Consider the following 68,951-nt stretch of genomic DNA (forward strand, 5'->3'; position numbering starts at 1 on the left):
CGTTCTCTTTTTAGTGCCTCGTGGAGTCAGACATCCTGGTCACTCCCTGTACTGGACCGCTGACTCCCATGTGCCAGGGATGATGAAACTTCCTGTCTGGATACAAAGGCTTCAACTTCCTTCTCTTCGGACACACAAACACATTGCAAACTTACGAACCGAAACTGTCCTATCGGCAAGGTAGGTCCAAAACACCTCTTAGAGCCGAGGGAACAGGGGCCCCCATCTCTTCTCCCAGGAGATGTGGAGCCAGACAACATACTGATTAACCTCCCACCAGACTCCCGGCCAAGCCTTCCCCCCAAGGCGTGCTTCCCTAATGGGTCAGCTGGGCCCCAAAGCTGGCTTCCTTCCTCCGCTGGCCTCTGGGCTGATTGGTCACTGGCTTGCCTCATGGCAATTTATTTTATTTTATGGTCAGGAAGATGTTCAGGGGTCTCAGCAGGTCAGATGGGCTTAGGAACTTCGAGCCCCAGTGTCACCCTCTCGTCCCTTTAGCTAATGGCCCCTGAATTAACTCCAGACATCAGGACTATGAGATCTGATCCCATAGGCTTGGTTTTCTTTATGAAAATAATCATAATAATTACATGGAGGGGGAGGGAGAATCATTCGAACCCCTCCCAAGTCACAGCGTGATGTCTACTTGGCTTCACCATTTTGTGGAGATTTTTGACATTTTCTCTTTAGGGTCCTTCAAAGGCCATTCTCCTCCAGCCACCGTGGGCAACATGAACAGAGGCCCAGACCCCACGTCAGCGAGACACCTGTCCTTCTGTTCTCTGCACCTGGCACCCCTCTGGCAGGCAGGGGAGGGGGCTGGTGAGGGGCCAGGACACAGAGGAGGCTGGAAAGCGTGGCATGTGGGACACAGGGAGCAGTGTTCAGGAGAAGGAGATGGAGAGAGTGGGAGTGGGCGGGCATCAGAGCAGGGGGCACTCAGATGACGTGGGCGCAACTTCCCGGGGCTCAAGGAGTGGGCAGAAGTCATTTTATTGTAATAAGGAACAGCCTGATTCTGCTGCAGCCCAGCAGAGGAAGGGGCTACCCCAGGTGGCCAGCCCCACCCCTCAACCACGCTGAGCCTCAGGTTCTCAGGCCCGACCGGGCCATCCAGGAGAGCCGGTGGTCCTGGATCTGGAGGAGGCCCATACTCGGGGCAGGCTGGGCAACTCCGCCCTCCACACACATCTGAGGGCGGGACATAGCCCCGCTTCCCATGAAAGTAAATCTCAACAAGAGCTGCAAACAGGACCCACTGCCGCCATTGTTCTTTACTAAACCAAAGTGCTTCCAACACTGAGAATCACTGGATACCAGGATTTCTAGGGTCACTTTAACTCTTAAACAATGTCTGATTCTATAAACCTGGGACTTCAAGGTCAACTTGGAGGGCTAAGGGAAACACAGGAGTCAGAGCTACTAAGCCAAGAATGGCTGTTTGATGGTGGGGAGAGAGGTCGCAAAATCTAGGGCATATGAACAACAATAATATTGTGGGACACTTGCCTATAAGTCACTTTATACGGTGTCAACACACACATCAACCCTCCCAGAGACCCTGTGCAGTGAGTGGAGCAGGTATGACGTCATGCAGGTGTCCGGGTGTGGGAGGAGGTGTACCATGGCTTCCACTTCCTGTGGCCCTACCCTGCGCTCTAGAGCCCGCGAGCCACAACTACTGAGCCCGTGTGCCACAACTGCTGAAGCCTGCGCGCCTAGAGCCCGTGCTCTGCAACAAGAGAAGCCACCGCAACGAGAAGCCCGCACACCGCAATGAAGAGTAGCCCCCGCTCGCCGCAACTAGAGAAAGCCCGCGTGCAGCAACGAAGACCCAATGCAGTCAAAAATAAATAAATAAATAATAAATAATTAAAAAAAAAAAAAGGTGAGACCTTAATTTATCATTAAAGTCTCGTCCCCTGGTCCTCTCCTCCTCCTAGAACTTGTATTTCTGGCCAGCAGAGTTTTGACAAGAGACACTGATTTACTGAAGCAGATGTGTTGACCACTGCTCAGAAAACAAGACCCACGCTTCTTTTCGTGATGCTTTTAGCTCTCAGAACATGTTCTTAATTCCCCAAAGAAGCAAGAACAGTGTATTGATTCTCTTCTCCCCCAGCACAGAGCATGGTATTTGCTATGAAGTAGAAGTTAAGTAAATATCGATAAGATGAGTGGGTGGATAGGTGATAAATGGTCGTTCTGTCTTTTGTTTAAAGAAATGATCCTTCAAGGGCCACCATTAGCCAAGCACTAGATTTTCTCCCGGCCCCAGCTCTGTAGTAAAGATAGAATATTTGGTCCCACCCATCCCTTCCCCAGGGGCAGAATAGGGACCACCTACTTCCAGAGAGCTCTCCTCTCGGAAGGTCATTCTCCAGAAACACCTCTTTATCTGCAGAGGCTGGGTTAGTGTGAAATTTGGCTCCCATAGATCTCCCTCTCAGAGCATTTGCCTCCAAAGCTTGACCTCTGAGCCTGGAGAAAAGGGCTTTGTTGTCAGGTGGGAGCCTTCCCCAAGGATGATCTTGGCAAGGAGGGTCCTGAGCAGTGGTGAATGAGATAAAGTGATTCCCCTTGACAACAAAGTACAAAATCCAGAAACAGCCCCCATTGCCTATGGAAAGCTTGTATATGATAAAGGCAGCATCACAAATTGTGGGGAAAGAATGGGTGACTTAACAGTTAGTGTTAGGAGGGACTTCCCTGGCGGTCCAGTGGTTAAGACTCCACGCTCCCAATGCAGGGGGCATGGGTTCCATCCCTGGTCAGGGAACTAAGATCCCGTATTCTGCACAGTGCAGCCTAAAAAAAACAAAACAAAACAAACACACACACACACACACAAACAGTTAGTGTTAGGATAACTAGAGAGCCTTGTGGAATCAGAAACAGTTGGTGGCATTCCTCTTGTATTACCAGGACACATTCCAAAAAAACTGGAGATTTCAGTATAAAAATGAAACCATCCAAGCACTAAAGGGAAACATGGGTAAATCCTTCTATAATTTGGGACCAGAGAAATCTTTCCTAATTCTGACTCAACATCCAGAAGCAATAGGGGAAAGATTAGTAAGTTTCATGGAATTGACATTTTTGTATGGCCAAAAAAAAAAAATTTAATTTAAATAAATAAATGAATAAAAATCTAAAATACAAATGACAGACTGCTAAAAAAAAAGATTCACAACTACAACACAAAAGAGTTAACATTCTTAGAATAAGTATAAAGTGCTTCTAATACAAATTAAAAGGCCAACTATCTGTGAGAAAGATGCACTAAAAATATAAACAGTTTACAGAAAAAGAAAAGCAAATAAATATTTCAAAACTATATGAAAAGATGTTCAACCACACTTGTAGTTAAAGAAATGCAAATTGCTCCAAGGAACTATGTGTTGCTGATCAGATTGGCAAAAATCCAAAAGTTTAACAAATACTCTCTTCTCTAGTCTGTGAGAAAACAGGCATTCTCACACTTTGCTGGTGGGAGTGTAACCGTCCTGATGGAAGGGAATTTGGCAATACCTACATGTGTATTTGCCCTTTGATCCTGCAATCCCACTTCTAGGAATCTGTCTTAAAGATTCACTGCAAACAATACAAAAAGGCACAGGGACAAGGTTATTTATTACAGCTCTATTTGTAATAGCCTAAGCCTGGAAAAAAAGCCAAATGCCCATCAATAAGTCCCAGCAGAATAAACAATAGTATATCCACACAATGGAATAGTTTGGAGCCATAAAAGGAATGAGGAATGTTCCTCAAAAAATTAAAAATAGAATGACCATATGACCCAGCAATTTCACTTCTGGGTATATACTAAAAAGAATTGAAAGCAGGGTCTCGAAGGGACCCTGTGTTCACAGTAGCATTATTCACAATAGCTAAAACACGGAAGCAACCCAAGTGTCCACTGATGGATGAATGGATAAGCAAAATGTGGTCTATACATACAATGGAATACTATTCAGCCTTAAAAGCAAATGCAATATGCTACATGGGTGAACCTTGAGGACATTATGCTACATGAAATATAGGATCTCAAAGAGATATCTGCGGGACTTCCCTGGTAGTCCAGTGGTTAAGACTCCATGCTCCCAATGCAGGGGGCCCGGGTTCAATCCCTGGTCAAGGAACTAAGATCCCACATACCGCAACTAAGCCCACGCACCGTAAATAGAGAAGCCCGCACGCCGCAACGAAGACCTAGCTCAGTCTAAATAAATAAATACAATTAAGAATATTAAAAAAAAAGAGATATCTGCACTCCCATGTTCAGTGCAGCATTATTTACAATAGCCCTGAAATAGAAGCAACCTAAATGCCTATCGATAGATGAATGGATAAAGAAAATATGTCATAGATACACAATGGGATATTATTCAGCCTTAAAAAAAGCAGAAAACCCTCTCATCTGCACAACCTGGATGAACCTGGAAGATGCTGTACTAAGTGAAATAAGCCAGTCACAAAAAGACAATTTCTGCATGATTCCACTTATGTGGTGTACCTAGAGTAATCAAACTCATAGAAACAGAAAGTAGAATGGTGGGTGCCAGGGTCTGGGGGGAAGGGGAAACAGGGAGCTATTCAATGGGTGTAAAGTATCAGTCATTTAAGATGAAAAGTTCATGAGATCTGTTGTATAACCATGTGCATTTAGGTAACAGTATTTTCACGTATACTTTAAACAACGATAAATTCATGTCGTTTTTTAAACATTTTTTTATTTTAATAGATCTTTATTGGAGTATAATCGCTTCACAATACTGTGTTAGTGGGACTTCCCTGGTGGCGCAGTGGTTAAGAATCCGCCTGCCAATGCAGGGGACACGGGTTCGAGCCCTAGTCTGGGAAGATGCCACATGCCGCGGAGCAACTAAACCTGTGCGCCACAGCTACTGAGCCTGCGCTTTAGAGCCCGTGAACCACAACTACTGAAGCCCGAATGCCTAGAGCTTGTGCTCCGCAACAAGAGAAGCCACTGCAATGAGAAGCCGGCGCACCACAATGAAGAGTAGCCGCTGCTTGCCTCAACTAGAGAAAGCCCGTGTGCAGCAACGAAAACCCAATGCAGCCAAAAATAAATTAATTAATTAAAAAAAAATACCGTGTTAGTTTCTGTTGCACAACAAAGCGAGTCAGCCATATGCATACACATGTCCTCATATGCCCTCCCTCTTGAGCCTCCCTCCCATCCTCCCTATCCCACCCCTCTAGGTCATCACAAAGCACCGAGCCTATCTCCCTGTGCTATGCTGCTGCTTCCCACCATCCAACTATTTTACATTTGGTAATATATATATGTTGATGCTACTCTCACTTCGCCCCAGCTTTCCCCTCCCACCCCATGTCCTCAAGTCCATTCTCTATGTCTACCTCTTTATTCCTGCCCTGCAACTAGGTTCATCAGAACCATTTTTTTTGTTTTGTTTTTAGATTCCATATATATGTGTTAACATACAGTATTTGTTTTTCTCTTTCTGACTTACTTCACTCTGTATGACAGACTCTAGGTCCATCCACCTCACTACAAATAACTCAATTTCTTTTATTTTTATGGCTGAGTAATATTCCATTGTATATAGGTGCCACATCTTCTTTATCCATTCATCTGTCGATGGACACTTAGGTTGCTTCCATGTCCTGCCTATTGTAAATAGTGCTGCAATGAACATTGTGGTACATGTCTCTTTTTGAATTATGGTTTTCTCAGGGTATATGCCCAGTAGTGGGATTTCTGGGTCATATGGTAGTTCTATTTTTAGTTTTTTAAGGAACCTCCATACTGTTTTCCATAGTGATTGTATCAATTTACATTCCCACCAACAGTGCAGGAGGGTTCCCTTTTCACCACACCTTTTCCAGCATTTACTGTTTCTAGATTTTTTGATAATGGCCATTCTAACCGGTGTGAGGTGATACCTCATTGTAGTTTTGATTGGCATTTCTCTAATAATTAGTGATGTTGACCATCTTTTCATGTGCCTCTTGGCCATCTGTATGTCTTCCTTGGTGAAATGTCTATTTAGGTCTTCCACCCGTTTTTTAACTGGATTGTTTGTTTTTTTGATATTGAGCTCCATGAGCTGTTTGTATATTTTGGAGATTAATCCTTTGTCTGTTGTTTCATTTGCAAATATTTTCTCCCATTCTGAGGGTTGTCTTTTTGTCTTGTTTATGGTTTCCTTTGCTGTGCAAAAGCTTTTACGTTTAATTAAGTCCCATTTATTTATTTTTGTTTTTATTTCTTTTACTCTAGGAGTTGGGTCAAAAATATCTTGCTGTGGTTTATATAAAAGAGTGTTTTCCTATGTTTTCCTCTAAGAGTTTTATAGTGTCTGGTCTTACATTTAAGTCTAATCCATTTGGAGTTTATTTTTGTTTATGGTGTTAGGTAGTGCTCTAATTTTATTCTTTTACATGTGGCTGTCCAGTTTTCCCAGCACCACTTATTGAAGAGACTGTCTTTTCTCCATTGTATGTTCTTGCCTCCTTTTCGTAAATTAGGTACCCATATATGCATAGGTTTATCTCTGGGCATTCTATCCTGTACCATTAATCTATATTTCTGTTTTTGTGCCAATACCATACGGTCTTGATTACTGTAGCTTTGTGGTATAGTCTGAAGTCGGGGAGCCTGATTCCTCCAACTCCGTTTTTCTTTCTCAAGATTGCTTTGGCTATTCGGGGTCTTTTGTGTTTCCATATGAATTGTAAAATTTTTTGTTCTAATTCTGTGAAGAATGCCATTGGTAGTTTGACAGGGATTGCACTGAATCTGTAGCTTGCTTTGGGTAGTATAGTCATTTTCACGATATTGATTCTTCCAATCCAAGAACATGGTATATTTCTCCATCTGTTTATGTCATCTTTGATTTCTCTCATCAGTGTTACATAGCTTTCTGAGTACAAGTCTTTCGCCTCCTTAGGCAGGTTTATTCCTAGGTATTCTATTCTTTATGTTGCAGTGGTAGATGGGAGTGTTTCCTTAATTTCTCTTTCTGATTTTTCGTTGATGGTGTATGGGAATGCCAGAGATTTCTGTGCATTAATTTTGTATCCTGCAACCTTACCAAATTCATTGATTAGTTCTAGTAGTTTTCTTTTTTTAATTAATTAATTAATTTATATTTGGCTGCGTTGGGTCTTCATTGCTGCACGCGGGCTTTCTCTAGTTGCGGCGAGTGGGGGCTATTCTTCGTAGCAGTGTGCGGGCTTCTTATTGAAGTGGCTTCTCTTGTTGCTAGAGCACAGGCTCTAGGTGTGTGGGCTTCAGTAGTTGTGGCACGTGGGCTCAGTAGTTGTGGTGCACAGGCTTCGTTGTTCCACAGCATGTAGGATCTTCCCAGACCAGGGCTTGAACCCATGTCCCCTGCACTGGCAGGTGGATCCTTAACAACTGCGCCACCAGGGAAGCCCAGTTCTAGTAGTTTTCTGGTTGCATCTTTAGGATTTTCTATGTATAGTATCCTGTCATTGGCAAACAGTGACAGTTTTACTTCTTTTCCAATCTGTATTCCTTTTATTTCTTTTTCTTCTCTGATTGCTGTGGCTAGGACTTCCAAAACTATGTTGAATAAGAGTGGCGAGAGTGGACATCCTTGTCTTGTTTCTGATATAGTGGAAATGCTTTCAGTTTTTCACTATTGAGTATCATGCTTGCTGTGGGTTTGCCATATATGGCCTTTATTATGTTGAGGTAGGTTCCCTCTATGCCCATTTTCTGGAGAGTTTTTGTCATAAATCAGGTTGAATTTTGTCAAAATCTTTTTCTGCATCTATTGAAATGATCATATGGCTTTTATTCCTTAATTTGTTAATGTGGTGTGTTACATTGATTGATTTGCATATATTGTAGAATCCTTGCATCCCTGGGATAAATCCCACTTGATCATGGTGTTTGAGCCTTTTAATGTGCTGCTGGATTCCGTTTGCTAGTATTTTGTTGAGGATTTTTGCATCTATGTTCATCAGTGATATTGGTCTATAATTTTCTTTTTTTGTGATATCTTTTTCTGGTTTTGGTATCAGGGTGATGGTGGCTTCGTAGTATGAATTTGGGAGTGTTTCTCCCTCTGCAATTTTTTGGAAGAGTTTGAGAAGGATGGGTGTTAGCTCTTCTCTAAATGTTTGTTAGAATTCGCCTGTGAAGCCATCTGGTCTTGGGCTTTTGTTTGTTGGAAGATTTTTAATTCTGGTTTCAATTTCATTACTTGTGATAGGTTTGTTTATATTTTCTAATTCTTCCTGGTTCAGTCTTGGAAAATTGTACCTTTCCAAGAATTTGTTCACCTCTTTGTGGTTGTTCATTTTACTGGCATATAGTTGTTTGTAGTAGTCTCTTATAATCCTTTGTATTTCTGCGGTGTCAGTTGTGATTTCTCCTTTTTCATTTCTAATTTTATTGATTTGCGTCCTCTCCCTTTTTTTCTTGATGAGTCTGACTAAGGGTTTATCAATTTTGTTTATCTTCTCAAAGAACCAGCTTTTAGTTTTATTGCTCTTTGCTATTGTTTTCTTTGTTTCTATATCATTTATTTCTGCTCTGATCTTTATGATTTCTTTCCTTCTACTAACTTTGGGTTTTCTTTGTTCTTCTCTCTCTAGTTGTTTTACATGTAGGGTTAGATTGTTTATTTGAGATTTTTCTTTTTCTTGAGGTGAGGTTGAATTGCTATAAACTTCCCTCTTAGAACTGCTTTTGCTGTGTCCCATAGGTTTTGGGTCATCGTGTTTTTGTTGTCATTTGTTTCTATGTAGTTTTTAATTTCTTCTTTGATATCTTCAGTGATCTCTTGGTTATTAGTAGTGCACTGTTTAGCCTCCATGTATTTGTGTTTTTTACAGTTTTTTCCCTGTAACTGATTTCCAATCTCATAGCGTTGTGGTTGGAAAAGATGCTTGATTTGATTTCAATTTTCTTAAATTTTCTGAGGCTTGATTTGTGACCAAGATGTGAGCTATAGAATGTTCCATGTGCACTTGAGAGGAAAGTGTATTCTGCAACTTTTGGGTGGAATGTTCTATAAATATCAATTAAATCTATCTGGTCTATTGTGTCATTTAAAGCTTGTGCTTCCTTATTTATTTTCTGTTTGGATGATCTGTCCATTGGTGTAAGTGGGGTGTTAAAGTCCCCTACTATTATTGTGTTAGTTGATTTCCCCTTTCATGGTTGTTAGCATTTGCCTTATGTATTGAGGTGCTCCTATGTTGGGTGCATAAACATTTATAATTGTTATATCTTCTTGGATTGATCCTTTGATCATTATGTAGTGTCCCTCCTTATCTCTTGTAACAGTCTTTATTTTTTTATCTGATACGAGTATTGCTACTCCAGCTTTCTTTTGATTTCCATTTGCATGGAATATCTTTTTCCCACTTCAGACCTAGGGACGCATACAGACTGAAAGTGAAGGGATGGAAAAAGATATTCTATGTCATGTGTCTTTTACCACAATTTTTTTTAAAGTGATTCCTATGGTGAAGACGCTGATCCTTAGCCTTGGTTAACCTAACCTTCCCCACACCTGAACTCCAAAGGGGATCCCACCCTGTTCTGCCCCAGGCCACGCATGGTACCCTTGGTGCACAGTGAAAGCAGCCAGGGGCAAATCCAAGAAAGAAGGGAGTGACTGCCCTGGGGTTAAGATGCTGGTGCAGCCCTGCCCTTTCACCTCTGCAGTCCCAGGCCTTCCCCAGTTATTGCAGAATTAACTCCGTGTGGATCTATTACTTTCCTCCACAAGCAAAGGTCACTTCCATTCTTGGGCTCTTACAGGGCTCTCAGGCTCTCAGCCCGCTCTCCTGAATCCCACCATCCCTTATCTCATGTCTCTGCTGATGCCAAGTCATGTGCCTGGACCACCGTGAACACAGCTGTGAACTCAGCAAGCTCACCCCTTCAGAACCTGTTGGGAGCTTGGCTTAGAGAGGACAGTGAACTTGTGTTTGTTAATCGGATCCCAAAGGAACTGGGTTTACGTGGCTCTAAAGTAACTCTCAGTTCTTCCTCTCTGCTCTTCTAGCTGGAAGGAATGTTCCTCCAGGAAGTACACAGTGAAGAAATGCAAGCCTCCTTATCTCCAATTGACAATTGACCACAGAGAGGTTGGCAACTTGCCTAAGGTCATGTAGCTAGTTAGCTGGGACCAACTCCCGCAGGTCTGGCTCCAGGCCTGGTGTCCTTTCAGGCGCATGCACACAAATCACCATCACTAGCCTCCACCCAGTCGGTTCTCCATAATAAGCACCACAGGCCCCGGGCCTAGTGCTCATGAGCTTTGCAAAGGCTCAAGAAAATGTGTTGGTTCCTAAATTCAAAAAGAAAATAGCAAAATCAGTAAAAGTAAATGTTGGAAATCCCCTGGTGGTCCAGTGGTTAGGACTCCGTGCTTTCACTGCCGAGGGCCCAGGTTCCATCCCTAGTGGGGGAATGAAGATCCCACAAGCCACATGATGGCATGGCCAAAATAATAAAAAATTAAAAAAGTAAATGTTTATAAACTGTGACACTGTCACCTATTCAATTGCAATTGAGCGCAACTATTTTTTAAGTTACTTTTCCATTAAGTTGAATGAGGCGTGTAGGCACATTTTAATGTATTTGCTGTGGTATGCAAAATCAGAGTGCTGGGCCCCTCATAGGTCTTCAAACAGACACATGGTGGTAGAACTCTGTAGGGCACAGGCCTGGGTGCGGCAGCTCCAATGTCCTGCCTCTAAGATAACTGTATTATTTGGTAAAATGATACCAGCAAGCCAGACAAGAGAGCACTTGGCAGAAACTCCTCCTGTCTCCAGTGAGCCCTGGGGGCAAAATCCCACTTAGAAACACTCATCAACTCCATCTTCTAGGTTTACTTAAGCAGCTATTTAGAATCAGACACGCCAACTGACTCAGGTGAGACAAGCATCAGACAATGCTTGTGAAATGGAAGGGCTGTGGGGGGCGGGGGGGGCGGAGTGTGTGTGTGTGGCATGTCTAACATTACCTCTGGAAGAAGAAGAAGATCTGCAACACTGGATGCTATTGGAAGATAGCCTGAGGATGAAGCTCCACAGATGGGAGCAGATCCCAGAGAGAATCACAGAGAAATAAGGGCAGAGCCCTGATGGAACCATGCCTGAAACCCATCTTCTCTTGATCTCTCAGCTACAAGAGCCAACAAATCCCTTTTGTTGCTAAGCTAGTGTGTCTTGGGTTTTATTGCCTGAAATCAAAATCATCCTGACTGATGTAGACCTCCCAGCTTTTTCATCCATCTGATCTCAGAGAGACAGCAGTGAGCAGTCCTGAAAAGAGATCTCAATTCCCTGCCCAGGAATTGAACCTGGGTAGCCTGGATGAAAACCAGGACTCCTAGCCACTAGACCACCAGGGGCTAGAGACTAGAAGCAAAGTAGCTCTGGCTCTTTCCTCGGTTTGAAAGAATGTTGCAAGGAGGCAAAAAATGTAAAAAACAGGTACAAAGTTTATTATTAGACACAGCACAAGGTATGGGAGAGCACACAGAGAAGCAGTTTATTTATTTAAGTCAGAAGCTAGGCAGAAATACACACCAGAGAGTAGTGCAGGTGTCCTGAATGAGGAGCACAGTAAAGGAGTGATTGAAATCACTTACATAGGACAGTCCTTCTGGTCTTTGTTTACCTTTGGCCAATTATCTTGTTTCTTTTTTCACACCTGACCTGTCCTAGGACTCTCCCCAACATGCATGCGCAACTTTTCGCTAAGATGGATCCCACTGCAGAGGCCTGTGGGGGTATGTCCACACTTATTATGGGGTGGCGCCCCATCCCTTTTTGACCCCCACGGAGCCTTCCTGTGCGTGTGCAGACAGGGAAGTTTTCCTTGACCTCAAGAGTGGTCACTTTATCTCTTTATTCCAGCAGAGCTCAGCTTCTGCCACTAGCTTTGTCCTTAGAGTGTCTGGGGGAGAACAAACTTAAGTTTTACTCCACTTGACAAACACCAGCTGTCCAGCCCAGGGGCCCATCTATATCCTACCTCAGGTATAACCTCGGAAGCCTCCAGAGTGTTTTTCCCTGGAGTATTTTCATAGGGGCTGGCCAAGAGGCAACTGTACTCATGCCCTCTGATCTTACAGTAACAGTGACGAGAGCCTATCTGAAATCTGGGAACTTTTCAGAAACTTTCCTTTCCCTAGATGTGGCAGAGAGTATCAGGCTGTCCAGGAAGCTGGGCTTGGGGTGGGAGTGTTTGTGCTGTGGGACCCAGCATTTTTGTTCTTCCCTCTCATGCCCTCCATACCCTCCTAGGGATAACCTGGGTAAGCAGACAGAATTCCCAAACTCCATTCACCTGTTCCATAAGCACTTACTAAACCCCCGGGTGAGACACCCCATGATGGACCCCAGACAAACAGAGTGGAGTGATGAGCAGAGGACGAGCTGGAGCAGAGGGATGAGTGATCTGGGCCGTGGAAGGGGGATGAGGAGCGGTTAAGAGTGTGTCTGGGACTTCCCTGGCGGTCCCGTGGTTAAGACTCAGCGCTTTCACTGCCAGGGCCTGAGTTCAATCCCTGGTCGGGGAACTAAGATCCTGCAAGTTGTGTGCCCAAAAAAAATTTTTAAAAAGGGTGTGGGCTCTGGATCCGAACTGCAGGTGTCCTTGGGCGAGTTACTATGTAGTTCGGTGCCTCAGTTTTCTCATCTGGCAAATGGCATGCCTGGCATATCTAGTAAGGGCTCAAAAGTATTAGCTTTTATTATTATTTGTTTTTATTATTGAGCATTAATTTTTATTATTATTGGATTCCTTTTAAGACAAGGAATTGACTTTAACCCACCTGGCTGGGTGGAGCTTGGGCCTGAGGACCCCTTACCTTGGAACACAGGAGTTTTCAGCTAAAGGGCTTCAGGCAGGGACGTCCCTGGTGGTCCAGTGGTTAGGACTCCGCACTTACACTGCAGGGGGCACAGGTTTGATCCCTGCGGAACTAAGATCTTGCACGCCTCGAGGAGCAGCCAAAATAAAAAGAGGGAGGGTGGGTTCAGGCAAATTCCAGAGACCAATTCCAATTCCACCTCTGAGGTTCCCATTGTGGGCTCCTAAGGAGAAAATGCAGGAGGGGTCCTCCCTAACCCTTAGTTAAGTGCAAAGAACCATGCCTGAGGGAATGAAGGACACTCCTGGGGCAAGGATTCCTCCTTTTCACAACAATTCAACTACATCCAACCAGAGTTTGCACTGAGCACCTGCAGTGTGCCAGAGCACGGGCCTGTGTACCGGGAGCACCGAAGAAACAAAGTTCCCGTGTCCACTGAGCCCTCGGCCTCCCAGTGGCCATGGAGGGATGGTGATGCAATGGCACAAGTGCCTACTGTCACTCAGTAAAAGCTGAAGGGACCAATGTCAGAGGAAGAAAGAGATTAGCTCCGAATCCTGGAAGACTCCTCGGCAGAAGCAGGATTTAGACCGGTGTTTGGAGGAAGGGTAGGTCTTTCATAACTCGAAGGGCACAGCTTTGGGAGGAAAGACGTAAGCAAAGGCACAGAGGTGGGGCCCACACAGGACCTGCGGGGCACTGCAGGGACGGGTGTGGATGAGGCAGAGAGCTGATGGGACCAGCAGGAGGGACGCCAGCAGGGACTGAGACCTCTCGCAGCCTCAGCCTGCTCTGCCACCTGTCAGGCAACTGTGCCTGGCAGGCAGGGCAGCTGCTGGTAGCAAATGCTGTGAAAGGTTAGTCAAGCTCAGAAAGACAAGAGTGGGGGACTTCCCTGGCGGTCCAGTGGTTAAGACTCTACGCTTCCCCTGCGGGGGGCACTGGTTCGATCCCTGGTCAGGGAACTAGGATCCAGCATGCCACAAGGCACGGCCAAAAAAAAAAGAAACACAAGTGTAAACCAGATTGGGGGGTCGGGGGCAAGGATCCTTGATGGGTCCTCCACAGGTGCCTAATTGGTTTGATAACAGCTTCCCTTTCCCTCTGACTCCTGGATAGAAACACAGGGCATCTGGAATCTGCTCTGATCAGTCTGGGCAATGTTTCAACAGGCCCCATTCCACAGCTACTAATTGCTGCTTGCTTGCCCCGGGGCCCCACGGGGAGGTGACATCTGGGCTCATTGCAGCCCTTGCAGCCAGCAGGTATGGCAGGCAAGGTGGGCATTACAGACATTCACAGGGAACGTTGTCAAGACACGGCTGGAGCTCCTGAGGGCAGACACGGAATCCCACTTGTCACTGTATTGCCACGGCTCAGCCCAGTACTGAAAGCATAAGTGAATTGTTCAGTTGTTTCCTTCAGTCATTCTCTACAAGACAAGGGGTGTGTGTGTGTGTGTGTGTGTGTGTGATTTTCGTGTGTGTGATTTTCACGTATGTGTGTGTAATTTTCATGTACATACGTGTGCTGAATTTTTCATAAATGTAGTGGTTTAAAAAAATTATTTATTTATTTATGGCTGTGTTGGGTCTTCATTTCTGTGCGAGGGCTTTTCCTAGCCATGGCAAGCGGGGCCACTCTTCATCGCGGTGCGCGGGCCTCTCATTATCATGGCCTCTCTTGTTGCGGAGCACGGGCTTCAGACGCGCAGGCTTAGTAGCTGTGGCTCACGGGCCTAGTTGCTCCGCGGCATGTGGGATCTTCCCAGACCAGGGCTCGAACCCGTGTCCCCTGCATTAGCAGGCAGATTCTCAACCATTGCGCCACCAGGGAAGCCCCCCATAAATGTAGTTTTGATCATGGACAGCTCTTTATTTTCTCCTTTCTCCTTCTTCTCTGTCCCTTTCTCTGCAGCCTTTACCGCCTCTGCTTTGCCCGGAAAGCAGTGACCACTGCTTAGCATATAGTCCTCCATCTTTTTCACACTCACACATCCATGTGCAAACACTGCCACTGGGATTTAATCTCAGGAAGCAGAGGAGCATAGTTAGAGAATGCTGGCTTGGGGGTCAGAAGGCCTAGGTTCTGGTCCTTGACTCAGCCACAAACTTCCTGTGAAACCCTGAGTCAGGCCCCTCCTCTCTCCAGGTCTCAGTCTCTTCATCTAGGGCCTGGCCCAAAGCCGGCATTTTAAAATGTTGCTTGAGTGGCTGAATGAAAGTATTAGATTAGATAGTCTCAAAACCAACTTCCTGGCTTGAAAATTCTGTGACCCATGAAGGAATTAGTTGCCCTTTAGGTGATTTAAAAGGTAAATTGACTGGAAAATGTGTTGCAAGTGACAAAATATGTGTCTCCCTCTGAATGTGGGGGGCAGAGGCCGTTCTAACCATAGTACAGGGCAGGGGCTGGAGGGGAGATGTCTCCCAAGAGGAAAATCTGAATCCAGTACTCAGAAGTGGGGGGGAGGGGGGGAGGGGTGGATGTGAGGAAGTAGGTGTGGCTCTTGGAGAAATCACCAATTCCAGAAAACGCAAAATTTCTGGATTCCTGTCACTACCACCACATACACACCCACAGTACTGAAAGGACAGTTGGACAGATGAGCAAGCTGGAAAAAAATTAGAGCTGCTGAATTCCAGCTAGTGATTCCAAAGAATTACAAAAGGCAGGGATGTTTGAAAGGGGGACACCTCATTGCAGTTTTGATTTGCATTTCTCTAATGATTAGTGATGTTGAGCATCTTTTCATGTGTTTGTTGGCAATCTGTATGTTTTCTCTGGAGGAATGTCTACTTAGGTCTTCTGCCCATTTTTGGATTGAGCTGTTTGTTTTTGTGATATTGAGCTGCATGAGCTGCTTGTATATTTTGGAGATTAATCCTTTGTCAGCTGCTTCGTTTGCAAATATTTTCTCCCATTTTGAGGGTTGTCTTTGCATCTTGTGTATGGTTTCCTTTGCTGTGCAAAAGCTTTTAAGTTTCATTAAGTCCCATTTGTTTATTTTTGTTTTTATTTCCATTTCTCTAGGAGGTAGGTCAAAAAGGATCTTGCTGTGATTTATGTCATAGAGTGTTCTGCCTATGTTTTCCTCTAAGAGTTTTATAGTGTCTGGCGTTACATTTAGGTCTTTGATCCATTTGGAGTTTATTTTTGTGTATGGTGTTAGGAAGTGTTCTAATTTCATCCTTTTACTTATTTATTATAAATTTATTTTATTTATCTATTTTTGGCTGCGTTGGGCCGTCGTTGCTGTGTGCGGGCTTTCTCTAGTTGCGGCGAGCAAGGGCTACTCTTCGTTGCGATGCACGGGCTTCTCGTTGCAGTGGCTTCTCTTGTTGCAGAGCATGGGCTCTAGGTGCGTGGGCTTCAGTAGTTGTGGCACACAGGCTCAGTAGTTGTGGCTCACAGGCTTAGTTGCTCCACGGCATGTGGGATCTTCCTGGACCAGGGCTCGAACCTGTGTCCCCTGCAGGCGGACAGGCGGATTGGCAGGCGGATTCTTAACCACTGTGCCACCAGGGAAGCCCCTAATTTCATCCTTTTACATGTAGCTGTCCAGTTTTCCCAGCACCACTTATTGAAGAGGCTGTCTTTTCTCCATTGTATACTCTTGCCTCCTTTATCAAAGATAAGGTAACCATATGTGCGTGGGTTTATCTCTGGGCTTTCTATCCTGTTCCATTGATCTATATTTCTGTTTTTGTGCCAGTACCATACTGTCTTGATTACTGTAGCTTTGTAGTATAGTCTGAAGTCCAGGAACCTGATTCCTGCAGCTCCGTTTTTCTTTCTCAAGGTTGCTTTGGCTTTTCCGGGTCTTTTGCATTTCCATACAAAATTGCGTGGCACATTTTTTAGTAGAGAGAATCCATCCTTCTACTCTTGCTCCCTGGCCCCTTGTGACCTCCCACAAGTTCCTTCAGTCAAGGAAACACTCTGTGGCCACCAACGCAGGCAAAGGGAACCGGTCGGCAGAGCAGGGAGCCTGTGACCATGGTGTCACTATTTCCATGGCCCAGCTGGTCACAGACCACTCTGCCTTGTAGTGTTCTCAGTGTCCTCAGACCCCAGAGAAGCTCAAGTATTCTCTGTGTCTTCCTTGTGGGAAGTAGGAAGAGCTAGTCTTACCTAAGTAAAGATGGAAAAAGCAAACCTATGAGGCAAGGGGTGGGGAGGCCTATCCATCAATAACAGGAAAGGTGAGTAAGAGCTGGGCTCTTAAATGAATCCAACATACAGTTCTCGGTAGTCTGGGAGCCTGGCGCTTTGTGGGTACTGAGGTGGGGAAGGGGAGACACTGCCAAGATGAATAGGGCAGGAGCTCCCCTTCCGGTGCGGGAGGCGGGTACAAATACAAAACAAGTCACTGCAGTACTTGTGGCCACAGAGAAATGTTCAGAGCACTGGAGGGCACCAAGAATGGAAATTCTCACCTCTGCAGGGGTAGCTGAGGGAAGCCTCACAGAGGATATGTGAGCTGGGTGTCGAAGGCTGGGTTGTTTTCAGGCAGAAAAGTCAGGGCAGGGCAGTCCAAGCAGAGGGACCAGATGTACCAAGTCCAAGGGGACCGCCTCTGGGTTGCAGGGAATAGCTGAAGAGGAGGCCCAGGAGGAGAGTGGCTGGCAGATGAGCAGGGCCTCTCACTGCACCGTAGACCTGGACTTTTATCCCAAGGGTAGAGGAGAGCCTGGGAGGAGTTTTAAGCGGAGGAGTGAAGTGCTTACCTTTGCATTTCATAAAGCTGGGACAGGCAGAAAAGAGACTACACTCGTCCCTCCATATCTGTGGGTTCCATGTCCACAGATTCAACCAATTGGATTGAAAATATTAAAAAAAAAAAATCCAGAAAGTTCTGAAAAGCAAAATGAATTTGTCATGTGCCTGGCATATTTACATAGCATTTACATTGTATTAGGTATTATAAGTAACCTAGAGACAATTTAAAGAACACAGGAGGATGTGCATAGGTATATGCAAATACAACACCGTTTTATACAAGGGACTGGAGCATCCTCGGATTTTGGTACCCACAGGGGTCCTGGAACCATGGTAGTTAGAGAAGGGCCAGGCTGCAACTGGTAGTGCAGGCAGGAAATACAGGGCCAGGGACACTGGTAACAGCCAAAGGTTGACTAGGGCCTCTTCCACGATTACGGTGAGGTCTTTTGGGTCCTGACCCTCTCCTGGAACACTCAGGACTCTCCTCTGCTGGCCACTGGGCCCCATCTGTTTGCTCAGCCAGAAAAACTAGCTTGCCTGGAGCGCACGCACCTACGGACCTTCCTGGGAAAGTCAGAGAGTCACTCACTCCCGCTACATTCTACTGCCTCCCAGCTTGGTTAGTCCCCAGCTGCCCTTCACTTCAGCCTCCCCTCTGCCCCGGGCCGCTGGCCTCTCAGATTCCTAACAAGCTTCTGTGTCCTGTCCCCCACCCCCCAACCCCCGGCTCAGTGCAGCCTGAAGCTCAAGCTTCTGCCTCAATCCTCAGCTTCCCCAGCAGACGTGGGACTGTGCTCGTGCAGCCTCCCCTGGGTGTGGGTGAAATGTGCATCCACATGGCGAGAGCAGAGGCAGACACCAGTCTCTACTTCCTGGCTGCCCAGCTCGGCCAAAGCAAGCACGCCACTCTACTCATTCCCCTTCTCCGAGGCTGCCCTTTGCTGAGCCAGGCCTCTCCTGATCTGGCCAGGGTGGGCATGGCTGAGCCTGGACTGGGTGACGTGGGCATGCCGTGTGGCTGGGTACCAGCTCATGGGGTGCAACACCAATCGTGGTGACAAGGGCACCCAAAGTGTGTGTGGGGGGGGACACCCAGGGTAGCATGGGGGAGGACTAGCTCCAGAGACCGTAAATAAATATAAGAATCAAAGTTCGGAAAGGCCAGGTGACCTCACTGAAGCTTCCAGAATGTGGGCACACACCCAGGGGGTCCTTTGGAAGGATATAGCAAGAGACCATCAAAGGCCAGATCCTTACTTCCAGAGCCTACAGTCTGAAGGCAGAGACTAGGTATTATTCCACTGGGCCTGATGATTCCAGAGGAGGGCCCTAGGGCTGCAAACTGCTAGAATCGGAAGGGCCCCGGATTGTGCTAGGGTCTGGTGACACAGGTTAAAATGGAGCTCAAAGTCCAGTGGGAAGGCAGACAAGCAAACAACAGCCAGGGTCCATGGGATAAAGTCTCTGGCAGAGGTGCGGTGTGCTGGGCTCTCCCAGAGGGAACTCCCATGGATGCGGTAAGGCCTGAGTTGCCTTAAAAAGTGGGCCTTCCGGGCTTCCCTGGTGGCTCGGTGGTCAGGAGTCCGCCTGCCAGTGCAAGGGACACGGGTTCAAGCCCTGGTCTGGGAAGATCCCACATGCCGCGGAGCAACTGAGCCCGTGCGCCACAACTACTGAAGCCTGCGTGCCTAGAGCCCGTGCTCCGCAACAAGAGAAGCCACCGCAATGAGAAGCCTGCACGCTGCAACGAAGAGTAGCCCCTGCTCGCCGCAACTACAGAAAGCCTGTGCGCAGCAACGAAGACCCAATGCAGTCAAAAGATAAATAAATAAATAAATAAAATTTAAAAGTGGGCCTTCCATTCTCAGTTGTCCTCAAACATCCCAGGTCATGGCTCTTGACCTTAACCTCCTGGAAAAGGGGAAACCTGAGTACCCAGACTGCTGGGTTTTCAAGAAATGCCTTAAGGACAAGCTCTCTGAGTCACGGCTGCATCATCCAGAAATGCACCCAAATCTGATTCAGTATTATTTTTTCCAATTTCTGAACTCTGATTTCCTGCACAATTCACTTTACTTAACTCCAGGGAAAATCCCAGACACTTAAAACACCAGCTCTTCAGTGAAAACATCACTTAACCCATTCTCTCCCAATCCTCCTCTACGCTTCCAGCCTGGTGATTCTTCTTCATTGTCATCAGCTTTGAACGAACTACTTTGGGCTCTGCTTTTTCATATAACATCATTTCATATACACTTTCCAGCAACACATTTATCCATTTTAACGACCACACCGTATGCCCTCATGTGTCTTGTCCTTCATTTTCAGCTTGTGTTTCTGCCAGCGATGATGGCCTTAGGCAAGCCCTGGTCTTCTATGGGCCTCTCACCTCTTTATCTGTATAATACAGTGATTTGGAAACTCTAAAGTCCTTTCTGAGCCTTAACATTCCAAGGCCTATGATTTTCCAGCTGTGGAATCATAACCCCATAGCAACAATCCCTAGAAAGGAAAGAGAGACCCAGCATCTGTTGAGAACTCACTGTGAGGCAGGAAAGCACTGAGGAAGAAACAGGCACAGAAAAAAAGAAAAGGGAATTCCCTGGTGGTCCAGTGGTTAGGACTCTGCGCTTTCACTGTTGAGGGCATGGGTTCAGTCCCTGGGCGGGCAACTAAGATCCTGCAAGCCCAGCAGCGACGCCAAAAAAAGAAAAGAAAAGAAAAGAAAAAAATATTAAAAAATATAAAAACAAATAAACAAACAAAAAAGAAATGGGTGTGAAAAGTGACACCTTCCCTTTCCTGCAAAAACACTATCTGAGGCCTGCGTGGGTGAACTAGATCCCTCTGTTCCAGGTCCAGCCTGGACACCCAGCCACACTACCAAATGTGGTTTACCCTATAGTAAAGCCCTCCAACGTTCCCCTCCCCTGGATGACAGAGCACTTTTGGAGCCCAAGCCCAACCCCTCCAGCCCAGCAGAGTGCTGAGTCACGGTGGGGCAGCAGTTCTCCACCCCATTCCCCAACCTCTACCCCTTCCCGGATGAGCTGGTGTCCTCCCGAAACCACAGGCCTGGCTCTTCCCTAGCCTGAGGCTCCTCCCGCAGAGGCGGATGTCCCCAGGGAGGCCAGCCAAACTCCCCACCTCCTCAGAGTCACGAGGAGCCGGGGCTGGAGGGGAGGGAGGCAGAATCCTGGTCAACAGAGGTCCAAAGACCAAGCCAGGGCTTCGGAATCTAGAGGCTTGGAGATGGCAGTTCTGACACCCCAAGGGTTCCCAGAAGGTGTGGAACAGGCCCAAGCAAACACACACACACACACACACACACACACACACACACACCACACACACACACACACACACACACACACACACACACACACACACACACACACACACACACACACACACACACACACACACACACACACACACACCCCCCAGCACAAGATTGCCCTTTCATTTTTCCCAGCCGGCCTCCCCCAGTGACCTTCTACATCCCAAGCTGACCCTCAGTTTTGCCATGATGGTCACTGCAGCTGCATGTGTTTTAACCAAGCACGGAGCCAAGAAACCTCCTTTCTGCACCAGAACAACTTCCTTCCGGTGGGCCCAACTTCATGTTGGCTCTGTCCAATTGGATGTCCTGGAGGCCCTGAAACTCAGAAAATCCAGTGCAAAACCAAGCTGGCCTCCTTCAACAACCTTCCGCCCAAACTGCATTTCCTTCTGTGCCCCCATCCTCAGTGAATGGCAGCAGCAACTCAGCTGCCCGGGCCAGAAAGCTGGGGGCTCTCTTGCCCACCTGCCCCCACGCCTTACCACTCCCCTCCACAGCTATCCAATCAGCTACCTCATCCTGTCTGTTCTGTCTTCTCCATATCGCTCAAATCTGCTTTCTGTCTCGTCTACTCACTGAGAACTAGGGCTGTTACCTCCCAACAGGTACCCAGCCCTCTTGTCTGACTTTAAACTATCCTCCACATTCAATCATGCATCCATCCATTCATTCAACAAATACTGAGGACCAAGTTACAAGCATCTTGCAAAATGCTTGAAGTGCAGGATGGAGAAGACAGAACTAATGCCTGCCCACCAGGAGCTTACAGTATACGGCAGCAGGGAAGACGATCCAAAAGTGATCTATATGTCTACAATATACGGTTATACATACGAATATATATTGTATAGTATGGTTATTAATTTTCACTACTTAGCAAGCTACAAATACCAACTTAATTTAATTGTCATTTGTATTTTAACTTTGTTTACGACATCTTTTGTCTTACAGCTTTTCATTTTTGTTGTATGATTCCATCCACATGAAATTCTAGAACATGCAAAGTTAGTTAATCAATATCAGAAGAGTGCTTGTCTTGAGGGGTATGGGGGAAATCTACTGGAAAGGGGTACAAAGAAACTTTCTGGGATAATGGAAATGTTTTGCATCTTGTTTCAGCTGTATTTAAGTGTCAAAACACATTTAATGAAACACCTAAGATTCTGCATTTTATTTATGTTAATTATACCTTTACTTTAAAAAATTAAATCACTCATTTTTGCAAAGAAAAGAACAATTTTGTTGGCTTTTTACCTACTTGATACCAGTTAGCTTCATATTCCAATAACTATATCCACAATATTTTTCTAGATATGCCTCTCTCAAAGATTTAACTCCATGTATTTTGAATTCATCAAGCTTTGGTGGGACCACACACTTTGCTCTTCCCCCCCCACCCCACCCCCGAGCGCTTGGTCCAACTGAAAGGACTTCCTAGAAACTACCTTAATCCATTCAAAAATTTTAACAAACTGTGTGACAGCCATGCCCTTGATTTGGTCATTACCCTGAGGATTCATCTTAATCAGCCTTTGTTACTCAAAGTATTTCTTGGTTTTATTTTTTACTGGTTGAAAAAGACAAAGAGTTCTAACTTCAATACTACAAGTCCCAGAAATTTTGGATTCCCTATTTTCCTCTTCACTCCCACTGCCAAAGGGGCCAGTTCTGTTCTAAATTTATCTCTTTCCTGTAATCAAATGCACCTGATAACCAAGGCAGTCTAGTAACATTGTTTTGCAATATTGTTTCATTTTGGAGCTCTTTCAGGAATTGTAGTGTCATCGATTTTCTCTGCTTTGGCATATTCTTTGTTTTCTGAAGACTTGGACTTTACTTTTTCTTTGGTGTAGTTCAATAGTTGGTCCTTCTTGCTCTGCCATCGTGCAGATTTTCAAGTAGTCTCATCTGCCAACTGGCTTCTTTTTTCTGACAGCCTCAGAAGAACACTCCCTACCCCCAAATTCTAAAAGATAATTTTCTGTATATTCTTCTAATGACTTTATAGGGGTTTTTTTTGTTTTGTTTTTTTAAGGCTTGGATCTTTAGTCCATCTGGAACGTATTTTTGAAATGCTGAGTCATTTTTCACCACATGACTATCTATTGTTTCAACATCATTTGTTAAACCCATTCTTTCTCTGCTAATTGAAATGCCACTTTAGCATGTACCAAGTTCCCATTCATATGGGGGTAGGACTGTTTAGTTGCATTGATCTACTCACCTCTTCCTGTGCCAGTACCAACTGCTTTATAATATTCTATTTATACTACTGTTTTTTTTTATATCAGGGAGGACAAATCTAACCTCATAACATTTTTTTTTCCCCAAATGCTTATCAGCTTTTCTACACACTCTTCCAAATGAACTTTAGAATCATTTTGTCAAGGTTCCAAAAGACCACTGAGTTTTACAGAAATTGCACTGAATTTCTAAGCTAATTTGGGGAGAACTGACCTCTTTACAAAACTGAGGTTGGCTATGTAGAAACATGGTGTCTCTTCATCTATGCAAGTTTTCTTTTCTGTCCAGCAGTAAACATTTATAGTTTTCTTCACACATTTGGTAACTTTATTCCTAGGTACTTTAAGCTTTTGTTGCCATTGTAAATGAAGAAATTTTTTCTCTCATTTCATTGTCTAACTGGTTACTGACACATAGGAAAACTTTGCACCTGGTAACTTTGCCATACTCTTACCCTTATAGTTTTTCTGTTGATTCGGTGTAAGATTTCTAGAAACAAAACTAACGTGGTTATTTCTCTGGCGAGAAATCCCTTAGGGTCTCCATGTCCTCCAGGATAAGATTTAACCCCTTTTTACGACACACAACCCTTCCTGACCTTGCCCCTATACTACCCTTCCAGGCTTCTCCAATATGGACTCTACTTTGAGGCCAACACATTTTCTTAAGGTGCCTTGGACAGGCCATGCATTTCCACACCTTATACCTTTACATATGCTGCTCTCTCTGCTTGGAATTCCCTCATCTCCCTCCTCCCTTTCACCTTTCTTTTACTTTTCCTTCTTTTACTTTTCCTTGAACTAAGTGACACTTAGTTCAAATGTCACTTTCTTTTCTTTTTTAATATTTATTTTACTTATTTATTTTCCTAATTTTTTTTTTTTTTTTTGGCTGCATCGTGTCTTAGTTGCGGCACACGGGATCTTTGTTGAGGCATACGGGATCTTTTCATTATGGCCCTCAGTCTGCTCGGGTTTCTCTCTAGTTGCGGCTGTCGGGCTTCTCTCTAGTTTTGGCAAGCGGGTTTTCTCTTCTCTAGTTGTGGTGCACGGGCTCCAAAAAGAGTGTGCTCTGTAGTTTGTGGCATGTGAGCTCAATAGTTGTGGCACGCGGGCTTAGTTGCCCTGCATGTGGGATCTTAGTTCCCTGACCAGGGATGGAACCCACATCCCCTGCATTGGAAGGTGGATTCTTTACCACTGGACCACCAGGAAGTCCCCCTCAAGTGTCACTTTGTTAGGGAAGCTTTCCCTGACTTCCTATCCCAGAGTGGGTAAGGCACCCCTTGTCTGTATTCTCCCACCATCCTTCTGCTTACTTTATCATATGTAGCTCTAGCCCCATTAAAAATTTTTTTCCTTAAAGTAACACGTTCATTTTGAAATGAATAACAGATGCAAGACAGAAACTGCCATAATTCCATCAGCAACTTAGTATTTTAGTAAAGTTCCTTTTTTAAAGTTTTTTAAATTGAAATATAGTTGATTTACAATGTTGTTAATTTCTGCTGTACAGCAAAGTGATTCAGTTATAGAGACATACATTCTTTTTCATTCTTTCTTTTTTTAATTGAAATTTTAAAAAAATGTTTTTTAAAGGTTTGGAAGTCCAGCTTCCAGTTGCATGTTTGTGAACATCCTGAAAAGGTACTTGGGTAGGTCTCCCACCCATGTGTTGAAGAACCTGGCTAAGAATAGTGACCCTGAGGAGAGCAGACTAGGGCGCAGGCGCTCGGCCTGGCTCTGTCCAGTTCTGCCATCCACGAATTCACACCCATTCAGTGCTGGGGACACTACTGCAAGCCACACGCAGTGCCCCTGTGTGTGTCCCCCCTCCCCAGGATCCCAGGCATATGTCGCGCACATTCGTTCAGCGCCATTAGCTTCTCTCCAAGGACAACCTGGGGGTGGCTTCCTGTAGGGCCTGCTCAGCCCGAGGCTCCTGGGACTGGGGCCAATAAAAAAGGCCTTTTCAAAATGGCCTCGCAGCATCCTTTCCAGACCTAAGCGGCTTCTTCTCTATTTTCTAACCCCTGGTCTCTGAACTTTAAGCTACCGGCGATTTCCTCAGAATTCAATGGCTCATCCCCACGGTTCCCTCGGGAAGGCGGTCTCCGCAGTCTCTCGGGAAACACGGCCCGCCCAGCCTTTGTTGTATCAAATGCACGAGGAGCCATGTTTGCTTTCAACAAAAGACGGACCGGGTCGCCGGAGCCGGAAGAGGGGCCGACCCGCGACAGGCCGTGGGCCCCACCCCGCCTGCATTCGGTCCCTTTCTAAGCCTTGAGGAAGAGAAATTGAGCCCTTTCCCAGCCCAACCTCTGACTCACTCGGCCTCCTCGGGCCCACGTTCACCCTCCAGGTTCCCTATTTGCATCACGAAGTAATCACCTCGGGGTGTGGCAACTGCGGCTCTACTGCTCTGATTTTTAACGTGCCCTTGGCCAAGAGTCTCAGGGTGCCTTCTGGGACCTCGGAATCGCCCTGACGCCCTCGGGGCCAGGGGCAGTTTCCTGTCGGTTTCAACACCCAGGACGCCACCGGGGTCAGGGCTCCGAGCTGGGCTTCCTGCCCCCGCTCAGGCTTTCTCTCCAACCCCACGAAACGAGCACCACGCTCCACGGAACAAGCTGCAGCTTACAGGCCCCCCAGACCCCGCACCGCCACCCCCACCCCTCCTTCTCCACCCCCCCCAGCGGGGCGGGGCCGCGCGCCCACCGGAAGGGGCGGGGCTCAGCTCGGCGGGCGGGCGGCGTGATTGGCCGCGGCGGGCCTGACGCCCCTTCTCGCTATAAGAGCCGGGCAATAGTCACCTGCGCCACAGTCCTCGCGGAGAGTTGCCGCGGTTTCCTGCTTCAACAGTGCTTGGACGGAACCCGGCGCTCGTCCCCCCTCCGGCAGGCTGCTCAGAGCCAGCCCTCGCCACCACCTGACAACGCCCTCCGACCGCCCCAAAGTCCCCGCCGCCGTTACAGCGCCGCGCAGCCACCGCCTCACCTCAGCCGCTCGCCATGACGACCGCGTCCCCTTCGCAGGTGCGCCAGAACTACCACCAGGACTCGGAGGCCGCCATCAATCGTCAGATCAACCTGGAGCTCTACGCCTCCTACGTCTACCTGTCCATGGTGAGCGCGGGCGGGCCCACGGGGGACGGGCGCGGCCTCCCTGGCGGCAGGGCGGGGGTGTGGCTACGAGGAGAGCCCTCCCGCCTCCCGCCTCCCGCCTCCGTGCGCCCTTCTGGAAAATGGAGGCTGCTCGGGGTCTTCCAGAACTCCTGCGCAGAAATTCTGAGCAGTTGTCCCCTGGGAGTGCTCCCTCGTGGGCCAGGGCCGCCTCTGCGCATCCCAGTTTATTTAAAGAGACCTGAGTTTTCTCCCAGGGTTGCCACACTTGCCACCAGTAGGATCCTGTAGTTAGGAAGGTGGATTTTCGCATTTCCATCCCTTCTGCATCCGATCACGTGATGGGGGGCGGTGCTGAGGAGGTCCGGCTCCCATCCCCCTGAGTCTGGCGGAGCCTGCTGGGTAATGGTGTCCAACTATGGGGGCTGGTGCGAAGTGGTTTATCTCGTGGGCCGAACCGCCGCCTCCACCTCTCTGCTCTGCTTATCTCTAAGTCCCGCTTGAATTGAAGCATATCTCTAGAAATCTCCCTTCAGCCGGCACCGAGTTGTCTGCCATTCGTATTTTTTATCTTTTTTGTGTCTAAGGGTTGTGGCATAATTGAACCTTTAGTTCTTGGATACAGTCCACCAACAGTTACGGGGCCTGAAAATTTTCCATGCAGTAATTGGTGGAATCAGTTTTCCAAAATCCTGGTTTTAAGCGGTGTGGTAGGAGCTTTAGTTAGAATTGTCTTACTACGTTTTGCGCATCATCCAAGAATAGACGTGTTCCGGATGGGTTTGGAATATGCCTGGATTTCTATGATTATCATTCCATTTCAGGAACAACTGAATACAGCAAGGGTGTAAAAGGGACTCAAATTTTTGTTTTCTACTGAACATATTTACATATGTTGGCATTGTCCACAACTGTTATGTTGCCTAGTGGGTTAATTTTATAAATCTATCAGCCTGCTGTAAGCTGGCAGCTTATGTTTTAACATGGATTACTCAGGAAGGAGGGGGAGAAGGCACTAACAGTGCAGGGTAAATACTCCAACATCTTTTCAACCAAATTTGACAGGGGCTGTAAGAACTTTACTCTGCATTTACACAGATGCTTAAGATGTTCCATGGTGGAGGCAATTCCCATGATATTCTAACGGTTTCTTGTAGCAAACTTTCAGTTTCAAGGACCAAGTTTCATTTTTGTGTTTCAGAGTAAAAACTAATTACTGTCGTGTTCAATCCAGGAACACACCCTGCTCCAGTCTTCCTATGCTCAGACCCTTTCTTGCTGGGCTTTGAGAAGGAAGGCTAGGCTAGCCGACTGCCTTCCTTTGGGAATCCCTAACATGTTCGTGTACCGCTTTCAGTCGTACTATTTCGATCGCGATGATGTGGCATTGAAGAACTTTGCCAAATACTTTCTTCACCAATCTCATGAGGAGAGGGAACATGCTGAGAAACTGATGAAGCTGCAGAACCAGCGGGGTGGCCGAATCTTCCTGCAGGATATCAAGGTGAACGGAAGATCCTAGGGTCGTCGTGCCTCATTTGTCTAGCAGTCCTCTGACGTCAGAAATCACTGAGCCCAGCAGTTGCCCTTATCAGATGAAGATACACGGGGCTTTTGTCTTTTGCGCTTTCTCGGGCCTACCGCGTAAGCTAAAGTTGGCAGACAGTAATGGGCAAGGATATTAAGTTGGAAACGGTTGTTGGGGGAACTTGGCTGTTACTTTTGCCAAGCACGGTTGTTGCACATTAGATGCTTGCTGATTTGTGGTTTAAGTGGTAGAGGTTGCAGATGCACTGACTTAACCTCCTCTCATTCAGAAACCAGACCGTGATGACTGGGAGAATGGGCTGAATGCAATGGAATGTGCGCTACACTTGGAAAAAAGTGTGAATCAGTCACTACTGGAACTGCACAAATTGGCCACTGAGAAAAATGACCCCCATGTGAGTATTGGCAACCTGGGAGTAAATGGAGGAAATCATTTGCCTTACGGGTTGGGGAAGCTTCCCAATAACTTTTTTCCTTGTTCTCTTTTCTAGTTGTGTGACTTCATTGAGACTCATTACCTGAATGAGCAGGTGAAATCCATTAAAGAATTGGGTGACCACGTAACCAACTTGCGCACGATGGGGGCCCCCGAATCCGGCATGGCACATTATCTCTTCGACAAGCACACCCTAGGGAATAGTGATAATGAAAGCTAAGCCTTAGGCTGGCTTCCCGTAGCCACGGGAGTGACTTCCCTGGTCACCAAGGCAGTGCATGCATGTTTGGGTTACCTTTACCTTTTCTGTAAGTTGTACCAAAACATCTACAAGTCCTTTCCTTAGTATCATTCCTTCAAATAAAGTAATTTGGTACCCAGCTGTTGTCTTTGAGTCCTTGGGATGGGCTAGAAATGTATCTAGGCCATCTTTACTAAATTTGTAAGTGCCGCCATGGTTTAGTCACACTAATCAAAGTGAAATGCTTAGGAGGATTTGTATTTACTTATTAAATTCCTTAGTTTGGGAAAGATACCAAGGCTTGGGTGTTCTGAATTCAGACAGGACTTAAGGATTTCTGATTCTGAATTAGGTGTTTTATATGTTTCTAGCAGTTCTGGCTTTCTCAATTTATATGTACAAAAAGCATTTTAAGGCTTAAAGTAGACTTGAAGCTACTGGTTCTTGTTCTCCATTAAGGTAACCATTTAATTCAGGCTGTCGTAGAGACATATTCTTCAGTGTGGACAGCTGTATGGCTATGACTGGATCAGTGTCCTGCTGGTGTACACGCAGGTAGGACCAGGCCGGTGAAGCATCCCCCTTGGGAAACAGGCTAGGAATGTGCTTCATCCCTAGTGAGAATTTGAGAAAGTTTACATGAGTATGGAAAGATACTTTCATTTCAATAGAAAAATAGCTGCAGTAAGAGGGAAAAGGTTGAGACATCTTGAATATTAACCAGTGAGTAGTGTTAGAAGACTGCGGAGCAGTCTGGGTCCTTGCTAACGAACTACATTAACGTTGTTTCCTAAACCAGCCACAGTGATTTGTAAAAGTTTCAGTCTAGCCCTTAGAAGTATGACAGGTGGTAGGCCTTTTCAGTTTTCAATACAAAGCTAGGTATTCTGACCTCAGAATAACTGCTTGAGAATCATTAGAAATGAGAAGTTACACTTCCCCTTTCACATCGTGATTGGGGGGTGGGGTGGGGGGGTGGATCTAATGGGGTGAGTGAGTGTCTTAAGAAATCTGGAATAAAGGCAAACATCTGGTGGTACTGTGACAGCTTTAGGTTGACCTCAAAGATGCATGAAGAGCTCATTTAAGTTCAGACGTCTTGGTGAGGTCCCCAAAGCAGTAAGATACCCCAAGGGACCTCGATTGCCCCCACCTTATCATCTGCCAGTTCCCAGGAGTGCTTCAGGACCACCATTGGTTATGGGAGAGTGCTCATATGCGACCTCCCAGCTAAGCCTGGGCAGTAAGTTGAGTTCTTGGGCTACAGTCTAGAGCCCCGAGTTCTGCCTGTGTTTCTGTGTCTGCCACCCCTGCTTAAAGTGAGCTGGGCCCACTGGTAACGGCTGCCCATCTAAGCCTGGCCTAGTGGCCCTTTGGCGTTATTCTTGTCGGTGCAACTTCATTTTCCTGTACCTGGGGCCCAGAGAAGTCTTGGTGAGTCAAGCTCTTGGGTGAAATAAGCAAAAGTGGCCAACACTTCCCTAGAGCCCCTGCTGTGGCGGCCAGGTGCGTGCCCCAAGCCAGTGCTGGGCATGCCCTGGCAGCCATAGGACCATAGGAAAACTGTGGAAGTAGAGTGGGCTTCAGAGCAAGGGAAGCTGGTGGGGGACCACCCCTGGTGGGCTGGGGGGTTCAGTGACCCTGGTTTGGGTAGAGGACAGACCTGTTTTCCAAGGCCCAATAGGGATCGCCCCGATCTTTGAGTATAGTGTGTATGTTGCTTGTCGACTGTCCCAAATGCGGTTCTCTGAGATGTTCAGGGGCCTCTGACATGTCCGTTAGGTTAAACTCAACAGTTTTCCTCCTCATGTGACTCACTTCCGGGTGCTCCGTTGAGGCCCCAGCACTCTCTGGGAGCAATTCAAAACTCTTCTTGGACCTGGGAGTTGCAGGCTGAAGGCTTTGGTCTTTGACAGTGTCATCTATGCCTGAGACTTTGCAAAGACTTGAGGGTGCTGACTGTCCAGGTGGGAAGACCACAGGGGTGTGGCTGAGGGGTGTCTGGGGGGCACTGTGGTAGCTTGACCTTCCGTACAGCACAGCAGACTGGAAGGCACCCTCCCCTTTCCAGGCCTTGCTGTCTTCCTGATCACTGGTGTCCTGTCCGGCTCCCCCGGGGTTCCTGGGCTGGCCCTCACGGGAAAGGACTTCTTTCTTCGGCCACAGTAGTTTGGTCTTTGAGTTTGTCCTGGGGGGCTGGCGGTCATGGGATTGCAGCCCTAGGAAGCGGCCGGTGATGCCAGCGTGAGCCCTCTCCTCCTCCTCCTCCTCCTCCAGATCTGGCTGAAACTCCATATCCTCCTTATCCAGACTGCAAAGAAACAGGAGACTCGGGTTAGCGGGCGGCCAATGGCCTGAAGCCTGACTTGACTTCTCCCTTACCCTCTCTTCTCTCTCCCTCTGGCCCAAGGCCCAGGACACACAGTCTTCCTCACCTCGCCTTTGACTCACCTCTCTGCAGATCCATCCTGGACCTCAGTTAATGCCTCCTGGCCGAGCTCATCTCTGCGGCTCCCTCTTGCCCATGTTAACATCCAAACTCCCTAGCCTGGTATTTACGGGCTTCCTCTTCAGCACCCGCATTTTCCCTTTAAAACCCCTCATTCCAGGCAATCTGAACTACTCTTCCCCAGGTATGGTCACGTGAGGCCCAGGAGTGACTCTGAGTAAACCAGGGATTTGTGGTTCCCACTGGGGAGCAGTATCCCCCCCGGAGAGAAGTCTGGCTTCCTGGGAGCCTAAAGCCTTTACTCTGCAAGAGAAAGCCTACCCACCCCTGAATGAGGCCACCTTTGCCCATGTCCAAATTCTCCCCATGCTTCAAGGCCCAGCTCCAGGTCCAGCTGGAGGCCACCTCTCAGGCAGCCCAAGGTGATCTCTGTTCTATACTCTGTCCCTTGCCCAGGCATCCAGTACTTTGTACCTTGTATCCAGAGTCTGGGCCCTGGGTTTGAACTCCCTCACTAAATTGTGTGTTTCTTGGAGGCAAGATCTATGTGTTATTATTCTCTGTTATCCTGCTTCCCCAGCAGCTGGGCTACAAACCATAGAAAACTCAGAGGCGGCCTCCAGCAATGTTTCTGACCTAAGCAAGCCTCCATCCTTGATCATTTGATCACTCATCCAAACCTTCCTCACACCAACTAGAGACTCTAGCTAATTCTAATTACAGCTTAATAGGATATTCGGTTCTTAAAAAGAGAACAGTGCTTTTAATACTGTGGAAGAAAACCTTGATGGGATAGACCCTGAGATGCAGCAAACACTCTCGAAAGTCCTCTCCACTCTGTCATCCTAGGGAGAGGGAGCTGTCGGGAGCGCCCCTTCAGCCCGCTGTGGCCCAGCTACAGCTCAAAAGGGATTCTAGCCGAATCAGGGAGAGGACCCATGTGGGGGAAAATGCGGCTGCTGTGGGCTGACCTGAGGCCCGTACTCTGTAGCAAGAAGTCTACTCAGAAGGTACCTGTGATGACCCAGCCTCTTGCTTGCTCCCTTGCCCAGGGAACCCCACTCCCACTCCCCATCCCAACACCCTGGCTTATCAGAAAACATAGTTCAGAACCAGAGTCAGGAACCAGGCCCTAACATCCCAGCTGCATCACTAATCACTGACTGCCCTTGAGTAAGTCCCTTCTCTCTCTAAGCCTCAGTTTCCAACTCTGGACAAGGGGGTGGGGCTTAGATTGGAGACTACCTAAGAGCCCTTATAGCTTTAAGAGTCCTTACACAGCACAAGGTAAGGGTTAAGGGTGTGGAGTTGGAACCAGACATACCTGGCCCACCTGTGCTGCTTCCTAGCTATGTGACCTTGGGTTGGGCAACTGACTTAACCTCTCTGAACCTGGACTTAATCATCTGAAAATTGGAGATAACAAACCAAGGTTATTGGAGCAGGGCGGGGTGGGGGGGTGGAAATAGCTAATATATGTAAAGAGCTTAGTACAACAGCCCAGCACTTAATAGGCACCCAATATGCATTAACTAATGCTATTCTAAGTTCTTAGGCAGGCCCTTGCACTTGGGGTTTTCTACCCACCGAAGTGGTTCCCTGGCACTTCCCACCTGATGTTGAAGGTGGAGCCAAAAAAGGAGGGTCGACGAGACTGGGCAGAAGCGGCTGTGTAGGGGGGTTGTGGTTCTGGCTCGTTCCAGTACATATCTCGCTCCATCGGCGGCAGGTCCTGGTGCATCTCATCTACAGCCAACAGGGACACCTGGTCGTCGGGGACAGAGGGAGAAGTCCAACAGAAAGGTCAGCCCAAGCAGGACCATGAATTTGCCAGGTGACTCGGAGAGGTCACTTCTCTCTCTCTGGGCCTCAGTTTCCCTTCCTGTGAAATGGAGAGACTGATGCAGCCTGTAGCCTCAAACGTTAGGCTGAGAATCCTGTGAGTAAATGGTTGGGGGGCAGTTCACTGTGAGGCCTCCCTACGGAACTGTGGGGCCCCCTCCCCGGGTCCAGTTTGGGGAGGGGCCGTGGGACAGGCTCTCCTCCTCCCCTCATACCTGCAAACTCCTGTCGACAATCCAGTTGGTCTCAAAGTCATCATCGTCCTCTCCGAACGGGTTGATGAGCTGCTCTGCCACCTTGGGGGGAGGTGAGGCTCTGGAAACCCCCAGGCGGGACCCCTTGCAGCCTTGCTCCCACCCTTAAACCTTGGCTCCTGCCATGTCCACCTCTCCACCCCCCTCAGTGATGCCCTTCCTGCCTGACCACTGTCTCCAAAGCCACTACGTAGGGAGCCCCCTCTCCTAACTGGCCGTGACTCCCTGGGCCACAGCTGGCCTTGCCCCGGGAGGCTCACCTTCAGCCAGCCAGCATAGAAGAAGAACTGCAGGAATGTGAAGAGGGGTACAACGAGGTCCATCTCGTGGCCGGGGTAGGCCTTGGCTGGGTTCAGAAACTGCCGCCCAATCAGGCAAGCCAGGAAGAAGCTGTATACCGCCACGGTCACCACCTGGGAGGGAAAGGAGGTGTCGGCAGAAATGGGCTGGGTGGGGACCGTGGGATCAGGAAGCTCCCTAGGCTGGGAGGACAGGTCTTGCTCTGACTTGCACACTTGTGTGACTTTGGGTCTCTGTGGTCTCCTCTTTAAAATGGGGATGATCACACTGCCTCCCTCACCTGGACCAGGCAGGAACCTGGACTCTTTGAACTTGGCACTAGAGACAACCTGCAAAGTCCAGACCTGACTCCCAGGGTGAGCCTCTTCTTCAGCCTCTAAGTGAGCCCTTCCCATCATAGGCTGCTTCCCGGGTCCTCCTCAGTTTCCCAAAGGGGCAGCTTCACCAGCCTAGTCCTCACCTGAGTGTACACCAGTGGGATACTGATCCAGTCGTAGGCATACAGCTGTCCACACTGAGTACGCAAGGTGTTCATTTCCTAGGGTAGCGGGGGCAGGAGGGAAGGTTGGGCCTTTGACCATCACCTGCTCTCCCAGGCTCACCCCCCAGCTCTTCCCCAGATACCAGGGTCTCGTGCTCATGGTCCAGCCCTGGCTGTGTGGTCATGGACAGCTCACTTAACCTCTCTGTGCCTCAGCCACCTCAACTATCAAAAAGGTACCAGGATCTCAGAGGTTCACTTTAGAGAGGGGAGGGGAGGGGAAATTGGAAAGGGGACACCTTGGGCTATGGAATCCTGTTGGAAAAGATCCTACAGTCCCAAGGCAGGCTCTGGGAAGACCCTCAGAGGCTCAAACTTTCTCTTTGTAGAAAGCCTGTTCCACATGGGGCATGACCCTCCCGGCTCTGCAGCAGCCCCATGTGTGTAGCGGGCTCACGTTGAGCAGGCTCTGGAGCAGGACAGGGTCCCGGATTCGACCTCCAATCCAGGCCTTCGTTGACAGGTTGGCAAACCACACCCAGGGCATCCAGAATGAGTTGTGTGGCAAGCTCAGTTTTTGTAAGTGCTTGTGTTCTGAGGGGGTCATAAAGCCTGCAGGGTAGAGTGGAGAAGACAGCGGGTAGGGGAACCTGCAGAAGGGGTGGCTGGCCAGGCCCTGCTGGGTGGGACCCAGAGTTCAAACCAAGTCCCTGCTGAGCCCACAGGGACCTCAGAGCTCCTTTGCCATCCTCTTTCTTTCAACAAATTATCACTGCGTGTCTACTATGTGCTGCTCTGGGCTGAGCACGTGAGAGGGATCTGTCTTATTAACCAGGATCAGCTCAGGCAAGGCCAGAGAGTGAGACTGCTGACGTACAGACTGGAAACCGGAGAACAGGAAGGGGAAGGGCAGTTCCCAGTTCCCAAAGCCCCACTCTGGCCCTCAACCCTCACTCTTCCTTCATCCCTCAGGAGTCCTTAGCCCTATCTCAAAGCCCTAAAGTCTGTTCCTGGCCTCTCCCCACCTTCAGACCCCTGACTTCGCCCCGCCCAATTCAGGTCCCCCCCACCCCGCTCCTGGTCCCACCCAATCCTCAGCCCTGGGGCCTCTGACTCCACCCATCTGCAGCTGCGGCCCCGCCCTTGTCAGCCTGTGGCTCCGCCCACTGCCCCCGGCCCCGCCCACCTGCTTTCACCAGGTGCTGGGGACTGGGAAAGCGTTTGTAGACCGCAGCACTGACACTACGCAGGATGAGCACGTTGCCCAGGTTGGCGTAGCGCATGAGCGTGCGCCGCAGCAGCCGGCCCTGCTCGTCCTTGCCCTCGACGAAGCACGACACCAGGTTCATGAGGCGGTCGGGCCATGGCAGGTTCTCATATTGGTTCCACCAGCGGGTCACGACCAGTGTCACGTAGAAGCCTGGGCAGGAGGGGCGGGAGGGGGGCGGGGGCGCGAGGGGCGAAGGCCCACGCTGCGGCCAGAGCCCAGCGAGGGCGACGCCTCGGTTTCTCCATCTTTCTAATGGGGCTGGGCCCAGCACCAGCCCTCCTGGAGGGCGCTCGGGAAGGGGAGACCATCAGAGACTCGCGTGAAGGCGCGAGAGACTTGAGTTCTCTCTCTGGCCCCGCTTGCTTTCCCCGAAATCCGCCAGGTACCTCCCCTCCTGCGCTAGGCTCCAGAGACTACTGTAATGCCGGCGCTGCCCTCAGAAAGTGGGGTCTTAGCAGAAACTAACACAGCAATGTAAAGCAGTTATGCTTCAATAAAGATGTTTAAAATAATAATAATAAAATAAATTTGAAAAAAGAAAGTGGGGTCTTGAGTGCTAACAGCAGGACAGCCTTCCTAATGTCTAACTTCAGTCCCTCTGGCTGCAGGCTCCCTGTTTCCCTGAACCACCGAGAGGCACTGACATGCCACTGGCCTTGCCCAGCTAGCTCTTCACCATCTGCCTGCCTGGAGCCTGGAGCAGCCACTGGGACCCCAGCACGCGGAAGGGGGAGCTCACCCAGCACGAAGGAAATGGGGATGAGCTGGATGTAGCTGTCGCAATGCAGAGTCAGCTTCTCAAAAATCACCTGCTGATCGTCCGTGAGGGCCATCCTGGGGGAGGCGAGGGGCGGGGGGAAAGATGTGTAGACACTGGGAGGAGATCGCTGTGACCGGTCCCAGGTCCAGCCAGGCCCGGGGTAGGAGAGTGGCAACCTCACCTCCTCCCTATGCCTTTCACTGGCCTGCCTGGGGCCCCTCCTCTGGCCTGAGCCAGATCCCCCTCTTTCTCCCGCAGCCCCGAAACCCCAATGGGGCCTCTGCTCCATGCCTGGAGGAGAAACCCTCAGGAGGTTTTCTATGAGGTGGAGGAAGGCAGGTCCTGCTGAAGGGGTCAGTTTTAGGCACCACTGACCTTTTTAAAGGATCCAAAAGACAGTTGTTTGAAAGCAGGTTGAAATAAGGAGTGTTTGGTCTTTAAAAAAAAATATCTGGTAGGGAGGGATGAACCGGCAGAGCACAGAGCAATGAAATTGTTCTGTACAACACTGTAATGGTGGATACAAGTCATTATACATTTGTCCAAACCCATAGAATGTACAACACCAAGAGTGAATCCTAATGGGAACTATGGACTTTGGGTGACAATGATGTGTCCGTGTGTGTGGGTTCATCTGTGATCATAAATGTCCCACACTGGAGTGGGATGTTGATAGTGGGGGAGGCCTGATTGGGTGGGGCAGGAGGGGTGGGGTATATGGGAACTCTCTGTACCTTCTGCCCAGTTAAGCTACGAACCTAAAACTGCTCTAAAAAAATAGTCTTAATTTTTTTAAAGTATATTGATACCCTAGTAACAACCAAAGAAAATGAACGTGCTTTGTTATTAGTATTATCATTATGAACTCAAGAGTTTTATGTATTTGATATTTTTCAATGCATTGCCATCATTAATGCTTTTTCCATTAAAAATGCTATCATATATTCTGTGGTTTTAGCTGTCTTTTATTGTTTAAATAAACATTTTTATTGGGAAAAAAAAAGTATGATATGGGCCTGTGAGACTATGTGGGATTCAGGGAAACAGGCTGACTGAGTGGGACTAGATAAGGCCTGGGTTCCAAGGCCCCTTCCTCGGTTTGAAGAAAGGGTATTTGAGATGTTCCGACCTGCACAGAGTTGCCCCCCAAGGCTGCCTCCTTTTCTCTCCTCCCCAGCCCCCAGGCCTCAGGCCCCATGGTTTGACCACAAGCCCAGCTCAGCCTTATGGGTCTCTGTGCATTGGCCCTCTAGATGGCTGGGAGGCACCCAGGAGCTCCAAGCCCTGGCTTGTCCCCCTGTACCTGTAAATGAAGCGGATGATGTAGTAGCAGATTAGGAAAATGAGGAACTCGCCATAGAGCAGCTTGTAGATGCTGCCTCGCCAGCACAGCAGCAGGCGGGAGAAGGAGCCTAAACGGGCATTAGCCACTTGGCTTGAGTAGGTGACGGTCATGGCCAGGCGCTGAGCTGCAGCAGGAGGGCTTGGGTGCTGGTGAACAGACAGAGAGGGATACTGATGCGGGGGCCGGGAAGGAGCAGGGACCTCTTCAGAATCTGTCCAGGACTCAGGAGTGGCCTTATCCAGGACCCTTCCCTGCTCTGGGCCTCAGCTCTCCCATCCGGACACTGGGAGGGGGGCGGTGAGGTGACCTCCAAGAAGCCAGGAAAGTGAGCTCAGGGACTGTCCATAGCCTTGGCACAGAAGACACAGAGAGGTCTGTGCCCTTAAATTGTACCACAAAGGCAACAACAGAAACGTCCACATGCTGGGCTCCTTCCTGTGTTATGAGCCCATCACGTTCAGTAGCTCCCCAAGCTCCATCAACCACCCTGGAGTGAGAACTGGTAAGGGGCGTGGTCAGCCTTGGCCACCACCCTGTCCCCCGTGCCCAGAACAGAGCCTGGCTGGTGGAGATGTTTACTGAACGGTGGCCCCAGGGCCTTTCCACCTGCTGATCCTCCTTCCTGGGGGACGCTCGTCCTAATCTAACTGTATGGCTCACTCCCACTTCAGATCACCTCCTCAGAAAGGATATCCCCAATGACGCTACCTGGAAATAACATCCTAGTACCACCTCTCTTCCCCTCACCCTGCTCCATTTTTCTACATAGCACTTATCATGTTATAACTGCAATTATATTTTGCAGGCTACCTGCTTGTTTACTGCCTATTCCCTCCTGGGAATGGAGCTCCTATCGTGTACTCATAGGTGGTGCTCAATAAAAATTTACTGAAGCAATGATCGGCACCCCATCCTCCCCCTAGCTGCTCTGATGCAGCCACACTGGCTGTCTCTGTGCCTGGTGTTCCCTAAGTTCATTCCTACCTCAGGGCCTTTGCACAGACACACAGGTGCCCGCACACCTGCACGTGTGCTGCCTGTGTGTATCCATCGTGTGCACATGTGCAGGTTATCCACCCCAAAGGCCCTCAATGTCCCAGCCCAGCCTTCTGGGGTAACCCTTACTCACAGTTGGGGCTCCAGGCTAGTCAGGCGATCCCACAAAAGGTCTAGCCACAGGACTGTTGGGACTCTCTGGGGTCCTCTGGCCAGTGCCCCTGCCCACTTAGGGGTTGGCACTGCCCACGTGTGTACTAAGTGGTCACTTGACTCCCTAAGCCAGGGCCTCCACAAACGAATCCTTGTCTTGGCCCCCTTCTCGTAATCTGCCCATAAGCAGCAGGCAGCACAGCCCGGCCTCTAATTCCTTCCGGGGGTGTGGGGCGTTGAGCTGAGACCAGGGCTGAAATGGGGGGCAACCCCCCCTCCACCATGGGCCCTGACTACCCTGCCATTTCCTCTGGGCCCTAGACTCTGGAGATTGAGGGATCTGTTTCTGACCCCTGAGGTCTTGCAGGGAGAGTTGTGGGGAGGAGGGGCCAGGGCCTTGGACCTCATCTCCTGTGCCAGGAGCCATCTAGAGAGGGGAGCCTCCGCCCAGGCCCTGTGGGCTTTGGCAGCACTTTGGGAACCCAAAAGAACATTGGACCACAGTCAGAAGTCCTGGCTTCTAGTCCTGGCTCTGCCACCTGGTGAAGTGACCCTGCGTGGGCCTCTTCTCCTCTCTGTGCCTCAGTGTCCCTCTGTGAAAAGGATGGCGTTGCTTTAGAATTCCATCACCTCATTCTGATGACAGAATTCAGCATATACTCGTGAGGAGCTCTGATTGGCTGCTGGTGACATCATAGGTTATTCGGGCTGTGATTGGCTGGCAGGACCCAGTGAGGTTGGTTTATAGTTATGGAAGGAGAAGGGGGGCAAGGGGGCTGCTGCGCGGGGGTCGGGCCTGGCGTGGGATGACACAGCAGTGTTTCTGCTGCTGGCTCCCAGCTAGCCTGTGCAATAGGGAAGGAGGTGCCCAGGTCCCCAAGGGCAGCTGGTTGATATCTCAGCAGCGGGTTTCATACATTTTAATACATCAGTCCATATGTGAGAACCCTCCCCTAAGTCGCTAGAAGTGATGGGGGTCTAGGATGTATCTCCTCTTGTATTAAGTGAAAGCTTGAAGCAGCAGTGGCTCTTGGTCTTCAGTGGCTGTAAGAATAGCCTGGAATGTTTGTTAAACATGCAGCTTCTCAGGATCTTTCTCCAGAGTCTGATTCTGAGACAGGAGGGATGCTGCATTTCTAACAAGCACTGCGGAGATTATAATGCCAGTGGTCTCTGAACCACACTTCCGAAGCCCTGATTTACAATGTGACCTTGAGCCTTACAATAAATCTGCTCCTTCCCTCCTCCCTCCCTCTCTCCTTCACTCCTCCCTTTCCTATCCGTCCCCACACCCCCACCCCATACTCCTCAGTGTTAACAGTGCTGAGATTGCAGGCAATTTTTGTGCACAGTATTCTGCCTTTATAATTCTCCGTCTGGAAAAAAAATTATTTGACAACAACCTTGGGTACTTTTCTCATCACAGCAAACAATCACACCATTACTGTTATAAGGGAGTCTCTTCAGAGATCAGGGACCATCTTTTAGAAGTATTTGCTGCATCCCTGCTGCCTGTGCTGTGGGAGACATATTTCCCACAACTGTCCTTAACTGAACTGGGGAAAGGGGCAGGTTCACTTGAGCCTCAGTCTCCTAATCTGTGAAATGGGAGAATAATGCCTACCTCAGCAGCTGGGTGAGAATGAAGGACAGGAAACGTTTTAGTCAACTCTCCAAACCAGAGAGTTCTCGTGCCTGTTAACTCTTCCTGGGGAACATCTACAAACCCCTGGTGCCTCTGCCCCACCCTCCAGCGTCAATTGGTCTGGGTGGGGCCCAGTGGTTGGTGTTTTTTCAAGTTCCCCAGGTGAGTCTAGTTGACGGTGTAGGTTGAGGATCGCTGCTGTGAGGGAATTTCTCCCTTCCTTGTATTCCCTCTTCCCCCCGCCCGGCACATATCAACACACAAGAGAGAGCTTTCCATTTACCAGATGATTAATACGTATATTTTATTTTATTGTTTTTTAAAATTTACTTTATTTATTTTTACTTTTTTGGCTGCATTGGGTCTTCGTTGCAGCGCACAGGCTTTCTCTAGTTGCGGCAAGCGGGGGCTACTCTTTGTTGCGGTGCCCAGGCTTCTCATTGCGGTGGCTTCTCTTGTTGCGGAGCACGGGCTCTAGGCTCACGGGCTCAGTAGTTGTGGCTCACGGGCTTAGTTGCTCTGCGGCATATGGGATCTTCCCAGACCAGGGCTCGATCCCGTGTCCCCTGCATTGGCAGGTGGATTCTTCACCACTGCGCCACCAGGGAAGCCCAATAAGTATATTTTAAAATTAAAATTGAAACATGTGCCCAGCACCACACCTGGCATGAAGATGTTCAATTAGGTGGAATAAATGAACCACTTGTCTTTGTGGAATCAGGTTCCTGCCTCCCCTGTGGTGGCCACTGGAGGGCGCCCTTGTCCAGCTGGCTTTGGCCTGGAAAGCCTGGTCCACTGGTCAGGGCCTGGGTGGATGGTGGAACTGGCACTGGATGGCACCTTCATCTCCTTGAGCCTGACAAGCAGCTATAAGAGGGAGTTGGGAGACACTGGAGTCCTCCCTCCCTTTCCCTGAACCACAGGTTCCTTGGCAATTCCCCCAAATCCCAGCAGGACCAGCTGACTGTGCTGCCCCAGCCCCCTTCCATCCCAGATGCCCAAGGATATCCCTAGAGACACCCCATGAGCAGCTGCTCCTGGCCACACCCCACTGCTAAGACAGGCACACCCCAGGCATGTCACTGTCTTTCCCACTGGGTCTTGGCCATGAAAATGTCCCCAGCCAGTCAGGCATGGCTCAGGCACACAGAAAGGCCACAGCAAACACTGATTGACTCAAGCCATCTCGGACAAAGGCCCTAGGATTGACCCCTGCAAGGATGGGGCCCAACCCCATCAGTGTCAGTCTCTTCTGCTTTCCATTCCGCAAAGTAGTCAGTCAACAAACTACTTCCAACGCCAGAACTGAGCCTAATCTGATTCCTGCCTCCAAGAATTCATGGTTAATGAAACAAGTCAGACAGAGAAAGACAAATACCATATGATATCATTTATATGTGGAATTTTAAAAAAAGGCTACAAATGAACTTATTTACAAAACAGAAATAGTCACAGGTGTACAAAACAAACTTATGGCTACCAAGCGGGAAAGGGTGGGGAGGGATAAACTGGGAGATTAGGACTGACATATATACATAACTATATATAAAATAGATAACTAATAAGAACCTACTGTATAGCACAGGGAACTCTACTCAGTACTCTGTAATGACCTATATGGGAAAAGAATCTAAAAAAGAGTGGATATATGTATATGTATATAACTGATTCACTTTGCTGTACAGCAGAAACTAACACAACATTGTAAATCAACTATACTCCAATAAAAATTAATTAAAAATTAAAAAAATAAAAGAACTCATGGTTAAGTAAAAACCAGGAAAACACTTAAATAACTCTAACACAGAGAGGCAAGGCCTAATATCTGTGCCAAGTGCACAGAGGTCAGGGAAATTTTTTCAGAGATGGGAGCATTTAAGTTGGGTCGTGAAGCATGAGTAGGAGTTTGAGTTGAGAAGGATGGAAGAGCACTACACATCAGGGGTACAGCCCGTGAAAAGTCACAGAGGCATTACTGAGGGACAGTTAAGTCTGGCATTATTATCCACATTTTATAGAGGACGACACTGAAGTTCAAAGCCCACCTTTTTTTTTTTTTTTTTTTGGCCTTGGCCAGGCGGCTTGTGGGATCTTAGTTCCCGGACAAGGGATCGAACCCCGGGCTTTTGGCAGTAAAAACGCAGAGTCCCAGCCACTGGACCACCAGGGAATTCCCAAAGTCCCCCTTGTCCAAGGTAACGCAGTTATAAAGAGCCAGGTTGGAACCAGAATCTGGGTCTTCTGATTTTGAATCTGTGCTTTTTCCACCACCCATCATCGCCTCTCCAGTGGAGGTCAGTTTCTGAGGGGGAGAGTCTTACTGGTTAGGGTAGTGGTCTCTGTTGGGGTTGAAGGGAGGCCCAAGGGATGGGGGATGCATGGAAGAGACTTTGACTGCAGTAGAGCCTGTGCTCTCGAGCCCCCCGGCAGAGAGCCATCTCCGGCGGCAGGCAGAGCAGAGCTGGTCAGATGGGTGGAGGTTCCAGAGGCAGAATGCTGTGGCCTTCTTATCTAGGATAACCATGGCAACAGGAGCATCACAGAGGGCCTGCCACTGTGCCCTTCCAGGCCCTGTCTCAGCCGGGCAGGAAGGAGGGGACCCAGCTTGGCTGGGGGCAGTGGCAGGGGGCCCTGGGGTGGGCCAGCCAGGCCTGGATGCTGCCCAGGCTCTGTGTAGGGCACCTGCCAGCCCACACCCCTCTCTTGGGCCAATCACAGTACCAACAGGACAGAAGCCAAGAAAGAAAAGAAGAGGTCTTGGCACAACTGGACAGAGGAGGGGAGGGATACTGCCAGCCTGGGGCCTGGAATCAAGACAGACAACAGACAACACCTCTACCCTGGGGCCAGGCAGCCCTGATCCCTGAAGGACCAAATAGACTCAACATACGAAGATATGAACACATGAGCTCTGATTCTTGCAGGAAGACGACAGGGACCAGGAGAGGCAGGGAGAGGCTGGGACACTCCCAGGTCCAGCTTCACCAAGCCCAGTCCTGCCAAAGACAACAGAATAGCCAGAATAGGAATTCTGGAATAGGCCAGAGCTGGCCCAACTACAGACACAAGGCGAGAGGATTCACCACAGCCTTCGGGAGAACACTGGGATCTCCAAGTTACCCCGTACCCATGGACTCTACGCCCCTGAGGCCAGCCAGGTGAGACACAGACGCCAACCACAACCCCAGCCCACCAGCTCAGGACTGGGGCTAATGGGCAGGGGAGGAAGAAGAGGAGCGTCCCAGGGCAGGGCTCCCCGAGAGAACTGCACTGGGTGTGAGAGCACAGGATGCTGTCATGCATTCACCACAAGTCAGGAGCCTCAGCTTTCCTCATCTGTCTAATGGGCATGTTAGCAGTTTCACATGCTGTAGACAAAGAAACCAAGGCGTAGAGGCAGAAGTTGACTTGCCTCGAGTCACAGAAATTAGAGTTGGAGCTGGGACGTATAAGCACGTCATGGTCTAGGTCAGAGCAGTGTGTCTTTTCACTGTTCCAGCAGGTTCCTGAGTTTCAGTTCCACAAGCAAGCACTAAATGCCAGCTGAGCTTAATGCTGTGCTGGGTATTGCGGGAGGAAAAGGGAACAAGAAACAATGGTTTCTCCCATGACTTGAGCACTTACTGGGTGCCAGGCAGTGCACTAAGTGCTTTTTAGAAATGATCTCAGCTCGGGACTTCCCTGGTGGTCCAGTGGCTAAGGCTCCCAATGCAGGGGGCCTGGGTTTGATCACTGGTCAGAGAACTAGATCCCCCAATGCCATAACTAAGAGTTCACACGTCCCAGCACCCTCAGCTAAGACCCAGTGCAGCCAAATAAATAAATATTTAAAAAGAAATGAAAAAAAAAAAAGAAATGATATCGGTTCATCATCAGAACTGGGGAATAGGAAGTGTTATCTACCTGTGACAGGTGGATGTCGAGCCCAGAGAGAAAGTAAGTAATGTGCCTAAGTCTCCACTCAAACCCAAGTCTGCCTGGTCACCAGCCCTAGAGGTAATGACTGTGAAAGCTGCCTCCTGGCACGAGGTTGCTGACCACCGGGCCGCCTGTGGTAAGGCCTCCTGTCAGGGTTGCCCTGGAGGGGGATTCCTGTACCAGATGGGTGATTGGACCAGGCAGCCTCTGAGTCTGTGTGTCAGCTTCCAGGGGAGCCTTCCTCAGGAGATGGCCAGACCCAAGGGCAGTGGGGGAGGACAGCACAAGGGCAAGCCATCAAGGAGTGAACCATGGGGGTGACTGTCTGCTGGGCCAACAGGACGGCCAAGCAAGCTGCCTTGAGTTGCCTTGATGGGCCTCAGACACAGGTTGCCTGGCATCCCCAGCTCCAACCTCTCTCCACCCCAGGCCGGGGCTCCAGAGTTAGCAAGTAAAACTACAGGACAGTCAGTGACATATGAGTTCCAGATAAATAATGAATAACTTTTTAGTGTAAGTATGTCCTGCACTACATAAGCTCCCCGGGGAGGGCATCCAGAAGCAATGGTCCTTTCTGTGCTGGTCCTCCTGCTGCTGACTTCTAGAGCCTGGATTCCTGGGGGGGTGGGAGTGGAGGGTTGGGAGGTGTCTGTGGCCCAGTTGCAAAAACATCATTTGGAAGCTTTTTTTTTTTTTTTAATATATTTATTTATTTATTTTTGGTTGCATTGGGTCTTCGTTGCTGCACGAGGGCTTTCTCTAGTTGCGGCGAGCAGGGGCTCCTCTTCGTTGCAGTGCACAGGCTTCTCATTGCGGTGGCTTCTCTTGTTGCGGAGCATGGGCTCTAGGCGCGCGGGCTTCAGTAGTTGTGACTTGCAGGCTCTAGAGCGCAGGCTCAGTAACTGTGGTGCACGGGCTTAGCTGTTCCGCAGCATGTGGGATCTTCCCCGACCAGGGCTCAAACCCGTGTCCCCTGTGTTGGCAGGTGGATTCTTAACCACTGCGCCACCAGGGAAGCCCAGAAGCTTTTTTAGAAATGAAATAAACTAGACTCCGAGACTCCCAGGCCCCAGCCTGGACCTACTCAATTAGAATCTGTATTTTAACAAGGTCCCCAGGAGATTTGCGTGGATGTGAGAGTTTGAGAGGCTAGCTTCAGACGATGACAACAGAGATAAGGGAGATTTATTATTGTACTAAGTGTTTATTGTAAACATTTAGGAAAATATAGAGCAGCAAAAAACCCCGCAAATCACCAAAGGTATCATTTTGATGTATTTCATTCCAGTTTTTTTTTTTAATATTGAGGTAAAATTCACATACTAGAAAATTCACTATTTTAATCATTTTAAGTGAACAATTCAGCGGCTTTTAGTTTATTCAACCATCACCACTATCTAATTCCAGGACATTTCTGTCATCCTGAATGGAAATTCGGTACCCATTACGCAGTCACTTATTCATCCTTCTCTGCAATCCCTAGCAACCTTTAATCTGCTTTCTATCTCTATGGATTTGCCTATTCTTGACCTTTTATATAAATGGAATCATACATATTTGTCCTTTTGTGTCCGGTTTCTTTCACTTAGCATAATGTTTTCAAGATTCATTCATTTCATAGCATGGATCAGTGCTTTATTCCTTTTTGGGTTGAATAATATTCAGTTGTATGGATGTACCACAATTTATTTATTCATCAGTTGATGGACATTTGGATTGTTTCCATTCTTTGTCTATTATGTATATTCATGTACAAGTTTTTTTTTTTTTAAATTCCGTCTTCAGTTCTTTTGGGTATGTACCTAGGAGTGGAATTGTTGGGTCGTATGGTAATTCCATGGTTAACTTTTCAAAGAACTACCAAACTGTTTTCCACAGTGACTGTATCATTTTACACTCCTACCAGCACTCTATGAGGGTTCCAATTTCTCCACATCCTCTCCAACACTTGTTATTTTCCCTTTTCTTTTTTTTTTTTTAAATACAGCCATCCTAGTGGGTGTGCAGTGGTATCTCATTGTGGTTTTGATTTGCACTTCCTTAATGACAAATGGTGTTGAGCATCTCATGTGCCTGTCATTTGTATATTTTCATTGGAGAAATGTCTATCCAAGTCCTTTGCCCATTTTTCAGTTGGATGGTGTTCTCATTGTTGAGCTGTAAGAGCTCTTTTTATATTCTGATTACTAAACCCTTATAGGATGTATATGTATCTCATATGATTTACAAATATTTTCTCTCATTCTGGATTGCCTTTTCACCTTCTTGAGAATGTCCTTTGATGCACAAAGATTTTAACATTTTGATGAAGTCTAGTTTATTTCTTCTTTTGTTGCTTGTGCTTTTGGTGTTGTATCTAAGAAACCATTGCCAAATCCAAGGTTATAAAACTTTACCTATAATAAGTATAAAATATTTATTTAAAAAAACAAAAAAATTATCCTTAAGTTTTTTTTGAAGAGTTTTAAAGCGTTAGTGCTTACATTTAGGTCTTTGACCTATTTTGAGTTAATTTTTGTATATGGTGTGAGGTAAAGGTCCAACTTCACTCTTTTGCATGCAGATATCCAGTTGTTCAAGCACCATTATTTGAAAAGATTATTCTTTCCCCATTGAATGGTCTTGAAACTCTTGTTGAAAATCAATTCACAGTAGTTGTATAGGCTTATTTCTGGACTCTCAATTCTATTCCTTTAATCTAAAAATCTATCCTTATGCCAGTACCACACTGTTTTTATTGTGTAGCTTTGTAGAAGTTTTAAAATCAGAAAGTGTGAGTCTCCAACTTTGTTTTACCTTTTCAAGAATGTTTTGACTATTCAGGGTCCCTTGAAATTCCATATAAATTTTCAGATCAACTTGCCTATTTTTGTAAAAAAGGCAGTTGGAATTTTGATAGAGATTGCATTGAATCTGTAGATCACACTGCTTTCTTTTCAATATTGTCTTCCACTCCATGAGCATGGGATGTCTGTTATTAAGATCTTCTTTAATTTCTTCCAACGCTGTTTTGTAGTTTTCAGTGTATTTGTTAAATTTATTTCTAAGTATTTTATTATTTTGATACTATTTTAAATGGAATTGTTGTCAATTTTAAATGGGATTGTTGTCTTAATTTTAAGATTGTTCATTGCTAGTATAGAAATACAACTGATTTTTGTATGTTGATCTTATATTCTACAACTTTGCTGAATTCACTTATTAGGTACAATAGTTTCTGCGTTAGGATTTTTTTTATATAAATTTAGTTATTTAATTTATTTACTTTTGGCTGTGTTGGGTCTTGTTGCTGTGCACTGACTCTCTCTAGTTGTGGCGAGCGGGGCCTACCCTTCATTGTGGTGCCTGGGCTTCACATTGCAGTGGCTTCTCTTGTTGCGGAGCACAGGCTCTAGGCAAGCGGGCTTCAGTAGTTGTGGCACGTGGGCTCAGTAGTTGTGGCGCACGGGCTTAGTTGCTCCACAGCATGTGGGATCTTCCCAGACTAGGGCTCGAACCTGTGTCCCCTGCATTGGCAGGCGGATTCTTAACCACTGTGCCACCAGGGAAGCCCTGCGTTAGGATTTTGTTTTTTAAATATTTACTTATTTATTTTGGTTGCACTGGGTCTTAGCTGAGACAGGTGGGCTCCTTAGTTGTGGCATGTGAACTCTTAGTTCCAGCATGCATGTGGGATCTAGTTTCCCAACCAGGGATCGAACCTGGGGCCCCTGCATTGGAGTCTTAATCACCGTGCCACCAGGGAAGTCCCAAGGATTTTTTATATGTAAGATCATGCCATCTGTGAATAGAGATAGTTTTACTACTTCCTTTCCAATCTGGATGCCTTTTAATTCTTTTTCTTGCCCTAGTTAAAACTTCCAGTAAAATGTTGAACAGAAGTGGCAAAACCAGACATCCTTATATTGTTTCTGATCTTAGGAGGAAAGCTCTCAGTCTTTCACCATTAAGTATGATATTAACTGGGTTTTCAGAGATGTCCTTTATCAAGCTGAGGAAGTTTCCTTCTAGTCCTAGTTTTATGAGTGTTTCTATCATGAAAGAGTGTATTTTCCCCACCTTTTTTTGTTGTGGTAAAATACCTTTAACATAAAATATACCATCTTAACCATTTCTAAGTGTACAGTTCAGTGGTATTAAATATATTTATAATGTACAACCATCATCACTCTCTATCTCTGAAACACTTTTCTTCTTGTGAAATGGAAACTCTAAACCCATTAAACAATAACTCCGCACTCCCCCGATCACTGGCAAACATCATTCTACTTTGTCTCTATGATTTTGGCTACACTGAGTATTTCATATAAGTGGAATCATACAGTGTTTGTCTTTTTGTCACTGGCTTATTTCACTCAGCATAGTATCCTCCAGGTTCATTCATAAGGGTGTTGGGTTTTATCAAATTATTTTTCTTTATCAGTTGAGATGATTATGTGGTTGTTTTTCTTCATTCCATTAATATGGTACATTACATTGATTAATTTTTATATGTTGATCCACCCTTGTAATTCCTGGGATAAATCTCACTTAGCCATGAAGTATGATTCTTTTAATATGTTGCTGGATTCAGTTTTCTAGTATTTGGGGGCATTATAGTGGTGGTGGGGGGGAAAGGGTTATTATGGGATTATATGAAACCATATGTGTGAAACTTTTGAAAATTGTAAAGCACTATAGTATTTAAAGAATCTTTTATTCAATTAAAAAAAGAGAAATTTTTTTCTAGTATTTGGTTAAGGATTTTTTTTTAACTTTTATTTATTTATTTATTTATTTATGGCTGTGCTGGGTCTTCGTTTCTGTGCGAGGGCTTTCTCTAGTTGAGGCTAGCGGGGGCTACTCTTCATCGCGGTGCACGGGCCTCTCACTGTCGTGGAGCACAGGCTCCAGACGCGCAGGCTCAGCAATTGTGGCTCACGGGCCTAGTCGCTCCATGGCATGTGGGATCTTCCCAGACCAGGGCTCGAATCCGTGTCCCCTGCATTGGCAGGCAGATTCTCAACCACTGTGCCACCAGGGAAGCCCTGTTAAGGATTTTTGAATCTATATTCATAAGGGATATTGGTCTCTAAATTTCTTTCCTTGGCTTTAGTATCAAAGTAACACTGACATTATAGAATAAATTAGGAAGCACATTCCTTTATTTTTTGCAAGAATTTGAGGAGGATTGGTGTTAATTCTTTTTTAAATGTTTGGGAGAATTCACCAATGAAGCAATCTGGTCCTAGCCTTTTCTATATTGGACTTTCTTTTTTGGTTACTGATTCAATCTCTGGTTATAGGTCTATTCAGGTTTTTTATTTCTTCTTGATTCAGTTTTAGTAGTCTGCTTGTTTCTAGGAATTTATCTTTTTCATCTAGGTTATCTGGTTTGTTGATAAACAATTATTCATAGTATTCTCTTAATAATCCTCTTTATATCCATAAGGTTGATAGTAATGTCCTTCCATTCATTCCTCATTTTAGTAATTTGACTACTTTTTATCCTTGGTCTAACTAGAGGTTCCTCAGCTTTGTTGCTCTTTTCAAAGAAGCAACTTTTGTTTTCACTGATTGTCTCTATTGTTTTTCTATTCTGTATTTCCCTTATTTCCACTCTAATCTTTATTATTTTCTTCCTTCAGCTCACTTTGGGTTTACTTTATTCTTCTCATTCTAGTTCCTTAAGTTGGAAATTTAGGGCTGGACTCGAGTAAGAGGTATGAGGTTGGAGACTCCATAACCATCTTGCTACCAAGAGGGAGCACCAACCTGAGAATACAGTCAAGCCAGGATGAGGACAAGAAAGACACTGGGTCTTGAGGACAGTACGTAGCCCCTGAATCAATCCATGTCTGAAGCAAGTTCTGTTTCCAGACACTCAGTTACATGATTCAGTAAGTTTCCTTTGCACTCATAAAAAAAAAAAAAAAGTTGGAAGTTCAGGTTATTGACTTGAGATCTTTCTTCTTTTTAATATAAGTGTTTACAGCTATAAGTTTTCCTCTGAGAACTGCTTTTACTGCATCTCATATGCTGAATTTTCATTTTCATTTATCCCATCTAATTTGCCTTGTGACTTCTTCTTTACCCATTGGACATTTAAGAGTGTGTTTAATTTCCACATATATGCAAAATTTTGTTTTCCTTCTTATTAATTTCTAGTTTCATTTCATTATGGTCAGCGAAGATACTTCATATGAGTTCAATATTTTTAAATTTATTGAGATGTTTTGTGGTATAAATATGGTCTCTCCTGAGGAATGTTTCTTGTGCACTTGAGAAGAATGTGTATTCTGCTATGTGAGATGGAGTTAGGTCTAGTTGGTTTATAGTGCTGTTCAAGTCTTCTATTTCCTTATTTATCTTTTGTGTAGTACAGTTTACCCTTGAACAATGCAAGGGTTAAGGGCACCAACCCCCATGTAGTCAAAAATCTGCATATGACTTTATAGTTGTCCCTCCACATCCACAGTTTCATATCCACGGATGCAACCAACCACATATTGTGTAGTACCATAGTATATATTTACTGAAAAAAAATCCACATATAGTGGACACATGCAGTTCAAACCCATTTCATTCAAGGTCAACTGTAGTTCTATCCATTATTGAAATTAAAATATTGAGGTTTTTATTATTGTTGAAGTATCTATTTCTCCCTTCAATTCTTTCAAGTTTTGCTTCAAATATTTTGGGGCTCTGAAGTTAGATGACTATATATTTATAATTATTATATCTTCTTGATGGATTGAGCCTTTTATCATTATATAATGTCTCATAATAATTTTTGCCTTAAAGTCTATTTTTTATATTAGTACAGCTGGTTCATCTCTTTTTGTTGTTGTTGCTAGATATTCTTCATGGAATATCTTTTTCCTTCCTTTCACTTTCAACCTATTTGAGTCTTTTGAGCTAAGAATCTTGTAGACAGCATATAGTTGGATCATATGTGTTTTTAAAAATCCACTCTAGGGAATTCCCTGTCAGTCCAGTGGTTAGGACTCCATGCTCTCACTGCTGAGGGCCTGCGTTCAATCCTTGATGGGGGATCCCACAAGCTGCATGGTGTGGCCAAAAAAAAAAGACTTAAAAAAAATAAAAGTAAAATCCATTCTACCAATGTCTTTTAACTGGAGAATTTAGTCCATTTATATTTAATGTAATTACTAATAAGGTCTTACTTCTGCCATTTTGCTATTTATTTTCTATGTCATATCTTTTTTGATGTTGTTGCTCCTCAATTCCTCCGTTATTGTCTTCTTTCGTGTTAGGTAATTTCTAGTCTACCAATTTCATTCCTTTTTTGTTTCTTTTTAAAGATATCTTAGTTATTTTCTTAGTGGGATTACAATTAACATCTTAATTTTTAAGAATTCAGTTCAAATTAATATCAATTTAGTTTCAATAGTATACAAAAACTTCCTCTATGGCTCCATTCCCTGCCTTTTATGCTGTTATTATCACAAATTACATCTTTATACATTGTATTCCCATCAACATAGTTTTATGGTTATTGTAGTTGGCTTTTTTATTTAACATTTATTTATTTATTTATTTATTTTTGGCTGTGTTTGGTCTTCGTTGCTGCTTGTGGACAGCAGGGACTACTCTTCGTTGCAGTGTGCAGGCTTCTCATTGCGGTGGCTTCTCTTGTAGAGCACAGGCTCTAGGCGCGCGGGCTTTCAGTAGTTGTGGCACATGGGCTCAGTAGTTGTGACACACGGGCTTAGTTGCTCCACGGCATGTGGGATCTTCCTGGACCAGGGCTTGAACCCACGTCCGCTGCATTGACAGGGGGATTCTTAACCACTATGCCACCAGGGAAGTCTAACATTTATTTCTTTATTTGGTTATGCTGGGTCTTAGTTGCGGTGTGAGGGATCTTTCATTGTGACATGTGGGATCTTTAACTGTGGCATGTGAGGTCTAGTTCCCTGACCAGGGATCGAACCCAGGCCCCCTGTATTGGGAGCATGGAGTCTTAACCTCTGGACTGCCAAGGAAGTCCCTGTAGTTAGCTTTTAAATCATGTGGGAAAAAAAGAAGAGTTATGTTCTAAAAACACATTAATACTGACTTTTATGTTTACCTATGTACTTATCTTTACCAGTGTTCTTTATTTCTTCATGTGAATTTGAGTTACTGTCTAGTGTCCTTTTATATCAGCCTGAAGCACTCTTTTTAATATTTCTTGTAAGGAAAGTCTGAGTGACAAACTCTCCCAGTTTTTGTTAATCTGGGAATGTCTTTTTTTATTTTATTTTTTGTTGAAGTATAATTGATTTACAATGTTGTGCCAATCTCTGTTGTACAGCAAAATGACTCAGTTATACACATACATTATTCTTTTTTTATATTCTTTTCCATTATGGCTTATCACAGGATATTGAATATAGTTCCCTGTGCTATACACTAGGACCTTGTTGTTTATCCCTTCTAAATATAATAGTTTGCATCTACCAGCCCCAAACTCCCAGTCCATCCTTCTCCCCATCCGACCCTTGGCAACCACAAGTCTGTTCTCTATGTCTATGAGTCTGTTTCCGTTTTGTAGATAGGTTCATTTGTGCCATATTTTAGATTCCACACATAAGTGATATCATATGGTATTTGTCTTTCTCTTTCTGACTTACTTCACTTAGTATGATAATCTCTAGTTCCATCCATGTTGCTGCAAATGGCATTATTTCATTCTTTTTTTATGGCTGAGTAGTATTCCATTGTATATATGTACCACATCTTCTTTATCCATTCATCTGTCGATGGACATTTAGGTTGTTTCCATGACTTTGCTATTGTGTTCCCAGTGCTGCTATGAACATAGGGATGCATGTATATTTTTGAATTATAGTCTCATCCGGGTATACGGGAATGTCTTCTTAATTCCTGAAGGATAGTTTCACCAGATATAGAATTCCTGATTGACCTTTTCCCCCCTCCTTTAAGAACTTCAAATATACTTTCAATATAATTCATTCCACTACCTTCCAGCCTCCAAGGTTTCTGATGAGAAATCAACTGTTAATCTTATTGAGGTTCCCTTGCACATGATTAGTCACTTTTCTCTTGCTGTTTCAAGGATTCCCTTTGTATTTTGGGTCTTTTGCCATTGAATATGTCTTGGTGTGCATCTTTTTGGAGTTTATTTTAATTGGGGTTAATTGAGCTTCTGGGATGTGTGGTTTATGTCTTGCATCAAATTTAGATGTTTTCAGCTATTATTTCTTCAAATATTCTTTTCCTCCATTTCCCTTCCTCTTCTCTTTCTGGGACTTCCATTATGCATATGTTAATAACATATGCTTGGTGGTGTCTCACAGATTAGGCTCTATTAATTTTTTTCATTCTTTTTTTTTTTCTTTCTGCTTCTCAGACTGGGTAATCTCAATTGACTTATCTTCAAGTATGCTGACTCTTTCTCCTACCTGCTCAAATCTGCTGTTGAACTTCACTAGTGAATTTTTCATTTCAATTAGTATTCTTCAACTCTAGAATTTCTATTTGTTTCCTTTTTATAACTTCTGTCTCTTTATTGATATTCTCTATTTAGTGTGATATTCTCATGGTTTCCTTTAGTTCTTTGCACATAATTTCCTTTAGGTCTTTGAAAATATTTTAAATAGTTGATTTAAAGTCTTTGTCTACTAAATCCAATATCTGTGTTTCCTCAAGGACAGTTTTTTTTTCCCCATGTGTAGGTCATGCTTTCTTGTTTCTTTGCATGCATCATAACTTTGGTTCTAAACTGGACATTTTTAGTATTATAATGTAACAACTCTGGAAATCAGATTCTTTACCATGTGAGGCCTTGTTCTTGCTGCTTGTAGTAGAAAGTGTTTGTTAGTTGATTAACGTTTCTGAACTAATTTTGTAAAGCTTATTTTTTGTTGTCTGTGGCCACTGAAGTCTTGTCCATTAGCTTAGTGGTCAGCTAGTGATTTGACAGAGATTTCCTTAAATGCCTGGAACAACAGCCATAAAAATCTCCCAGTCTTTGCAGATGAGCTCCGTATATATTTTGGGACATACCTTTAATACTCAGCCAGGCAGTTTACAACTGCTTTAGCCTTCATTTCCTGCTTGCTCAGAGCCTGAAGATCAGCTAGAGGTGAGATCTTAGGGTCTTCTCATGTCTTTTCTGAGCATGCTTCCAGCCCTGGGCAGGCATGTGGACTTCTAGTCCCATGAATAGGTAGCTGCTTTTCAAAACCCTTATCCCTAGAGCATCTCATTCCCCAGCCTTTCTTCCTAAGCTTTTTTGGTTTGTTTGTTGTTTTCTCCAAATGTTAGCCAGATGACAGCATCTAATACAATAGACTTTATATACTTTCAATAAATGCCCCCAAGGTAACTAAGAGAGTTCTGAATTGGGAAAAATAAGGTTAGCCCTTTGAGCCAGACCTCCAGGGAACCACCAGAGAGGTCAAAACAAACAACCACAGTTCTTTCAGTAGAAGGTCCATTCCACTCCCTCTAATGCTAGGAACAGGAATGCAGGCTGTTGTCTTCAAGGCTACCACAGAGCTGGGGAGTGGGGGATGGGCCAGGGTAAGTTAAAATATCATAAAGTTCTCTTACTGAAATTCAGCTACTTTTTTTTTTTTTTTTTGGCTGTGTTGGGTCTTCGTTGCCACGTCCAGGCTTTCTCTAGTTGCGGCGAGCAGGGGCTACTCTTCGTTGCGGTGCGCGGGCTCTAGGCGCACGGGATTCAGTAGCTGTGGCTCGCAGGTTCAGTAGTTGTGGTGCATGTGCTTAGTTGCTCCGCGGCATGTGGGATCTTCCCGGACCAGGGCTCGAACCCGTGTCCCCTGCATTGGCAGGTGGATTCTTAACCACTGTGCCACCAGGGAAGCCCAGCTACTTATTTCTTGATTAAGTGTTCACCTGGTTGCTGTAAACTTTATTTTGTTTCCAGAGTTCTGATAAAGTTGATTCTGACAGTTTTGCAGGTTATTAGTTGCGTTTGTGAAGAGATGAACTCTTGGAGTTCCCTACTGCATTTTCACTGACATCCTCGTCTTTTTTTTTTTTTAAAGCACAGAATATTTTTACATAAAAATAATTATTTCGTATTTAAGTTTTTTGCATCTTTTTCACTTAACGTTATACCATAAATATTTCTATTTACCTGTATTATTCTTCATTATTATCCATTTTAATAGATCATTTAGCAAATATTTATTGGGTATGACTTACCTGGTGGTCACTCTGTGGGGACTAAGTATACAAAAATGAGTAAAACAAGACCCTACCCATATGGAGTTTATATTCTAGAAGGGAGAGAAGTAAGAGTCATATAAATATTCATTCCTTTTTACTGCTGTATAATATTCCATCATAAGACCGTAACTCTGATAGGATGAAAAATGTCCCCCCCAGTGATATCAGGTCCTAATCCCAGAAACTTGTAAATGTTATCTTATATGGAAATGGGGTATTTGCAGATATGATTAAGTTAAGGATCTTGGAATGTGGAGATTATCAGGATTATCAGAGTGGGCCCTAAATGCAATCACATGTGTCCTTTTAAGAGAGAAGAAGAGGGAAATTTGACATGCACAGAAAAGGAAAAGGCAATGTGACAATAGAGGCAGAGACTGGAGTGAAGCCAACAAATGTCTGCAGCCACCAAAAGCTGGGAGGAGCAAGGAACGTATTCTCCCCTAGACCCTCCAGAGGAACACAGACCTAGCAACATCTTGATTTTGGCCTACTCACACTAATTTTGGAATTCTGGCCTCCAAATTGGTGAAAAATAAATTTCTGTTGCTTAAAGCCACCTAGTTTGTGGTACTTTGTTACAGTTACCATAGAAACTAATACAGATTTTTGGAACTGAGAGTGGGGTGCTGCTGTAACAGATAGCTAAAAATCTGGAGATGGCTTTGGAATTGGGTAATGGGTAGAGGCTGGAAGAATTTCGAGACGCATGATAGAAAAAGCCTAGATTGCCTTGAACAAACTATTGGTAGAAATACGGATGTTTAAGGCTCTGCCAGTGAGGGCTCAGACCAAAATGAGGAAAATGTTACTAGAAACCGAAGGAGAGGTGATCTCTGTTATACAGTAGAAAAAGTCTAGCTGAATTGTGTCCTACAGTGGTGAAGAGCAGCATTTTAAGTGACGAGCTTGGATTTTAGCTGAGGCAATTTTGAAGAAAAATTTTAAAGATGTGGCCTGGTTTCTTCTTGCTGATTATAGTAAACTGTAGAAAAAAATATATTGAGAAAAGAACTGTTATGCAAAAAGGAACCAGTACTTGATTTTGGAAATTTGCAGCCTATCCAGGTTGCAAAAGATGTTAAATTAGGTGATTTACTGTTAGAAAACTGTGCTCTAGAGAGAAGGCCATGGGTGTCGTTAGACAGCCTTCTGCTGGTGTTGAGGATATTAGGTGTATGACCCATGGATCCACTCAACTATCTCAGCAGAAGCCAGGGATAAAAGATGATATTTTCCAGGAAAGATCTGTGGGAGACTCTAATGATGTGAGTCTCTGTGACATACAAAGGAGACCCATAAGGCCTTGGAGAATGTTATACTAGCAGAAATGCTGCCAGCTTGAACTGAAAGGAACAGAGGCAATGAAATGAAGGAAGGCTGTTGGACTCCCAAAATTCTACAGGCAGGAGATAGGTTTATAAAACTACTCAGCTTCAACCATTTGCTTGCCTTTAAGAAAAAGGAAAAATGACTCAAAGGGAAGAGCCTCAGGCCCAGAGGGCAGAGCCTCAGGCCTAGAAATCAGAGCCAAGGATGCAGAGGCTGGAACTGTGAATGACAGAAGATTATTCCTAGGCCTTGAAGAAACTAATGAAATTTGCCCTTTATCTCTTCCATTTTCTTTCTTTTGGAATAGGAATGTCTATAACTGTTATACTGTGCCTGTCCCACTATTGTATTTTGGGAACAGACAACTTATTTCTAGTTTCACAGTTCCAGAGATGGAGAGGAATTCTTTCCCCAGAATAAATCATACCCAGGGTCTCACTTATTCTCTCCGTTTAGATAATGAGATTAGGGATTCTGAGCTGATTATATTTAGATGAGATTTTGGATTTGAGTTGATATTTTGATGGATTAAGACTTTTGAAGATGTTGGGATGGGGTAAATGTATTTTGCTTGTGTAAAAGGAGAACCTTTTGGGACCAGGGGGTAGACTCCAGAAGGGTGAAAAATACCTCCCTCGCAAAAGATCCTAATTCCTGAAACCTATTAATGCTATGTTATATGGAAACAGGGTCTTTGCAGATGTGATTCAGTTAAGGATCTTGAGAGGTGGAGATTATCTTGTGTTATCAAGGTGGGCCCTAAATGCAATCGTGTGTGTCATAAGAGGGAGGCAGAAGACAGACAAAAGAGAAGGCAATGTGAAGATGATGGAGAAATGGTGAGGCCGTGAGACAAGAAATGCCAGCCACCACCATAAGCCAGAAGAAGCAAAGAACAAGTTCTCCCCTACAGCCTCCAGAGGAAGCATGGACCTACTGACATCTTGATTTTCGTCCAGTGATACTAATTTTGGACTGCTTGCATCCAGAATGGTGGAGGACTAAACTTCTGTTGTTTTAAGCCTCTGTAACTTTTTAGAGTTGCTATAGGAAGCTAATATGATACTACAATGCATTTATCCAGTCTCTGTTCATTGGACATTTGGATTGTTATTATGAATAGTCTTGTACATGTTTCCTGGTGCAAATGTGCTTGAGTTTTACCAGTTTACACTCCTACCAACGCTATAGTTCCTGTTGATCCACATTTTGTTTATCATTTGGTATAATCAGATTTCTTAATTGTTGCCAATCCTAGTGAGTATGAGATAGTGTCTCACTGTGGTTTTATTTGAATTTCCCTGATTACCAATGTGATTAGGCTTGAGTATCTCTTCAAATTTTTATTGGCCATTTGTAATGACTCTTCTATGAAATGCATGTTCACGTCTTTGCCTATTTTTCTAATGAATTATTTTATGTATTTTTATTGACTTATAGGAGTTCCTTTTATAGTCTAGATACTAAAATTTTGTTGGTTATGGCTTATCTTTTTACTAGCTGTTCCTTCTGGGCTTTACGCATTTTCATATTGCTAAATAACATGTGTATACTGACAACTTTTTTTTTAAATTTTTTTTATTTTTGGCTGCATTGGGTCTTCATTGCTGCACACGGGCTTTCTCTAGTTGCGGCAAGCAGGGCTACTCTTTGTGGTGGTGCGCGGGCTTCTCATTGCAGTGGCTTCTCTTGTTGCAGAGCACGGGCTCTAGGCACGCAGACTTCAGTAGTTGTGGCTCGCAGGCTCTAGAGCGCAGGCTCAGTAGTTGTGGCACACAGGCTTAGTTGCTCCACGGCATGCAGGATCTTCCCGGACCAGGGCTCGAACCCATGTCCCCTGCATGGGCAGGTGGATTCTTAACAACTGCGCCACCAGGGAAGCCTGACAACTTGTTATTAATTGTTTAATCTATTGACTTATTTAGTAGATGAGGATTTAATTCTCTGATACCACTGCAGGTTAAAAATTAGTGTTTAAGTGAATATTTGGTGTTTATATATTTATGCCTACTCAAATATTATTCATAGCTGAGCACTAATATGACTATATTTTGTACTTTTAGTTTTCCCTAAAGTTAGTAATTGTCATTTTTTAAAATTGTTCAGGTTTCTTTGTACCTAGTGCTAATTCTTCCCACACCTTCCAGTATTTTCAATCACATCAGTTAATCTATCCATTCCAATGATTTTTCCTTGGAGACATTATTCCTAGTGACCATGGTTCTCCTCTGTCTAGGCTGGTTACTCTCCATACTGTTACACAGCCATTGTCCTGGGGCTTTGCCGTTGTCCTTGGAATAATCTTCCCCATGAACCTGGGTTGGAGTCCTTGTTTTCCTGTATCCTCTGTCTTTCTTTCTTATGGTTTTACTCCTCTGTTTTGGTGGAACACACCCTGTAAGAGTTCATGAGTTCAAAGTAGTGGTACAGTGGCAGAAGGCATGGTGATGACTGCTCTTAACATTCCAACTTCTTGATCTTCTCTCTTCCAGTTTGGTCTGATTGCCGTCGTTGCCTACACAGAATCCCAGCATCTGCTCTCACAATCATCCTGAAGATTCCCTTCTCTTTAGTCCTTCGTTGGCTTTCCAGTCTCCTGACCTATAGGGTTTTTTCCCTTGGTTCCCCCCTCATTTTGCTGAAGTGCATCCTTCAGTGGTTCTTGAGAAAGAGTATGTGAAAGTTAAATTTTTCAAGACCTTGCATGTGAACTTGAATGATAGTTTAGTTGGCATAGAGTTCTAGGTTGGAAATAGTTTTCCTTCAGAATTTTGAAGGCATTTTTCTCCATTGTTTTCTTGCTTCTGGTGTTGCTATTGAGAAGTCAAAATCCATTCTGAGTCTAGGTCCTTTGTTGTGGTTATTTTTGTGTTTCTGGAAGCTTGTAAAATCTTCTTTTTGTCCCCAGTTTCCTGAAAATGTACAATGATGTATCTTAGTATTTTCATTGACTCTACTAGGCACAGTGTGGGCCTTTTCAGTTTGAAAAATCATATGCTTCAGTTTGGGGAAGTGATCTCAAATTATTTATTTGATGTTTTTATCTCCATTTTCTTCTGTTCTCTCTTTCTGTAATTCTTGTAATGCAGATAGTGAGTTTCCTAAATTTCGCCTTGAATTTTCTAATCCTTTTTCTATTTCTTTATTTTTATTTTATTTCTTTATTTTGGGGGGATATTCCCTCAGCCCCTCTTCAGAGTTTTTCTTTTCAGCTGTCATATTTTTTTTTAAAAGGTTAATTTCCAAGAGTTCTTTTTGTTCTCTCAACTTTCACTTGTATAAAATCATGTTCTTATTTCATGAATGCAATACCTCCTTTTGCTCTCTCTGAGGGATATTAATGATAGGGGGGGATTTTTTGTTTGTTCTTTGAGGTTTTTTTTCCTTCTCAGAGTCTCTGTTTCCTGCAAGTTGCTTTTTTTCTGCTTACTAGGTTTGATTTCCTTCATGTTAGAGGTTCTCCTTCGTTGTCTTGTAGTCTTTGGCTGTCTGCTCATTATTTTTTTTTTAATACTTTCTTTGTTTAGGGCTGCGTCAGGTCTTACTTAGTTGCAGCAAGAGGGCTTCTCTCTAGTTGTGGCGTGCGGGGTTTCCTCTTCTCTAGCTGTGGCACGCAGGCTCCAGAGTGCACGGGCTCTGTAGTTTGCAGCACGCCTCTAGTTGAGGCGTGTGAGCTCAGCAGTTGTGGCGCACCGGCTTAGCTGCCCCCCAGCATGTGGGATCTTATTTCCCCGACCAGGGATCGAACCCATGTCCCCTGCATTGGAAGGCAGATTCTTTACCACTGGACCACCAGGGAAGTCCCTGTCTGTTCATTATTAAGAATGGGAGCTTAAAAATTGATGGGAAGCTCTAAGCATGTTGACTTTGACCTTCACAGTATGGTGTTCTGATGGGGCATTTCATGGGTAACACTAATCTTAGGGTCTTTAGTCCTCATTTCTTGGGCTGGCCTGAGTCCCCAGGGAAGGTTCATCCAACCTGCTGCCTGGAGGGTAAAAATCTGGCTGCCACTATTCTGACTGCTTGGTAAGGGAAGAGGGTTTGGGGCCGGGGAAGGGGGTGGTGTCTCAGTTTTCAACTTGTATGCAATCACTTAATCCCCTTAGTCAGCTATTGTCCCAAGGACTCTGTTTTACCATCTCCAGAGAATAAATTTCCAGTCTTATGTTAGACTCAGAAAGGGGAAGTTGCTTAGTGGCATGAAGTAGGGGAGAGGATACGGGGATCTAATTTCTTCTCAATCAGCTTTGATCTAGAGCTTCATGTTTTAGCCTTTACTACCAATGCTAGAGGTCTCTGTTGCTGCCAGTTTCTGATATTTTGCTTCCTTAAATCTACTCATAATTGAGAGAGATTTGCTGATACCTCACACTGTAATGACAGATTTGTCTAATTTCCCCCTGTAGCTTTAAGGATTTTTGCTTTAAAAATTTTTAGACTATTTTATTAGGTGTATACTAATATAGAATTGTTATATCTTTTCTGGTGAAATTAACTTTTATTTTACTTAACATTGTCATCACTTCATTATTACTGCATAGTGACTACCTTTAATAATACTTTTTGTCTTAAAGTTCAGTTATTAATATAGATATACCACCTTTCTTTTGCTCTGTATTTTCTTCATATAACTTTTTTCTTTTTAATAATATGTTTTATTAAAGTATAGTTGATTTACAATGTTGTATTAATTTCTACTGTACAGAAAAGTGATTACGTTATACATATATACATATGTATACATATGTACATATATACATATATATACATATGTACATATATACATATATATACATTCTTTTTCATATTATTTTCCAGTATTGTTTATCACAGGATATTGAATATATTCCCCTGTGCTGTACAGTAGAACCTTGTTGTTTATTCATATAACTTTTTTCAGTTTCAACCTTTTCATATCCTTATGCTTAGGTAGGTCAGGTGTGTGGGTTTTTTTAACTGCTTTAAGCATTTAAGTGTACAGTTTAGCGACAATAAGTACATTCATATTGTTGTGCAACCATCATCCATCTCCAGAATATTTTCCTCTTCCCAAACTGAAACTCTGAATCCATTAAACAAATGTTGTTGCCTATCTGTGCTTTACTTTCTTTTTTTTTTTTTTTTTTAAAGAATCAATTTTATTTATTTTTGGTTGCATTGGGTCTTCATTGCTGTGCTCGGGCTTCCTCTATTTGCGGCGAGCAGGGGCTACTCTTCGTTGCGGTGCGTAGGCTTCTCATGCGGTGGCTTCTCTTGTTGTGGAGCACAGGCTCTAGGCGCGCGGGCTTCAGTAGTTGTGGCTCGCAGGCTCAGTAGTTGTGGCTCATGGGCTTAGTTGCTCCGCAGCACGTGGGATCTTCCCAGACGAGGGCTCAAACCTGTGTCCCCTGCATTGGCAGGCGGATTCTTAACCACTGCATCACCAGGAAAGTCCCTGTGCTTTACTTTCTATTCTTGGATTTTATAGACCTAGTAAGCCTATGCTCTATATCTCTTTTCAACTTCTTTTTCAAATTTTCCATATCTGTGTGTACTTTTCTGTTACTTTTTGATTATTTATATATATTTTTCAGGACTCTAATTCTCTCTTTAGCTCTGTCTAATCTATTTAAGCCATTCTTTTGGAGATATATATCTATATCTATACTTCATTTGGTCATTCAAAAATCTGTTTGGTTCTCTTTAATAATCACTTGTTTATTTATCTTAAGTTCATACATAACCTTTCTATATTGTATATAGGACCTGAATATCCAGGGTTCTATAGCATCTAAATCTGTTATACGTTGTTTCTTCTGATTCTCACTCATAGTGGCTAGCCTCCTTCTGTGCTGGTGATCTCTGATTGTGAGCTCATTACTTGGTATTAACCAATGGGAATCTTCATACCTATATCTGGACACTTTCCTCCAAAGGGGATTTGCCTCTGCTTCTGCCAGGAGCCAGAGGGTGCCGCCAACATGGAACACTTCAGTCCTCCTTGAGGGCCCTGGTTTCGTACAGTTGCCCGAGATCCAGCTCCCCCACCCCCTCCTGGCCAAGCTCCCAGCTTCATTCTAACTTTTCTTTTGGAGTCAGGAACTGGGTTTTGGAGATCTTGGAAGACAACAGGGCCTCAAGGAATCATGGCCTCTCTTTGTGGAACATTCTTTTTCTGTAGCAAGAAGGTTCCTCACTGCTCTAAGTCCACCATATGAGATGAAGCAGAAATTCTCCAATCCAGGGAATTCCCTGGCAGTCCAGTGGTTAAGACTTCATGCTTCCACTGCAGGGGCGCAGGTTCGATCGCTGGTTGGGGAGTTAAGATCCCGTGTGCCGCAGGCCAAAAAAAAAAAGAAATTTTCCAATCCATTCCACACACATCTATAGGAGCCATCTTTTGGACACGCAGATCTGATCACATCACACCCCTGCTTAAACCCTTCAATGACTCCCTTTTGTCTTTAAGTATAAAGTTTGAACTCCTTGGGATTTCCCTGGCGGTCCAGTGGTTAGGACTCGGTGCTTTCATTGCCGGGGCCGGGTTCAATCCTTGGTCGGGGAACTAAGATCCCACAAGCAAAAAGGATAAAGTTTGGGGCTTCCCTGGTGGCACAGTGGTTAAGAATACGTCTGCCAATGCAAGGGACACGGGTTTGAGCCCAGGTCCAGGAAAATCCCACATGCCATGGAGCAACTAAGCCCGTGTGCCACAACTACTGAGCCCACGTGCCACAACTACTGAAGCCTGTGCACCTAGAGCCCATGCTCGGCAACAAGAGAAGCCACGACAATGAGAAGCCCGCGCACCACAATGAAGAGTAGCCCCCGCTCACCACAACTAGAGGAAGCCCGCGCACAGCAACGAAGACCCAACACAGCTAAAAAATAAATAAATAAATTTATTTAAAAAAAAAAAAAAAAAGATAAAGTTTGAACTCCTTGCCCAGCTTACAAGGCCCCATGTGATCTGGCCTAGTTTCTCAATGTACTTCCCATCCTTGTACCTGTCACATTGTTATAATTAGATGTCTGAATCCCCCAACACACCCTCCCCCAAACTGTATACTTCATGAGTGTAGAAACTTTGTCTTGTCCACTAATATCTCCTTGGCACCTGGCACAGGTGCTTATTAAATATTTGTCGAATGAATGAATGAATGAACAGATTTACTGGGTGCCCAGTGTTTTTCTTACTGGTTTCTGTGAATTCTTTATCTTAAAGATGTTAACATTTTGCCATTCGTTGGGAATATTTTCCCCAGGCTATTTGGCTTTTAATTTTGGTTATTTTTTGGTGGAGGGGGGAACATAGAACATAGAGAAGTTTTACATTTTCATGTAAACAGATCTTTTTCTTTTGAGGGCTCTTCAAACGCTTCTAAGTTTGGAAAGTCTTGCCCTCTCTGGGTATTTGATGTGTTCCCTTCTATTTTCTATGCACACTGCTGTCAATTTCTTCTTCCCAAAGCAGGGCTCCAATCATGTCACTCTCCTGCTTAAAAATGTTTAACTGTCTCCTTGGAGCCTTTAGTATAAACTCCAAACTCTTTAACTTGGCCTCCAAGGCTTTTCATGATTCATCCCGAGGCTGCCCATCTGATCTTTTCTTTACTGCCCCTCAACTTAGCCTGAGCAAAATGAAGGGATTCCTTCTCTCTGTACCCTGCTCTCTCCCACCTCCCAGCCTTCGTTCCTGATGCTTTCTCTGCAGAGAATCCCCGTCTATCTATTTAATAATTATTTATTCTATGTATTCATAATTATTACATATTAAACTCCTGCTTATTCTTCAAGCCCTATTTTCTCTAAAAAGCCTCCCCTTATCCCTCCTCCTGAGAGGATGAATGATGGAGGGATAAGAACATGAGCTTTTGGAATCAGATAAATCTGGATGAAAATTCTAGCTCCTTCCCTTGTTCACTGTTACCAAACCCTTTAAACTTTCCACATCTCAGTTCCTTCATCTTCGTTTTGTTTGTTTGTTTGCTTGTTTTTGGCTGTGCCGCATGACCTGCAGGATCTTAGTTCCCTGACCAGGGATTGAACCCTGGCTCCCTGCAGCAGAAGCATGGAGCCATAACCATTGAACCACCAGGGAATTCCCCCCTCCTTCATCTTTTTTTTTTTTTTAAAGATTTATTGATTGATTGCTATGTTGGGTCTTCGTTTCTGTGCTAGGACTTTCTCTAGTTGTGGCAAGCGGGGGCCACTCTTCATCGCGGTGCGCGGGCCTCTCACTATCGTGGCCTCTCTTGTTGCGGAGCACAGGCTCCAGACGCACAAGCTCAGTAGTTGTGGCTCACGGGCCTAGTTGCTCCACGGCATATGGGATCTTCCCAGACCAGGGCTCGAACCCGTGTCCCCTGCATTAGCAGGCAGATTCTCAACCACTGCGCCACCAAGGAAGCCCTCCTTCATCTTTAAAGTGGGAACAGAAAGCAATGAAAGGACCAGATGGGTTGTTGCCAGGGTGAACTAAGTCTGATATCATGAATGCAAAGATCCTAGCATGGTCCCTACCCCACATGCTGCCATTTTGGAAAGGAGTCACCTGCCTAGGGTCATACTCTCCCCCTCTAATCGTATTTGTCCCTCAAGGTTTGGCTGGTTCTAATTCCATTAAGTGGCTGAGCTTTCCTGCTCTGGAGCAGGGAGTGGGCAAACAGGTTCCACCTCAAAGAATCCAGCCCAGGCCCCCAGGCACCTTGGTGGGACACCCACACCCATCTGGGGCAAAAGGAATCCCCTCCTTCCTTTCTTGTGAGCTCCAGTGGTTTTGTCCCTGGGAAATATTTAAGTCTCCAAAGAGGCCCGCCAGCCAGCGCTCTCTGCCCCTTGCCATCAGCACCCAGGATGATGATGAGTCAAGTAGAGCAAGAGTAATCCTCCCAGTTTAAAGGTGGGTAAACCGAGGCTCAGGCTATCTTCCAAATAGTTGGGTCTAGAACTTGTGTGTCTTCTCAAGGGGCTCTGGGAGGCCTGGACGGCTGTGGTGGGGAACCTGGGGAGAGCTCTGACCCCAGAGTAGGAGACGGTACAGGAACCCTGGCTCTCATGGCCTCCACCCCTTGTGCTCGATGGGTTAGTGCCCCTCTCGGAGGCTGGTGGGGAGCTCAGTGTCTGTGTATGCTTCGTGAACCCTGAGTACTACGCTTGAGTAGGTTGTTTTGTCTGTGTTGTCTGGGGAGAGCAAGGATGACGATTCACTGGCTGGAGCGTGTGTGTGTCTCGGGGGCTGGGGGTGAGGGTGGGGACAGCCTGGGCAGTGAGAAGAGTGAGCTTGGGCTCAGGAGCCCTGGGTTGCAGCCCAGTTCTACACCCAGCATGCTGTCACCTGGGATGAGCGCCTGCCCCCTCTGGACCTCAACTTCCCTATCTGTAAAATGGGGGGGGGGGTGGGTGGTAGACAGACCGATCGCTGCCAGGGGATCAAAATGCTGCCCTGGGCCTGGCTCCTCCCTGAGCCCAGACTGTCTCCTGGGCCTGACTTCACCCGATTGGCCCCCACAAATCTCTGACACCATTCTGCTGTCTCTTCCCTCTGTCCTGTCCTTCCCCCAGTGGCCTGGGCCTGACTCTGGCTCCCCACCATGGCGGGGGCAGGGGGGAGCTGGGCAGGCAGTGGTATTGGTCAGGCCTGGGCGGGGGGCCTCCAAGCCCACAACTGACCTCTTGAGCCTCTTCCTGGAGCCAGCATCCTCTCCTCCCTCCCTCTTGAAATCTGAGCCCAGGGATCCAGCGAGCACTCTCCCTGCAAAACATTCCATCCAGTTGTCCAAACACTCTGCACAGCTGGCGGAGGGAGGGGCCAGAGCCTGACTTTCAGGGAACCCTTGGGCTGTTGTTTTCATGGAAATGGCTGAGTCCTTACTCAGAGGGCCAGTCTGGGATGCTCTAAGTAGGTTTGCAGGGCTGAGAGGATAAAGAGCCCCCAACACGCCCTCCTGGGCTTGCCCAAGGCCTCCCTCACCAGGGCCCGGCCCCTGGTGGGAAGGATCCAGGTGCGCTCACGGCTGCCTCACGCCAATGCGATGCGAGGTGGCAGCGGGGCGCTGGCCGCCTTGTGAGCGTCCCCTCGTGACTGGGCTTGGTGCAGTGGCGGGGGAAGGGCAGGCGGGAATGACCGAGATAGTAGCCTGAGAGGTGACTTAGGGCAGCAGCTTTTCCTGGCAAGCAGTCCCAGACCTGGCTGCCTCTTGGTTCTGACCCACCAGTGACCCGGGATGAGTCCCCAAGCCTCAGTTTCCTCACCTGCAACAGGAAGGGGTTGGGCTGCTTCTGCCTCTGATTTTCCTAAGTCACAGCCAAGGACAAGGTCCTCATAGCTTCCCATGCAATCCCAGCTGTGCCTAAATGTCCAGAAAGTAGCCAGATTTTCTAGACAATCCCCAGAACAACTCTGACTCAGTTTCCCCTCTGAGAGGACAGCTGAGGCTTGGCAGGGAGGGACCATCGCCTGTACACTTTGTCACCAGCCAGGCTCAGCTCCTTCACCTCCCGCCATGTCAGCATGATGGGGAGACCCCCCCCCTCCCCTTCACACATCCTGTTTTTCATTAATTGTTTCCAGGTGGGCCCAGAGGAAGGTGGAGGCACGGGAGAATTTAGCAGGACGATCAGTGAGGAGCAAAAACAGGAAGGGGTTGGGAGCAGGCCGTGGAAAATTCATTGCCAGGAAAGAGAGGCCCGCATCTGGTTTGCATTAGGCTGAGAGAGCTTCGAAGCCCAAAGCCTGAGTGAGAGATATTGTTATCCATGCGCAGGGCAGGCGGGGTGTGACTACCAGTCAGGAACTGGCAGCTTCTCCCAGCGGGAACTCAGAGCCTAACAGGAAAAAAGAGGGAAGGCGAGGGAGAAGGGGACAGGAAACTCAGTCTCCACTGTGGCTGCCACCTCATGAATGTTATCTTCTTTGATATTCACAACTTCACAGGGGAGAATTGTTCCCATTTTTATAGTTGTGGGGATTGAGTCCCAGAGAGGTTAAGTGACTTGCCCAAGGTCACACAGCCAAGGGAATGGCAGAACTCCCGATTAGAATTCAGGCCAAATGAGATAGGGTGGAACACTCAAACCATCCCACGGGTGGATTGAGGCTGACTTGTGTGCCAGGCAAGGGGCCACTGAGGATTTGGTGATGAGTGCGGGCCAGCCTCTGCCCATGGGGTCACTCAGTTCATGTAGGGGGTGTCTGACACTGCCATGGGGCACTTTTCATGACATAAGGTGGACCACGTGTCTGAGGGCTCCAGCCCAATGCCTGCAGAGGAAAAAGCAATCCAGAGGGGAAGGCTTCCTGAAGGAGGGGGTATGAGCAAAAGAGAATTTTATCAGAGGGGGTGGGTTGGAGTGGAGGACGCAGAGAGGGGATAGTGTGAGGAAAGTGGGAAGAGGGGGGTGTAGGGCATGTCTGGGCAATGGCAGCCGGCCTGGTGTGCCTCAGAGGGAGAGATTCCAGTTTATAGTTGGGGAAACTGCAGCACAGACAGCCTAATGTGCCCAAAGGTTCACAGTCTGGGAGTGGGGTTGAATCCAGCCTCTCTGACTCCATCCGGGTCTGCGTTCCTAACTGCTACATCTGGTCCCTTTTTGTTGGTGGTTAATAGTTTTAAGGGGATATTGAGGCCAGGGACCACAGGGCAGCGGGGGCCTTGCCCAAGGCCACACAGCCAACTAGTGACAGGGTCAAAGCTGGACGGGCTCTTTTCAACTTGCCAACCTGAGTCGGGGGAGGACAGGCAGCCCCATCCACGGGCCCGGTAAAAACCTGGGGCCTTGGGTGTGTGGAGGGAGGCTCCCATCTCCCTTCAAGGTATCTCACCTTCCTTAGGAGGGGGGCCCAGCATCGTCTGCTGCCCGCTGAGCCGCGGCAGTTAATAATTACTGGGTTTAAGGAGATAGAGGCCTGTCTGGGAGGCGCCTCCCTCACAGGCCACTGCTCCCCAGAGATAGCAAAGGTTAGTGTGAGTCTCAGCCTGGGAGTGGGGAGAAGGTTCCTGCCACCTCCCCGCCTGGCAGTCTCCGGAGGGACTCTCTGTCTGGCCCTCCAGCCATGGACCCCGCTAAGGAGAGCACTGAGTGTCCTGCCCGAGAAAAATGCCCCGTGTTCCTGGCAATGAGATCAGGGACTGTCCGCTACGCCCCATCAGGTTTGGGCCTTGCACTCAAGGGCAACTTGGGAGAGCAGCCCTGGGACACAGACAGGTGAGCGGAGGGGATAGGGGAATTTTGCCACTCAGCAGGGGCATTGGGGGAGGGGTGAGAGGCGGGGCTCCAGACAGGAGACTGGCATAGAACTATGAGGAATTTCATGAGCATTCTACAAGGTCAGCACCAGGGGTGGCCCTGATTGTCTCGTCCAACTTGGTGATTGTACAGATGTAGCATCTGAGGCTCAGAGAGGGCAAGACACTCACTCTTGGTCACACAGTGAACTGAAGTCCAGAATCAGGGCCTGGGTCATCTAGGCTGGCAGCCTCCTGGATGGGTCTGTGGCCA

General features: G+C 46.3%; 2 protein-coding genes across 3 annotated transcripts; one reads left to right on the forward strand and one right to left on the reverse strand.

Annotated features, from left to right (window-relative positions):
* The first annotated feature begins 25,972 nt into the window (after positions 1 to 25,972).
* Positions 25,973 to 28,657, forward strand: FTH1 (ferritin heavy chain 1). Its single transcript, XM_028164584.2, has 4 exons — positions 25,973 to 26,296; positions 27,651 to 27,797; positions 28,111 to 28,236; positions 28,333 to 28,657. Exons 1-4 carry the CDS (start codon positions 26,183 to 26,185, stop codon positions 28,495 to 28,497), a joined length of 552 nt encoding a protein of 183 aa, XP_028020385.2. The 5' UTR covers positions 25,973 to 26,182; the 3' UTR covers positions 28,498 to 28,657.
* A 456-nt stretch (positions 28,658 to 29,113) lies between these two features.
* Positions 29,114 to 37,329, reverse strand: BEST1 (bestrophin 1). 2 transcript variants are annotated; one of them, XM_007174418.2, is made up of 10 exons: positions 37,178 to 37,329; positions 35,854 to 35,948; positions 35,031 to 35,264; positions 34,302 to 34,456; positions 33,824 to 33,901; positions 33,324 to 33,476; positions 33,025 to 33,105; positions 32,581 to 32,732; positions 30,182 to 30,829; positions 29,114 to 29,132 (listed from the first exon to the last, which is right to left on the reverse strand). In XM_007174418.2, the coding sequence occupies exons 1-10, from the start codon at positions 37,327 to 37,329 to the stop codon at positions 29,114 to 29,116; spliced, it is 1,767 nt and encodes a 588-aa protein (XP_007174480.2). The 2 variants fall into 2 exon arrangements, with proteins under 2 accessions (XP_007174480.2, XP_007174479.2); XM_007174417.2 differs by lacking the exon at positions 29,114 to 29,132 and having other exon boundaries at positions 30,151 to 30,829.
* Between the last annotated feature and the right edge of the window lie 31,622 nt (positions 37,330 to 68,951).

The sequence above is a fragment of the Balaenoptera acutorostrata genome, chromosome 9 (assembly GCF_949987535.1).
Source record: "Balaenoptera acutorostrata chromosome 9, mBalAcu1.1, whole genome shotgun sequence".
Classification (NCBI taxonomy): domain Eukaryota; kingdom Metazoa; phylum Chordata; class Mammalia; order Artiodactyla; family Balaenopteridae; genus Balaenoptera; species Balaenoptera acutorostrata.

Excerpts from the sequence above, each read along its gene's own strand:
- FTH1 (XM_028164584.2), top strand. The coding sequence starts at position 26,183 with ATGACGACCGCGTCCCCTTCGCAGGTGCGCCAGAACTACCACCAGGAC. Across the intron at positions 26,297-27,650 it reads CCTACGTCTACCTGTCCATG|TCGTACTATTTCGATCGCGA; the intron begins GTGAGCGCGGGC and ends TACCGCTTTCAG. Across the intron at positions 27,798-28,110 it reads TCTTCCTGCAGGATATCAAG|AAACCAGACCGTGATGACTG; the intron begins GTGAACGGAAGA and ends CCTCTCATTCAG.
- BEST1 (XM_007174417.2), bottom strand. The coding sequence starts at position 37,329 with ATGACCGTCACCTACTCAAGCCAAGTGGCTAATGCCCGTTTAGGCTCC. Across the intron at positions 33,477-33,823 it reads TCCCACTGGTGTACACTCAG|GTGGTGACCGTGGCGGTATA; the intron begins GTGAGGACTAGG and ends TTTCCCTCCCAG. Across the intron at positions 32,733-33,024 it reads TTGTCGACAGGAGTTTGCAG|GTGTCCCTGTTGGCTGTAGA; the intron begins GTATGAGGGGAG and ends CCCGACGACCAG.